The sequence below is a fragment of the Jaculus jaculus genome, chromosome 1, assembly GCF_020740685.1.
Source record: "Jaculus jaculus isolate mJacJac1 chromosome 1, mJacJac1.mat.Y.cur, whole genome shotgun sequence".
Taxonomy (NCBI): domain Eukaryota; kingdom Metazoa; phylum Chordata; class Mammalia; order Rodentia; family Dipodidae; genus Jaculus; species Jaculus jaculus.
Window position 1 is genome coordinate 258444574 of NC_059102.1, and position 72089 is coordinate 258516662.

General features: G+C 40.7%; 2 protein-coding genes across 2 annotated transcripts in view; both read right to left on the minus strand.

Moving 5' to 3' along the window:
• Positions 1 to 3250: 3250 nt before the first annotated feature.
• Positions 3251 to 32052, minus strand: Cd55 (CD55 molecule (Cromer blood group)). Its single transcript, XM_045155015.1, has 11 exons — positions 31926 to 32052; positions 31233 to 31418; positions 28193 to 28384; positions 26513 to 26612; positions 24203 to 24288; positions 18458 to 18646; positions 15917 to 15967; positions 14006 to 14068; positions 12953 to 13039; positions 12023 to 12043; positions 3251 to 3473 (listed from the first exon to the last, which is right to left on the minus strand). The coding sequence occupies exons 1-11, from the start codon at positions 32011 to 32013 to the stop codon at positions 3418 to 3420; spliced, it is 1119 nt and encodes a 372-aa protein (XP_045010950.1). The 5' UTR covers positions 32014 to 32052; the 3' UTR covers positions 3251 to 3417.
• A 38092-nt stretch (positions 32053 to 70144) lies between these two features.
• The window catches only part of LOC101603229 (zona pellucida sperm-binding protein 3 receptor-like), a 20420-nt gene continuing 18475 nt past the window's right edge, over positions 70145 to 72089 (minus strand). Inside the window, exons 9-10 of the mRNA XM_004663450.2 lie at positions 71211 to 71386; positions 70145 to 70393 (exon numbers count right to left, since the gene is read on the minus strand). Of these exons, the coding sequence (XP_004663507.2) occupies positions 70145 to 70393; positions 71211 to 71386 (425 nt within the window). The remainder of the gene's footprint in view (positions 70394 to 71210; positions 71387 to 72089) is intronic.

Genomic DNA, 72089 nt, shown 5'->3' on the forward strand with positions numbered 1-72089 from the left:
TAAATAAATTTTAAAAATTATGTATGGGGATGTAGCTTACAGTGGCAAAGTACTTGCCTACCATACTGGGTTCCATCCACAGTATTACAAAAAAGGGAGGAAAAAGGCACCTTCTTCTTAACCACAAGCCCATGATTTGCTCCTAACAGAATTCCTAACACGAATTCCTGAACAATCCCTCACTGTTCTGGGGAACTCTGGGTAGCCATATTGTGTCTTAAATCTCAGCAGACTTCTTGTCAGAAGCCACAGCTTCCCCACATCCCAGGGGTGCACCATTCATGACAGTCAGAGAAGGAGGCTATATCCAGTCTGCTCTGAGCTGTGTCCTCTTCAGTATTCATATGCTGACGTCCTGAACCAGAACTCAGGAGATCATAGGGTTGTTTCAGGAAGGTAGCTCCTATTTCCATATGATTGGTTTCTTTATTTAAAAAAGAGACAGAGGGAAGCGAGGTGACATGGAATCACAGGGCAATGACACCTTCTGTAAGAATAGGAGAGGGGTCTCAGGAGAACATTGGCCTACTCATGCCTTCATCAGCCTCCAACAACCGTGAGAAAAATGTGCTTCTGTGGTTTTCAAGCTGCCCGGACTGGTTCTGGGCTAGCAAACTCATTTCAGCCATCTTACTTTATACCCCTCTCATCCCATCAGCTAACCCTAACATCATCCACTAACACTCAATATCCTCACTCTAAACCTCATCATAACCTTCACCATGACACGAATTTTAAAGCTAACCCCAGTACCTAGAATGTACTTATACATGGTAGACTCTCTGGTTGTTTTTATATTTATTTATTTATTTTGGTTTTTTGAGGTAGGGTCTCTCTCTAGCCCAGGCTGACTTGGAATTCACTATGTAGTCTTAGGCTGGCCTCAAACTCATGGTGATCCTCCTGCTTCTGCCTACTGAGTGTTGGGATTAAAGGCATGTGCCACCATGCCCAGCCTCTGAAATTTTTTTGGAATGAATCATTGTTATCTGTGCTACTCTAGGAAGGACCAACTTGTCATAGGACTAAGGCTAAGGAGGCTTTCATACTTCACAGATGATTAAGTATAAAAGTGGATGTGTGCCTATTCCCAGAACTTTTAGGACAGTTTTAAGAATTTCCTAATATTAGAAATTAGCTGGGAATTATGGATAATATTGTTGTGATGACTGTAGATAAGTAGGAAACCATCCTTTGTTAGAAATATGTGATAGCGTATTTAGATACAGAACTTGCTCAAAAGCAATTTCAAGCTGGGCGTTGTGGCGCACACCTTTAATCCCAGTACTCAGGAGGCAGAGGTAGGAGGACTGCCATGAGTCCAGGCCACCACAGTGAATCCAGATCAGCCTGGGATAGAGTGAGACCCCACCTCCAAGAAGCAAACAACAACAAAAAAAGTAATTTCAATACCAGGACCAAAATGATAGGACGACATAATCATAATCATTGTTAACCTAGTTGTATGTATATTCTAGTATAATCTAACACTTAAAAATACAATTGGAAGTGACAAGAGTATTTTCAGAACCTGCAAACTAATATGACTGTCTTAGATAAACTGATAACGGCTTACCTAACTCTGTGGGAGAGAATAACACATATTTGAGAAAAAAAGAATACAGTATAACTTCAAAGTCACTGAAAACAATTCACACGAGGACCATCAAAGGACAGCATACTAACTATTCAGGGAGGTAACCAAAGAATCTCTTATTTAGAAACAAAATATTCACATTTAAGAAAACCAATTTCAGCCGGGCGTGGTGGCACATGCCTTTAATCCCAGCACTCGGGAGGCAGAGGTAGGAGGATCACCGTGAGTTCGAGGCCACCCTGAGACTCCATAGTGAATGTCAGGTCAGCCTGAGCTAGAGTGAGACCCTACCTCGAAAAACCAAAAAAAAAGAAGAAGAAAACCAATGTCAAATGCTACATGAGACAAAAGTGTATTTATTTCTATTTAGAGAAAATAAATTTTTATTACATATCTTCTTGAAGTTCATGTAAAATCAAAGTGTCCATTGATATAAATAAATACAAATAAGTTAACATTAATATTACAAGATAAGATTTACAATTTGGCTATGAACAGCTCACTTCAGAAATAGAGAATCTTTTATGTTGCAATATCTCCAGATACTTTAACAGACGAGTCAAAGAAAAGATCCTCCTAAGGCTTTATTTATTTTTATTCTTTTATTTTTGAGAGAGAGCAAGAGAGAGAGGAAGAGAGAAAGAGAGAGGGAGATAGAGGGAATGGGCATGGTGGGGGCCTTTTGGCTCTTGTGCATAACCTCCAGATGCATGTCCTCCCTGTGCACATGTGCAACGTCACATGCTGGCTACATGGGGCCTGGAGATTTGAACAAGTGTCCTTAGGCTTCGCAGGCAAGTGCCTTAACTGCTAAGCCATCTCTCCAGCCGGAATTTCCCTGAGAACAAAATTATAGCTTATTCATCTTATAATGGACTAATTCGTGCATCATTATCTGTTTAAGAAAGGGCGAATTAGTATTTAAACATATCCTCTCCCCATGCTTCCAAGAAGTTTAACACTCTTGGGTGATTTATTTATTTAACTTGTGTATTTAAATACAGGGTCACATGTATCCCAGGCTGGCCTCAAACTCCCTATATAGCAGAAGGTGGCCTTGAATTTCTGATTATCCTGTCTCCACCTTCTGAGTGCTAGGATTACAGGAACACATAATTATGCCTGGTTTGTGTGGTGCTGAGGATAGAACCAGGATTTTGTGCATGTTAGGCCAGCACTCTGCCAAGTGAGCTGCATCCCCAGGCCGCTTCTGGTTTATTAGCATGGTTTGTCTTTTAAAATGTTTGGACTCATTTTAATGGAGAATAGAAATGAAAATGCCTCAGGCCAAGGGTTATTTTAGAACGCCGTTAATTTCTTTTTGGCAATTTTGCTTAGAAGAGACCAGATGTTGGGTCTTTGTTTTGATTTTGCTCTCTAACATTTTTAACTTTCTATTTTCCTTATAAATAAAAATAACACTTTCATCTAGTAAAAAGAAATTAGTTATTTCCTTTCCTTCATGGTCTCGTTCTAAGCATGAACAATCCTCCACACTTTCCTGCACTTTTAGGAAAGTGATCGCTCAGTTGTGTGAGTTGCTCTGTTTCCAAAGGGCCTTATGTGCATTGAGAATGTGACTGCAGACAAAATCCTTTCTCCTTGCTCTGTGAACGCTCCTAACACACCTCAAAGCAATGGTAGCATGCAGAATGAAATCAACTATTGCATTTATTGCACCAACTCCTCCAGGAAGCTCTAACAAACTAGAAGCAGTCTCTGTAGTTGTGTATGCTTTCTTCTGAACTCTTCTTGGAAGGCAGCGATGGTCATCACCATGCCACCAATGCGGCACCTGAGCTCTTCTTTGTCTAAGTCAACTAGCCAATGGTTACTAGCGTCACAAGCAAAATGGCCAATGCTATACATGTGTGCCCTGAAAATGAAAACAAAGTTAAAATCAAAATGCTTTTACTTATTACTGATAACTGTTAATTTTTCATCACTATGTGATAAAATATCAAAAAGAATTGGCTTATTTGGATTGCAAAACAAACCTAAGTTAAGGAGCATAGACAGCTGTCAGCAGATGTACTTTAGTAGCTATTGCAACAATTAAAGTATGACAGCTTTTAGTTTCTTAGATCAGTAACAGCTAAAGTAATTTAAGGAACTTTCAGATTAAGAGCCAATGAAAATCCCCTGAATATTTCATGAGGAGTAGAAGACAATTTCATGAAGAGGTTAAGACACTTGGAACTTTCACAAATAGATTTCCATCAAGTTATCTTCATTTAAAGACATCGCAAGAGATTATTATTTCTGAACTTGATAAACATGGCTTATAAAAAGATATCTTAATATATAATAATGTTTCTTGAACACTGGTAAGTCTAAAAGGCACCAAGCAAAAGGAGAAACAAATGCAAGATAAACCCATCATCTCACAATGAAAACTGTCATAATACAAGCATTGTTATTAAGCCCTATGCATCTATGCATCATTGTCTCTCTCCAAGTATTTTTTTAAATATATTTTATTTACTTAGAGAGAGAGAGAGAGAGAGAGAGAGAGAGAGAGAGAGAGAGAGAGAGAGGGAGATAATGGGTTCACCAGGGCCTTCAGCCACTGCAAACGAACTCCAGATGCATGCGCCCCCTTGTGCATCTGGCTTATGTGGGTCCTGGAGAATTGAACTAGGATCCTTTGGCTTTTTAGGCAAATGCCTTAATCACTAAGCCATGTCTCCAGCCCTCTCCAAGCATTTTTGACAGTGTAATATCTAGTCAGAATAAATGGAGTACAAATACAGGGTGAGATAATAAGTCAAGAACTGATCATATATATCACAGAAATGAAAGAGTTGCTATGTTATCCATTCAATTAGGAAAAACAATTCTAGAAACAACAGATTTGAGTCTGCACAAACCCTAAGACAACTGTTTTGGTGAGAATTTTGTAAGGCATAGAAATGAGGTTTTATTAAACCATATATGCCTTTTATAATTCATCACAAGGTCCTACTTCTAAGGTGATCTTTAACGTGAAACAGAATATTGTGTTCTTTGTTCTTATGTGTTTTCTAGGAGCTGGACAGTAGACAAGGAAATACTGAGTTATTATATGGTTAACTTACTATCAAATAGCAAAATCAAGGACTTGCTCTTATCCCTAAACTAAAACTTGCATGTTAACCCAATTCTTACACAGAACTAAATAAACCTTTCATCAGACACAAAGGATAATGTAAAATGAAGTTACATTATCACTTGCACATTCATTAACTATCTCGTCTGTCCCATTTAAGTTCAATATTTTAATTAAATAAGTATGAAATAAGGAGAAGAACCAGACCCTCATAAGGTCATATTTTTAACCTTGACAGCTTATACTTCAGTATAAATAAGGCTAGTAGATTGATTTTCCATTTATCTGATTGTTTTTCAGAACTTTCTTTTTAAAACTTTTATTTTTGTTTATTTTTATTTATTTATTTGAGAGTGACAGACAGAGAAAGAGGGAGGGAGGGGGAGAGAAAGAGAGAATGGGCACGCCAGGGCCTCCAGCCACTGCAAACGAACTCCAGATGTGTGTGCCCCCTTGTGCATCTGGCTTACGTGGGTCCTGGGGAATCGAGCCTCAAACCCAGGTCCTTAGGCTTCATAGGCAAGTGGTCAACTGCTAAGCCATCTCTCTAGCCCCCAGAGCTTTCTTTTTGAGACAAGACTGCTACGTAACCCAGACTGGCCCTAAACTCATGGTCCTCCTGCCTCATCCTCCCAAGTGCTAAAATTGAGATTACCATGCCTAGGCAAGCGGTGATTCTTTAACAATACATATAAAAGAAAATTCTCTTTTTAAGGGTTTGCAAAATTTTGTTTAAAAACTATTACTTCAAAATATCTAATGTAATTCAAAACAAATACTTCTTCAATGTTTCTCATCCTATTAAAATATAACAAATGACTTTATGAAGGGATGTTCAGAAGCTGATGCGAGCCAAGGAGGATGCTTGATAACAGATCACATGATGCTCCTCCATCCCATGAGACTCCAAACCACTTAGGTCAGCTTCCAAAAACTGGTAATGTACAGCTGGATGAATTAGTAATAGTCAGTAGAAGGCAGGAACACATCCATGAAAGGACATGGCAGCTAATTTAATTATTTTCAGAGTACTTTTGCTAAGGTATCTGTACCAATCTTACTCACTTCATATAAGCAAGGACTGGCTATTTAGTTAGGTGTGATGGCACATACCTTTAATCTACTCAACACTCAGGAGGCACAGGCAGGAGGATCACTGTGAGTTTGAGGCCAGCATGGAAGTATGGAGTGAGGTCCAGGTCAGCCTGGGCTAGAGTGAGACCCTACTCAGAAAAAAAAAAAACAAAAAACAAAGGAAACACCCCCCCCCCCAGTTATTTGTGCTAGGCTCTAAATTACATCTAAAACCTTTGTAAAATGTCATGTCTAAGTATATTAGCTATCACAGCACTTAGAACTTTATTAGTATTAAATATCTGTAAAGACTATAACCTTTTCCCCCACATCCCACACTAGGACCTAATGGTAAAATATATATATACACATACACACACACACACATACACACATATATTACTAAAAGACTGAAACACTTAGTTATTTAGAGAATGTTTATACACTTTATCTATTCAGTCTTACAAGAACAACAAATATGGCTTCTCCAGTTATAGACATCTTTTGAGATGTGCAGTGCTATAGGGTACCTGGTTCAAGGAACCCATGATTGTAAGGGCCACAGGTGCCTAAGTCCCTTATATACAGTGGGATAGTTACATATAACTTACATCCCGCAAGCCCTTAAGAAAGTATATATACTTAAATACTTTCTCCATAGAACAAAGGGCAAAGTTATGGAGAGTAAAAAAGGAACCAGCCTGCACCAGCCCAGGAATTAAAACAGGAAATTTGGTAATAGTATTGAAAAGTAGTTGTTCTTAGTAATTAAATTGGATAAAATGGACAGGCATTAGGCCTTTTTAGGAGTAAGTCAAGTTTATACAAACTCCACAGTCAGATTTCTGAGCAGCTAAATCTGCAAAACAAAATAGGGTCAACTTCAGTCATCTTGCTTGCGTATATGACACATGATGCAGCCATGATATCTGTATTTAGAATGTGGGTCAGCGCACATGTAATACCAACTTGTTTTCTTTGCTGCTGACTTAACATCTGTTTCCTGTGTACCAAACAAACATTCTATCCCCTTTACAGGTCACAATCAATTTGATTTTACTATAGTCCCATTAGGTAGGTTTGATCTTTTTCCTAGCTTACAAATAAACTGGATAAGCTGCTCACAGTCCCAGCTTGTAAACCACCCCAGGATTGAGATGGGGAGTCAGAATTCAATACTTGCTCTCTTACTCACTGGTCTACCTTTGTCTAAAATGGTACTTTTCTTTTTTTTTTAGTTTTTCGAGTTAGGACCTCACTCTAGCTCAGGCTGATCTGGAATTCACTATGTAGTCTGAGGGTTAGAATGGTACATCTTAATAAATAAGATGAAGAAACATGCTTAATCATAGGCACTTTGACAATATGTTCTAGGTTAACTTTCCCTAGATTTCTTTGCGTCTGTGTAATATACAGACATCACAAATTATATTGAGTAGAGAAGGAGGAAAACAGCCAATATAACATAAAGAGATACTTTGAATTTTAAATCATTTTCTTTTAAATATGGTTATTGTCTTTACATATACTAAGAAAAAAAATTACACAAAGTCTGTTCCTCTCAGATAGTAATTACAGAGGGAGAAAAGAGACAGAATGTTTGAAAGTACACTAAGCTAAAGGAATGATCTACTGATACAATATTCAAATCTTAATGGAAAAGGTAATAATAAAATTGTTAAAAGTCATGACAATTTCTGCTTACATAGTGTCAGAAAAAAATTTGACTAGAAGTAGGATACCAACTGCTATAGCACCAGTAACAAATCCTTGAAGGGGGGGCATTGTTTTTTGGTAGGACAGTGACAAAATTTGTAAATAATGACATACACAGGGGAGGAGAAGGGGGAGTGGGAGGAAAGCTAATCAAAATTTAAGAGGTCATGAACAGCGATAGGAAACCTACTTCTTTATTAGCTAAATAACATATATGTTAAAAAATATGGTTTGGGCACAGGTATCTTGTGAAGGTGGATAATACTGTGTCCAGAATCCATAGATTGTTACTAAAATTTTTAATACCACAGGGGTAGGATACCTTCTAGCAAGTTGTTAATCAGGAAGGCCCATCATGGCCCCCAAACGGTACAACCAAGGCTCGTGGCTGCCCATAAGAACCAGATAGTAAGACCCTGTTGTTGAAGACCACATGCTTGGGATGCAGGACACTAAGAAATCAAGTTGGATCTGGGTTAGATGTCTCCTCCCAGTTGATTAAATGTCACGATGATGGAAAGACCTATACAGCCTGTTAGGGGAGGAAAATCATCAACAGTCTTAACCAATAGTGAACACTACAAACTCTGTGGCTGGCCAGCCAGGTCAAATGACCAACTTGTATCATGGTGGTATGTCTATTACCAACTGCTCTCTGACTGGACTTAAGGCTCACTCTATGGGCAGGAATTCCTGCCTGGTACTGAGAACTTAGTCAAAAGCCTATGGCTGGGGAGCTCATAAACCCCAGGAGAGTAATGACTTCTATTGTCTGTATTATGCCCAGCAAGCCACCCTCTAAATATTTATTTATGTTTATGCTCACATATTAATGCTATTCTCACTTTTAGAAAATCTTCTTTTTTCACATGGCAGTGACCACTGGAGTGACTCAAAACTTGTCAAAATGCTGAGAAAAGGCAGTGGAATCTTCAGCACTAAGCGAGACATCTCTATCACACCCTCTAAGCATCAGGAACCAGGCTAGAAGAGGTAGCAAAACAGAATGCAAGAGCCAGAGGAAGGGGAGGAGTGCTTACAATGCTGTCTTTCAGACACGAAGTGACCCTGGTATTCACAGACTCACAGTGGCTGATGCTCCCTACATGAGACTTGCATAATAGGAGGGGAAATGGACTTACCTCCTTTGATTTGTACTACAGAGGCAATTACAGATTACACGAGAAAAGCAGCCAAAGTGAATGTGACTACTGAAGGAAGGAATGGCTGCAAATCAGCACAATGTAGGTGCTGCACAATTAGCCTTCTATTAATACTAATTAGCACTTCTACTACTATGCACAGTTATAAAACCCATAGGCACATTTGCAGAGTATTTTACCCAGTTTCTTTAACCAGCCCTCTAGCACAGTATTGTTAGTACTGTAAGACAGTCATAAAATAAATCTGAGGAGGATACTTAATAGGTTGATATTATATATATATGTAAGTACAATGATTGTGATGGGGAGGTAATATGATGGAGAATGGAATTTCAAAGGGGAAAGTGTGGGGGGGAAGGGAGGGAATTAACATGGGATTTTTTTATAATCATGGAAAATGCTAATAAAAATTAAAAAAAATAAATCTGAAAAAAGGTTTTTTTCTTCCTCTCACCACTTCTCATTAGCCCCATCATTTTATCACATTTTAAATCTGAATGAAAAATAAAGACAGAAAACGCGAAAGTGAGGTGGCACATGTCTATAATGCCAGTACTTGGGAGGCCGAGGTAGGAGGATCACTGAGAGAAGGAGGCCAGCCTGGGCTACAGAGTGAGCTCCAGGTTAGCCTGGGCTCCAGCAGGACCCTGCTTGAACTCCCTCCAAAACAGCAAAAGTGATCCATAGTATCAAGATTTACAGAAGTCAAAAGCTAGTTTTGGAACATTAATTCTTAAAGGTTTGTAGAGGTTGATGGTTTAACGGAAAGAACAAGCATATTTTTGTAAGTCTCTATATATTCTCAGTAAATTATTGAGTTCATCTCCCAGATTAGGAACAAACAAAACTTTAGATATGAATATTGTTTATGATCTCAAAATTCATTTGATCGTTTATAAAAAACCTCTACCCAAAGGTGAATAAGTATCAATTTAAGATATGTAACTTAGGTTAAATAAAAGTACAAACTAAAAAATGTTCTTGATCATTAAATTGAAGAACTCAGAAAAATTACATAACTTTAGAAAATGAGATTCTTCAGAGGAGAAATATCTTAGTAAGATCCCTACTAAAGCTGTATTTTCAATGTGTAATATAAACACTGCAGAGCAAGCAGCTTGCCACTTGCTACCTCCTTCTGTTTCCATCAGCACAGTGCTAGGGAAATCACATGTCTTTAGTAAAGTTATTTTATTGCACTAAATGAAAATTTTATGGTGATGCCTACTTTTTTGTATGCTAATCAAAAATTATTAACTACAATTAACTACAGGTTACTAAATAAATGGTTTCCTTACAATAGTTACCCTACCCTTAAAATGAAAAAAAAATGACCTAATTCACAGGATAAATTTAACAAATAAATAAAAATATCAGGCTTATGTCTTTGAAGTGATAACACAAAAATGTTTTGCCATATGTGTGATGTCTCTTAATTTTTTAATTTTTTATTTTTGGCTTTTCGAGGTAGGGTTTCACTCTAGCCCAGGCTGACCTGGAATTCAATATGCAGTCTCAGGGTGGTCTTGAACTCAGAGTCATCCTTCTACCTCTGCCTCCTGAATGCTAAGACTACAGAGATTAAAGGCATGCGCCACCATGCCTGGCTGTGCCTCTTAATTTTTGAACAGAGGCAAATTACAACCTCCTCTGAGACAGTTTCCTAGGAAATCACAGGGAAAATATTTAAAATTGAAATTTCAGATGAAAAAATTATTTCTGGAATGGAGAGATGGCTTAGTGGTTAAGGAACTTGCCTGCAAAGCCAAAGGACCCAGGTTCGATTTCCCAGGACCCACGTAAGCCAGATGCACAAGGTGGCAAATGTGTCTGGAGCTCATTTTCAGTGGCCAGAGGTCCAGATGTGCTCATTCTCTCTTTCTCTCTCTCAAACAAACAAATAAACGTTTCTGTGGAGGTGGAATTTAGTGGACAGCCCTTGTCTATCTTGCACAAGGGCTGGGGTTTGATCATCAGCACCACAAAAAATTAGTTAGCTTTTAGAACTTTTAAAAAATAAGCACTTTAAATCTCTACAAAATACCAATGATTAGGTAAGAAAAATCTCATTGTATTAAACTCATCACTTTCGTGAACATTAAATCATTCAATTGTGAGATTTTTTTTTCATTTTGAATACATTTATTTCTATTTAACAAAATGCATTATAATACTGGAATATTTCAAAATAAAACCTTGAGCTTAGACATAAAATAACTATAATAAATAATAGTAATAGTAACAACAATAGTAACAAAATATGCATTTTTAGGTTTATCTTCCTTCAGTGAATTCATTGTGCATAAAATTGGGACTTCACTGATAAGTACACAATTTAAAAATAAACACCTTTTCATGAAGGTGTCTTTTGTTATTGAGCATTACTTATCCATATGCTATTTAGATGTTCTGCTCCTTAACAAACATTTTTCTTACCATCTTCTCTAAGAGTCTATTAATCTTATTAATACATAGTATATTTATGGATAAATGAAAAGATTAAACAAATGTTAGAATAAGCAGCAACAAAAAATGTATGTTTTGGACTTAACAGAATATATTATATAATATATATTAACATAGGTGTGTTTTGTGTGTGTATGTGGGTGCACATGCATGTGTGCGTGTGTGGAGGGCAGATGTTAACTTTGGGTGTTGCTCCCCAGTCCCTAGCCACTTGTTCTTCAGACAATGTCTCTAATTGGCCTGGGGCTTGTCAATTTAGTTAGTTTGGCAGCCAGTGAGGCGCAGGATCCTCCTGTCTCCATCTCCCTGGCACTGGGATTACAAGCATATGGCATTTTGACATGAGTTCTGAGACCGAACTCACGTCCTCATGCTTGTCAGGCAAATACTTTATGAACTGAGTTATCTCCACAGCCCCTCAAATGAATATATTTTAAGAAACCTTTGCTTTATATGACTAATGGGTTTGAGGGAAAGACATAAACAAAAATAGGCCTTTTGGTTTCATTTGGGGTTGGATAGTGATCTGAAAATGGTTAAAGAGCAGATTATGGTTACATTTAAAACACTCAGCATCAAAACTATACTGATGACTGTTTCCTTGCGCCTAGAGTGATGCATGTATACACCGAGCATGCAATACTACCTGATGGAGTGGCCAGATGATCTGAAGCTTTCCTAATATTACCTTAGAACAAGAACACTGTTGGGAATCTGAAGAAAAATACTGAGGGCCTGATGGCATCCACAAGACACGCCGATAAAATGCATTCACCCGTTTTCTCTTAGGTACCCATAAACACTGCATTTTGATAGTTTTCCTAAAACAGTTGAAAGATAATATTTTCTTCCAGGAATAAGGATTGTACATCCAGCATTGATGGCAATTTCTGTTAACTGCTGGAGAGCCAAACTTACCATATAGGAAACTGGCAGCATCTTAAAAAAAGGAGAAAAAGAAGAATTACAAAACTAAAAGTTGAAAATTTTCATTCTTTTGCTAGCAATTTTAACATGTATTTATATATCAATGAATTACACTCGAGAGTTCATAATCAGTTCAAATGTCCATGAATAAAAAGCTAATAAAATTATAAAAAAATCACACATTATTTACTTAAGTAGCATCAACACTGGTGCCTATATCTCTTTGACAGTCACCAATATAAACATAAATTATGACAGTTACAGAATACCAAACCAAGCAACATGCAAGTTTAGTCACACAACTTGATGACAAGAAACAAGATCTAATCTACAACTGAGCAACTCAGTTGTGGGATGGTGGCACGGGCCTGTAGTCTTAGCACTTAGGAGGCTAAGGCAGAAGCAGAGAAGGGTTCCTGAGTTCAAGGCCATCCTGTGCTGCATAGTGATACCCTGTCTCAAAAACAAAAACAAGAACAAAACAAAAACACAAAAAGCTTCCTTTGGGGCTAGAGGAATGGCTCAGTGGTTAAGGGGCTTGCCTGCAAAGCCTAACAACCAAGGTTTGACTTCCCAATACCCAGGTAAAGCCAGCTACACAAAGTGGCACATGCACCTGAAGTTAGTTTGCAGTGGCTAGAGGCCCTGGTGTGCATATTCTCTGTCTCTGTCTCTCTTTTCTTGCAAATAGTAAAACTTTTTTTTAAAGTTCCCTTTGGCAGATTCTAACAAAATTCTCAAAATTACTATATCATCTTATTTATATTTTTCAGTGACAGAATAAACCAAAAGCATTACCATGAAAAATGCTAGCTACAATAAGGTGTATATGGTTCGATCTTGCAGTTTAGGTCAAGTTCCAATTTCTATCATAGTATATTTAAGATCTATGCACAGGAAACTGGAACAGTATCAACTGACCTGAAGTTGAAATTTCCTTCCTTTCAGTAGCTGTTCTTGTTGAATGAAATCTTGTGGTTGTCTTCGTGACAGGTACGTGTGATGTTGCTGTAATATGAGCAGAGGTGAATCTTTGTACACCATGGAGATACTTAGTCATTGTAGCGGGTGAAGGAGTGGACTTTTGAGAGGCTGGAGCGCTGTGTGTAAGTAAAGGTTTTGTTTTAAATTGTTGAGTGGTTTGTGTGGTCTGTGCAGCAGAAGTATTAGCTTTGGGAGGATTCAGGGCTGCCGATGAGGTCTTTGTAGACACAGCATTTGATGTGGAAGATGTCTGAGCTGTTGCTGGGACCTTTGTGGTGGAGTTTTCTGCTGTGATGGATTTCTGAGGTGTTGGTGGGATCTCTGTAGCTGGAAAATTTACTTTGGAAGGTTTCTGAGGAGTTGGTGGGATCTCTGTGGCTGGGATATTTCCTGTGGAAGGTTTCTGAGGAGTTGGTGGGATCTCTGTGGCTGGGATATTTCCTGTGGAAGGTTTCTGAGGAGTTGGTGGGATCTCTGTGGCTGGGATATTTTCTGTGGAAGGTTTCTGAGGAGTTGGTGGGATCTCTGTGGCTGGGATATTTCCTGTGGAAGGTTTTTGAGGTGTTGGTGGGATCTCTGTAGTTGGAATATTTACTGTGGAAGGTTTCTGAGGAGTTGGTGGGATCTCTGTAGCTGGAATATTTACTTTGGAAGGTTTCTGAGGTGTTGGTGGGATCTCTGTAGCTGGAATATTTACTGTGGAAGGTTTCTGAGGAGTTGGTGGGATCTCTGTAGCTGGAATATTTACTTTGGAAGGTTTCTGAGGTGTTGGTGGGATCTCTGTAGCTGGAATATTTACTGTGGAAGGTTTCTGAGGTGTTGGTGGGATCTCTGTAGCTGGAATATTTACTTTGGAAGGTTTCTGAGGTGTTGGTGGGATCTCTGTAGCTGGGATATTTACTGTGGAAGGTTTCTGAGGTGTTGGTGGGATCTCTGTAGCTGGGATATTTACTGTGGAAGGTTTCTGAGGAGTTGGTGGGACTCTTATACCTGGAGCATTCACTGTGGTGGGCTTCTGAACTGCTGTTGTGACCTTGGAAATTGGAGATTTTGCTGTAGAGAAAAAAATAAAAAATAACTAAATATGCTATATAGATTATGCTTTCTTACCCATTGCTTGCTCCATGGCTATCATCTTTCTCTCCCCACAAATACAAAAATGGGACTATTAGGAAACTAGTCCTTACTAGGTATTTTCCAAGGAGGCAAAATACTCTGTTTTTAAAATTATTATTATTATTATTAGCGTATATTCATTACACATAGTGATGGGTTTCATAAGGACATTTATTAATGGAAATGGAGATCATCATATTAAATGAAATAAGTCAGTCTCAGAAAACACAGTTAAATATAGTGCTGAGGAGTTAGCTTCATGTTTAAAGGTACATGCTTGCAAAGCCTACCTGCCCAGTTCAATTCCCCATGTAGGGCCAGATGCACAAAGTGGTATATGCATCTGGAGTTACCTGCAGTAGCAGGAGGCCTGGGTGCACCTATATTCATTCTCTCTTTCTCAAGTAAATAAATGAAAATTAGAAAATATGCATAAAAGAAAACATAAATATTGCATATTTTCTCTCACTCGTGGATCCTAGATTTTATACATGTGCAAAAAATCATATATGTATGTAGGATATGCAATTGAAAGTGCATCATTTTCTTTGCTATTAATAATTATAAGTGACTAAAGTAAATTTATACTAATACGATGTTGAGGTTTTAAGATATTTTCTGTGTAAATAACAGAGAACAAAGTTGGAGTCAGTAATGATCTCATTCTGTGACACACTTCTATTTCCTCTCCTAAAGTGTCTTCCTCCACTCACACCACGGACAAAGAACACTGCAGTGTAACCGCTGGACCAATGGAGACAGTTACTTGCTCCAGTGTTTCCCTCGCACATTAGCGAGCTTGTGAGCTTGTTTCGCTGCCTTTCTAAAGTAATGAGCATTCCTCATGTGCCAGGTACCCACTTTACATATATTCATTCATTCCTTCTTAGATTTTATGCCATATAAGGATAATATAAAATTTTCTAAGAATCACAAATCTAAAAGTATATCAGTGTTTGGTCTTCAGAGATCTTTGCTTTTATAAACAAACCCCCTTTAAGGCAGTACTGGGTAGTGCTGCTCTTGGGCAGGTTCTTTCATTCTGCTAAGCTCTGCCTTTCTCATATGAGAGGATCCAAACAGGACTGGCTGCTGCTCGTTACAGACTGGGCCACTGCATAGTGTAGCTACTTACTGAAGTAGCACATTGCACCACAATCTGCTCAATTACGTGTCAGTTTTAATAGATGGAAACCAAGTAAACAGAAAACACCATGCAGACTGCATGTCATTGTTGAGAAAACTGTGGGCACTAATTTGGGTAAGAGACTGTACACAGTCCAGTCTCTGGAGCACAAGGCTGTACTGGCTGGCACTACACTGTCCTGCCCTGCCCTGCTGCGTTGTAGGTACTCAGATGGGGTGTGCCATGCCTTTAGCTATTTCTGTTATCTATGTCACAGAATAGGGGACCACACAGCACCTGGCAGGTGTCCAAATGATGATACATTTAATGCTGGGATAAGTGAAGTCTTCTATGGACTTTTCATTTTAAGGCCCCCATAAATAGAAATCATGCTTTGCTCCTCTCAGAGAGTTCTGATTTTTGATCCAGAACTTACATACTTCCACTGAGCTTTAATTTCCTGGTAATTAAATCCCTAATTATCTTTTTGTTATCACACAATTTAATTGTGATAGGTCTTTGAGGTGTTGGTGGGACTTGTGTAGCTAGAATATTTACTTTGGAAGGTTTCTGAGGTGTTGGTAAGATTTTTTTAGCTGAGGTATTTATTGTGGAAGGTTTCTGAAGTGTTGATGGGATTCTTACACGTGGATCATTACCTGTAGTGGATGTCAGAACTGTTGGTGGGAACTTGGAAGGTGGAGATTTTGCTGTGGAGAAAAAATTTCAAGGAAAAAGTTCACTAAATGTTGTAAGTTAAGCTCTCTTAGCCCTTGCTTATTGTAACTATTCTCTTTTTTTCCCCCATAAACACCTAGATGGGAATTTTATGACACCAGGCCTTACTAGGTATTTCCCAAGGAGCTAAAATGTTACATTATTTTATTAGCATAAATTAATTGTATATGAGAATATACCAGGTACTTTGACAATGTTAATCCTCCTTCCATTCCCCTCCTCTTTCTTTTCATCATTTCCGTTTCCTCTCCTAGAGTATTGTGTCATTCCTACTTTATAATGGAGATCAAGATCTTCATGTAGAGTGAAAAAAGTCAGTCTCAGAAAACACAAATATTACGTATTTTTCTCTCACTCATGGATCCTAGATTTTATACAGGTACAAAAAAATCATATAGTTATATGAAAGTAGAAAATACATCATTTTGCTTTGCTATTAATAATTATAAGTGACTAAATTAGATTTATACTAATATTGAGGTTTTAAGATATTTTCTGTGTAAATAACAGAGAACAAAGTTGGAGTCAGTAATGATCTCATTCTGTGACACACTTCTATTTCCTCTCCTAAAGTGTCTTCCTCCACTCACACCATGGACAAAGAACACTGCAGTGTAACCGCTGGACCAATGGAGACAGTTACTTGCTCCAGTGTTTCCCTTGCACATTAGCGAGCTTGTGAGCTTGTTTCTTTGCCCTTCTAAAGAAATGAGCATTCCTCATGTGCCAGGTACCCATTTTACATATATTCATCCATTTCTTTTTAGATTTTATGCCAGATAAGAATAAAAATTTTCTAAGAATCACAAATCTAAAAGCCTATCAGTGTTTGTTCTTAGGAGACCATTTGTTTTTATAAAACAAACAAACAAACAAACAAACAAACAAACAAACCCTTTAAGGCAGTACTGTGTAATGCTGCTCTTGGGCAGGTTCTTTCATTCTGCTAAGCTCTGCCTTTCTCATATGAGAGGATCCAAACAGGACAGGGTGCTGCTCTTTACAGACTGGGCCACTGCATAGTGTAGCTACTTACTGAAGTATCACATTGCACCACAATCTGCTCAATTATGTATCAATTTTAATAGATTGAAACCAAGTAAACAGAAACACCATGCAGACTACATGTCATTGTTGAGAAGACTGTGGGTACTAATTTAGGTAAGAGACTGTACACAGTCCTGTCTCTGGAGCACAAGGCTGTACTGGCTGGCACTACACTGTCCTGCCCTGCCCTGCTGCGTTGTAGGTACTCAGATGGGGTGTGCCATGCCTTTAGCTATTTCTGTTATCTATGTCACAGAATAGGGGACCACACAGCACCTGGCAGGTGTCCAAATGATGATACATTTAATGCTGGGGTAAGTGAAGTCTTCTATGGACTTTTCATTTTAAGGCCCCCATAAATAGAAATCATGCTTTGCTCCTCTCAGAGTTCTGAAAGACAAGGCTTCGTGCCACTACAGATGAACTGCAGACACATGCACCATTTTGTGTGGCTGGCTCCATGTGGGTACTGGGGAACTGAACCTAGGCTAGCAGGCTTTGCAAGCAAATGCCTTTCACCTCTGAACTATCTCCATAACCCAAGAATTTTTAACTGTCTTTGGCTTGAGCCATTTTTGTTGAGAAGTCAACAGTTTTATTGCTGCTCCTTTTAGTGCTAGTTTGAATTTCCAGAGTTTTACTTACAACAACCTTGAAGAAGTTTGGATTTATTCTATTTAGCATCTTGAATTTGCTACCTAACATATTTCATGAATTTCAGAAAATTTTGTCATAATATTTTGACTATTTTTCTTCTTCTTCCCCTTTCTCTCTCCTTCTTCTTCATACCTTCCTTGTTTTGTGCCTGTGGTGTGTGTGTGTGTTATATGCACATGTGTGTGCCCATGTGGTGCCCTAGGCGCTCACCTGGGTGTCCATTGGGGAATGCTGGGTGCATTGCTTTTTTGAGTCTTACTGATCCCATAGCTTGCTGTTTATCCTTGAGCCCCTGAAACTCTCTGGTGTTTGCTCCCCAGTGAGACATTACAGACTTGTGTGGCCAGACTCAGCTGTTTATGTGAATTCTGGGGATAAAACTCAAATGGTCTCGGTGGCCTCCCTGGGCCCTTATGCTTGCCGCAGAAGTGCTGCTAACCGCTGAACTCTCCTCCAGCTTCCTCCTCTCTTGTAGCTCGCTCTCCTTTTCTATCTCTTTCTCCTCTTTATTACATATGCTAGAACATTTAAATATGTCTTGAGTATCTCTTAATCTCTGATCTATATTTTATTTTTTTAATGTGTATGGAGGTCATAAGCCTCTTAGAATATACTGAAAAACTGTGCTTCACAGAAAAATACAAACATTAAACATATATACAACATTTTACAGTCATTTTTTTCAGAGAATTCATAGAGTCTCTACAGTTTATACACAGACCTAAGGGCAAGAATAAGGCAAAAATACAACTAATTACCTATGCATTGTGGTGGCTGGTCACTCCATTCTCCTTGATCATCATTCATATCACAATAAATGGAGCTTTTTCCAACCAAAGTGAAGCCTTTATCACATACATAAGTTATAGACTGTCTATATCCATAATTTTCACGTTCATCTTGAATTATTCCATTGTCAATTTTTGGTGGTTTTGGACAAAAAATTTCTTAAAAAGAATTACAAAGTGTTCTTTAGATAAAGAAAACTGGCATTGCACTTTTATAAATAAAACAAAAACATTAAAGGTTAAAAATCAAAATCTACAAATTTTCTCAGGTCAGCGTCTTCAATGAGGCATGTTGACAAATGTCTATTAGGCAATGGGTGTTTGGAGCTTTGAATGCAAATGTCACAGAACATGAATGCTAATCTTGGGACCAATTTATGTAGATGAGAATATTTTGAACACTTATACAGGACAAAAATTCCACAAAGGTTTGCACCTGTTACACGTTTCTACAGAAAGTCAATGCAGGACTTCAGAGGTGAAATCAGGGTGGTCAGATTAGACTTTAGGGAGGACATGGAAACTGAGTTGCATTAAAGTTGTACCCTGCTCCCATAAGAGATCAGGAAAGGCAGTGCTGTTCTCATTCCATGGGGGGCTGATTCACATGAAAGGAGATGGAAATTCGGGGGAGTGCTTGAGAAATAAACTTGGATCTTGTGCATAAAGCAAACAGTCTGTGTTTTCACTTCTGGGAGAAGCACTGACTCACTGAGTCAATGCAGATCTGACTGAGCATCTGAAGTTCAAAAAATGAAATGCAAGCAAGGCTATAATTGTTATGTTGTAAGAGACTGCTTACTGGTTGGGAACCTAATAAAAAGCTCAATATGTTCATATTCTTTACAGCCATTCAATCTGTAAACCAAGAAAGCCAAGCAATTACATGTGTACATCAAATTCAATTGCATTAAATGTGCTTACCTAATCACAGAATACCAGCACATTTACAGTGTACTTATGTTGTATTTTAAAAAATATTTTAATTCATTTATATTTTTGTTTATTTTTATTTATTTATTTGAGAGTGACAGACAGGGAGAGAGACATTGGGTATGCCAGGGACTCCAGCCACTGCAAATGAACTCTAGATGCATGCACATCCTTGTGTATCTGCTTTACGTGGGTCTTGGGGAATCAAACTTGGGTCCTTTGGCTTTGCAGGCAAACACCTTAACTGCTAAGCCATCTTCTCCAGACCTTACTCATTTATTTTTAAGGAGAGAGACAGTATGAGCAAGAAGGAATAGGTAATCTAAGGCTGCTTCTGCTACAAATGAATTCCAGATGTATGGACTACTTTGTGCATCTGGCTTTAAATAGGTACTGTGGTAGCCAGGCGTGATGGTGCACGCCTTTAATCCCAGCACGAGGGAGGCAGAGGTAGAAGGATCACCGTGAGTTCGAGGCCACCCTGAGACTACATAGTTAATTCCAGGCTAGCCTGTACCAGAGTGAGACCCTACCTCGAACGCCCCTCCCCCCCAAAAAAGGTACTGTGGAATCAAACCACAGCTGTTAGGCTTTGCAAGCAAGTGCCTTTAACCACTGAGCAATCTCTCCAGCACCTATAATATACTTTTAGGCCATTAATCAAAGCATGAACCACTTACTCCTTAAGTCCAAATGTGTTTTGAGCACCTAATACTAGGCATTGTTTTATAAAAAGCACACACTGGACAAGGTACAGTTCGTACATCTTTTTTTTTTTGTCCCCCCCCCAGTTCGTACATCTTAAAATCTAGTGGTAAAAGTGAGTGAGAGGGATGTTTTCAATATAAAATGTGAACTATTGCAAACACACACAAATGGTATGGAAAGGGAGAAGAAGGACATTAACCAGCCAAGGAAAGTTTCCTTGGGGAGTCAGCGAAGTGATTCTTGGTGAGGAAAATACAGACAAGCACAGAAAGGCTAAAGGACCTTCTAGGTAGTGACACAAACAGAAGGAATGGTGTAGAGGCAACCAGAGTCATGAGATAGACAGAGGCGGTGGCTCAGGCCTGTAATCCCAGCAACCAGGGGCCAAGGCAAGATGACAATCTCAAAAAGCTCCTCAAAAAAGTCTCTGAAAACTAAACAACCTAAATAAAGCATAAAAAGAATAATAAGATATAGAAAAAGTACAAGCTGCTTACATGATACAGCAGTAGACAGGAAGGTGAAAGCCAAGTGTAGAGACTTTGGCAGACAGGGACAGCCTTGGACACAACTGAGGAGTCTGGATTTTCTAAGCTATGGGACATGCTAACAATCTTGGACAAGGAAAGACACTATATAGTTATGTTTTTGAGATGTCACTCTGGGTGGACTCTGGGAGAAAACATAAATGAGGCATAACAGGTTCTTTAGTTTCACCCTGGAACTCAGCCAACTGAGACCCCACATTTTAATATTTTATTATTTATTTATATGAGAGAAGAGAGAGAATGGGTACGCCAGGGCCTCCAGCCACTACAAATGAACTCCAGATGCGTGCAACCCCTTGTGCATCTGGCTAGCGTGGGTCCTGGGGAGTCGAACTTGGGTCCTTTGGCTTTGCAGGCAAGCACCTTAGCCACTAAGCCATCTCTCCAGCCCAGACCACACATTTTAAAGGCTGTGCCCTGGCCCAACCATTGATGTGTGTCTTGCTGAGCTACCTGTGGGGTTAAGAATATATGCTCAATGAAAGCCTATCCTACAACCTTTTGCTTCATCCTAGAACATAATCCAGGAATTGGCATCTCGAATTCCTCATGACAATACCCCTTCTAGGGTTCCTTGTACTAGTTCTTTAACTTGAGTGTAGTCTCTATACTTATATCAAGCCAAAGAACAAAGGAGTTGGTATGAAAGCCATGGTGGACACGCCTTGAATATATATATAGGCATGTTGTATATTTACATGCACTAAAGAGTCCTCACAGTAGTGTGGGAAGGGGTAGAATGGTTTCTAAGCCACCTTTTTAAAAATTATTTTTATTTATTTATTTGATTTGAGAGTGACAGACAGAGAGAGAAAGAGGCAGAGAGAGAGAGAGAGAGAGGAAGAGAGAGAGAAAGAGGGAGAAAGAATGGAGGCGCCAGGGCTTCCAGCCACTGCAAACGAACTCCAGACAGTGCGCACCCTTGTGCATCTGGCTAACGTGGGTCCTGGGGAATCGAGCCTCAAACCAGGGTCCTTGGGCTTCACAGGCAAGCGCTTAACCGCTAAGCCATCTCTCCAGCCCTCTAAGCCACCTTTTACATTCAAGCTTGGGCTCTAAAATGTTAGGGGTAACCCTGCTTGCAATAGTCCAGATAAAGGATAATAAACTATTTTAGAAGTAACCCAGATGAGGGCTGGGGAGTGCCTTAGCATTAAAGGCACTTGCTTTTTTTTTTTTTTTCAGAGAAAGAGTGACAGTGAGGGTGAGAGTGAGAATGGGAGGGGGGGGAGAGAATGGGCACACCAGGGCCTTAGCTACTGCAATTGAAGTCCAGATGCACGCACCACCTATTGCACATATGTGACCTTGCACTTGTGCCACCTTTGTGCATCTGGCTTACGTGGAATCTGTAGAGAGATCAAACCTGGGTCCTTCGGCTTCATAGGCAAGTGCCTTAACTGCTAAGCCATCTCACTAGCCCCTCTCTTTCTCCCTCTATCTGCCTCTGTCTCTCAAATAAATAAATAAGTAAATAAAATATTTAAAAATGTCAGTAGGGAGTTAGGAAAAAGCAGGTCCTCCTAACAGTGAGGTTTGATGCAGAGGTCAAGTACTACCTATCTGCTGCAACTAAAGATAATTCTGAATGTGCTCATTATTCTACCTTCTCCCATATCCACATCTCTAATCCTACCCATATGTGGACGCCAATGCAAACTCATGCACTTATAAGCTAAGGCTCTATCTAGCTTGAGAAGAAGTGGCTTATTGTTTAAGAATTCACATTCAGGCTGGAGAGATCGCTTCGTAGTTAAGGCACTTGCCTACAAAGACAAAGGACCCAGGTCAGGACCCACATAAGCCAGACCCACAAGGTGGTGCACGTTTCTGGAGCTTGCAGGGGTTGGAGGCCATGGTGTTCCCATTATTTCTCTTGCTCTCTCACAAATAAATAAATAAATACAAATCTTGGAAAAGAATTCACTCTCTACTTAATTTTTTGGTGTTGTCAAAACAGAAAAGTAAATATATACAGAATATCAAAACTAGATCCCAAGAGTAGGGATTTACAGGGAGAGTTACTAGTACTGGACTGCTTAGGACTGGGGGGGTCTTTCCTGTGGGAAGTAGATGTCAATAGTTGCTTAGTTGCAACAGATGGGTAAGAGCCAAGAAACGTAATTATTTTCACCTCAGAATGCAAGACACCAAATAAGAAAGGAAGCCATGGTCCAGACAGGGGGAAGCATGAACAGGAAGCGGGCATCTTGCAAAAACTCTTCCACACTAGCCCATGGGCTAGATGGCCACGTTTCTGTGAGGTCCACGGCTGGTGGAAATACTGCCCTCAGACTGGGAAACTGCGGGCCCAGGTTTTGGGACAGCTGCCAGGGCAAACAAAGCATGTGCCACTGCTCCTGTTCATCTGTAATTTGCTGTCATTACAAGAACTTGTACTGTGAGGGGAAAAGGGAAAGGTCACAGTAGGTGATGATGATGGAAAGTTTTAAATAGTAATAAGAAGACGAAAGAAGTGCTAGACCGCGCAGGGCGGACACACAGTGAGGGTGACAGGGGTTGGCCCCTTGACATCAAGGCTTCCTGTCAGCTGTCTTCCTCTCAGCTGACTCCACACACTATCTACGGGGGTGTCAGTCCATAGCTTCTGCACAAACCCCACGAAATCTCCTCTTTTCTTGCTCCTAGCAATGCAAAAATTGAACTTAGCCATAATTTTGACATTATGGTTTCCAGAAGCCATTTGAGGAAGTGTATGTTGGCTGCCAAAAGAGTAAAGGAAGGGAGGAATAAAGTCCACATTTTAAAAGTTATGGGACAAACATGCTTTAGTGATGGAGTGCCTGTTAGCATGCATGAGGACATAAATTTGATCCTAGCACTGACATAGATTTATTTCATCTCTCAATTTTGGAGAGTTGTGCCTCTAATGGACCCACATTTGACTGGATATACCCATTTATGACAGTATTTTTGTGTCATATCTTTTCTTAGAGAAGTTAAGATTATCACATACCAAACACATGTTTTTTCTTTATCATATAACTTTACTTCTCTAATGATAAAATCATATCATATGCCTTAACATACTTCAGATAATTTTCTCAGATGATAATCATAATCCTTAAAAGAGACATATAGGCAACACTGTGTCTTAGAAAAAGCACGATTTTTGAAGTAAAAGATCCATGTTAAACGCCTCCCACTGCCACTTATTAATATATGGGGTTAAGTCACACCATTTTCTTCTATAAAATTGTGGGAAGAAATTTCATGTTTATTTGACTACTGGACGTAATGGTTAGGTAGTAAATGACCAAGAACAATGTATACTGGAACTGGTGTTGAATTCTCCTCCTATAGTTATGCATAGTCAGGCTCAGAGAAGCTTTAGAGTTCATCCCCACAGTTAGTAAATTAAGAAAAGATCTAGTTAGTGGAGACATACTGAAAAGTGAGGATATTACAAATACATGCTGTGGATATTTCTTAAATTAGAAATAATTCATCACTGATCATTCAGCCCCACAACCCAAGTACTTACATTTTTCAAAAAGAAACGTACCTATGCACTCTGGCAGTGGGTCACTCCACCCAACAGTATTTTCAATCACAGAACAGAAGCTAGAATCTGAGCCAACTAATCTGTACCTAGAGTCATAAAGAGAGAACATTTATATCTACTCATATCTGCATTTTCAAATTCTCCAAAACTTCATCTTTAAAAAAATTATACTTATTTGAGAGAGAGAAAGGAGAGGTGTGTATCAGGGCCTCCTGCTGCAAACAAACTCCAGATGCATGTGCCATTTTGGCCATCTGGCTTTACATAGGTATTAGGGAATAAACCTAGACTGCCAGGCTTTGCAAGCAAATGCCTCTAACCACTTTAACCATTGAGCCATCTCCCCAGTCCTCAGAACATCATATTAAGATATCTATTATACCAGCAGACGGATAAGAAAAGACAACTGATAAAAATCCATATAAAAATTTAAAGAAAAGAAAAAATTAAGTTTGTAAAAAGGATACCCTAAGTCTGCTGAAACTCTTCATTGGAATTGAGGTAGAGGAGAAGGGACATAAGAGTATAACCCAATGAGAATATGACCAATTTGCAATATGTTCATATGTGACAGTTCTTGATAAAAGTGCATTTATTTAATTATTTGACAGAGAGGGGGGGGGAGGGAGGGAGAGGGAGAGAATGGATGTGCCAGGGCCTCTAGCCACTGCAAACAAACTCCAGATGCTTGTGCCATCCTGTACATCTGGCTTATGTGGGTATTAGGGAACTGTGGCTGGGTCCAGAGACTTAACCACTGAGCAATCTTCCCAGCCCTCAATAAAAAGTTAAAAGAAGTTTCCAAAGCTAGTACAAAAATAAAAGTGAACAGATTAAAAAAAAACAGCTAAAACATAAGAACTTATATACAGAACATTTTTATTTACTTGTGGCAGATGAGATAAAATGTAGAGTACATTTTAAAATTATATAGTTGATGAAGTGTTTTATATCTCTGAGTCATAAGAGTTCAATATAGGTTTCCTAGAATAATAAAATACATTTGCATTTAAAGGGTTCAAAGTTTTTCCCAAATGTTATATTAATAACCGAACTAATATCTATATTTAACAGAAAACAAATGATACTATTACTTATATTTTATAAGGAACAGAGAGAGAAGAGACAATAATTCATCTTTCAAATATCAAATCATAAAATGAATGGAAAGTTTTCAACTGTATTGGAGACATGAGTTCCCCTTCCTACATGGAGAATTATAAAAGACCCAAGGTTAAAAGGATATTTTCACACACACTCTCCCTTTTTGAAAATATTTTTTTATTTATTCATTTCAGAGAGTGAGAGAAAAGGAGGGAGAGAGAGAGAGAGAGAGAGAGAGAGAGAGAGAGAGAGAGAGAGAGAGAAAGAAAGAAAGAAAGAAAGAAAGAAAGAAAGAAAGAAAGAAAGAAAGGGCACAATGCAAATGAACTCCAGATGTATGCACCACCTTGTACATCTGGCTTACATAGGTTCTGGGGAATCGAAATTGGGTCCTTTGGCTTTGCAGGCAAGATTCTTAACCACTAAGCAACTTCTCTACCCCTTCTCTCTCTCTTTTAAAAAACTGCTTTTTGACAATTTTATACACAAACATAATGTAATTTGATCATAATACTTCCCAATATCTTCTTTTGTATCCTTCCCACTCTCCTCTTCCACTGAACTTCTTTCTAACTAGTCTCTTATCAAATTTCTTATCTTTTCACACTAGCATTTTCATTTAGAATCATATGTATAATCAAATCTACTAATTTAGACAATTGGTGGTATGAAGTCTTCCTTTCATGATCCATTTTATTGACTGTAACAAACTTATGATGAAAAGTCTTTGAGGGGGCTGGAGAGATGGCTTGGCGGTTAAGCGCTTGCCTGTGAAGCCTAAGGACCCTGGTTTGAGGCTCGGTTCCCCAGGTCCCACGTTAGCCAGATGCACAAGGGGGCGCACGCGTCTGGAGTTCGTTTGCAGAGGCTGGAAGCCCTGGCGCGCCCATTCTCTCTCTCTCCCTCTATCTGTCTTTCTCTCTGTGTCTGTCGCTCTCAAATAAATAAATAAAAATTTAAAAGAAAAAAAAAAAAGAAAAGTCTTTGAGGAAAGAGGTCTTATTTTTTGCTAACATTAAATATGAGGGCTTTCATTATGACATTTTCATACATATATACCACTGTCTTTTGATTATATTCCCCCTCATCCCATCATGAGGGTGTTAAGTCTAGTCCATGGACATTGGGTCACAAATCCAACAATGTCCATGTGAAATCCTGATTTATTGTTTCACTTATTATACATGCCAGTATGATTAAACTTACCCTTTGTCACATGAGAAGAAGATCAGCGAACCAAATAATAAGTCAGTTGTTATGTTGACTTGCCCATTTTTTATTTCTCCAGGATTAGGACATGACTTTTCTAAAAAAGAATACATTTTTTTTTCACTACATTATAAGGCACAGGTAAAAAATGTAACTGTGTGCTGTTTATGTTAACTAGACTGCTACTGATAGTCACTTTACAATCAATGTATATTTGTATCAAAACACCATGTTGAAAGTAGGAAGGAGATGATGACAGAGGAAGGGACAGGTTTTTTTTTTGTTGTTCATTTTTTTTAAAATTTATTTATTTGAGAGCGACAGACACAGAGAGAAAGACAGAGGGAGAGAGAATGGGCGCGCCAGGGCTTCCAGCCACTGCAAACGAACTCAAGACGCATGTACCCCCTTGTGCATCTGGCTAACGTGGGACCTGGGGAACCGAGCCTCGAACCAGGGTCCTTAGGCTTCACAGGCAAGCGCTTAACCGCTAAGCCATCTCTCCAGCCCAAGGGACAGGTTTTAAGGGAGGAAGAAAGAGGGCAAAAGAGAGAGCAATAGCATATATGTTACATGCAAGCAGAAGGGAAGACTATGGGGGGGGCTGTTTAGGGAGAGGAAGGGGGCTAGTAACAGGAACAGTGGAGGAGGGAAATGAATAGGAACAAAGCACAATGACTTACATGCATGAAAATGCCACAATGAAACCCATTACTTTGTTAACTTAAAAATATAAATGAATAAGACAGATGAATATAAAACAAAATAAAAAATGTGTATCTTGAATACATATGTATTTTTGCCTGTCATACTTCAGGAAAGCTAGGGAAAAATTAATAGATCCATATATACAGATTCAGCATCTGAACAACTGATGTTTTAAAAATATATTTATTTATTTGAGAAAGTATGGGCACACCAGGGCCTCCTGCCAGTGCAAAAACAAAAAACAAAAAATAAAACAAAACAAAAAAACAACTCAAAAGGCATGAACAACCTTGTGCATCTGGCTTTAAGTGGGTACTGGGGAATCAAACCCAGGTCATCAGTCTTTGCATGCAAGCACCTTTAACTGTTGAGCCATCTCCCCTGTCCTCACTGATTTTTAAAATTTATTTTGAAAGAGAGAGAGAGAGTGAAAGAAAGACAGAGCGAAAGAACGAGAGAGGATGGGCATGCCAGGGACTTTGGCCACTGTGAATGAACTCTGGGTGCATGTTTCCCCTTGTGCACACATGTGACATTGCACACTTGCTTCACTATGCATCTGGCTAAGTGGGACCTGGAGCTCTGAACACGAGTTCTTAGGCTTCACAGGCAAGCAAGCGCCTTAACTGCTAAGCAACTCTTCAGCCTCCCGGTGATATTCTTAATATCTTACTTCCTTAATTCTACTTCCATTCTGTGGTGCTTCAAAAGAGCAGCAGACAGAATCATCCCAAATAGCCTTTAATCTAAGTAAGCGTGAAATTTGTGAGTGAATAAAATATGAAACTTGTGAGTATAGATTCCAATTACATACATATTTCATCTAATTTAAAATAAAAGTGTTCTAATAGTCATTTGAAGACTCATTCTAAATAACAACATATCCACGTAGAGCTACAGCACAAATGGAGGATGAGGTATTTCCTCCAAACATCAGATGACCAGGATTGCTTTTGAAATTATACTCACTTTTACAGAATTCAGCTGGTTTGGACCATTGTAAACTTTGAAGGCAAGTTACTTTTCGTGACAGAGAAGGATCTCTCAGGTACCCTGGTCGGCATTCATATTCCACAATGGAACCAACTGGGAAATAATTCTGTCTGCCATAAACTGGTTTTAAGGATGCAAAAGATAGCCTGGGTGGAACATTACAGCTACCTAAAAGGATTAACAAAAGCAACAACAAAAAAGTAGTTATCAATTTATTTTTTAATCTATGGTTAATTATCTATAAATATCTGGTCTCTAAATCAGCCTCTTTTCTTTTTCTCCCCATTGCTGGGATCCTCTATAAAATAAATAATATATAATATATAATATATATTACACACACACACATATATATGTACATACATATATATGACATATATGTATACATATATTTGCTATTTATTAAATATCATTGTGGTATTTGCAGTGTAACATAAATATTCAAATATACACATTCATTTCCTACCAGCTGCAAAGATATAATACCTACATGTCATTCTCCCACGTTCTAGAAAGCAAAACCCATATAAATTGCTTGGCACAGTTCTGCGACTCTGTGCTGGCTCTCTTATTCTGCCCTGAGGCATTAAATATCACTATGTGAGTCAGAGATTATAACAGACATTCCCTGACCTTTGTCAAAAACCCAGGACAATGATAATAGCAATATTAATCATTATCATTTATTGAGAACTTCCTGATACTTTACATGTAGTAATTCATCTACTCCCAAAATGACCCCTGGGAACAAGGATCAGATAAGTCCCACTGTATACATAAAATATGTAAAAATTGCAAACAACTGGGCCACTGTGATCTAGAGAAGCATGAGTACAGGAAAAAAGCCCAGGTTTTCTTTTGCATGAGAGCTTCTGATCTGGTGGAAAGGATTTATCTTCTGGATTCTGAAAGGGGGAGAAAAGTCCACACTTGACACATGGGGTGGCCTGAAGGACTAGAAGAGGAAGAGCGATAACTTTAACATGTGACTTGTGTACGAAGGCCTATGCACGTCACTTCCTATCTACCATGGATACACAAACACAAACTTATAGCCTGTTCACATATTTTTTTTTCAAAGAGCTTTCTTGCAAATTTCTTTATTGTCTACAGCTTCCATTGGTTCAAGTTGTTCAATGGCAGGAGCCACGTTTTATTTTGCTCTTTACTTGTATGTAGTCATGCACCACATGATGATGTTTTGGTCATGATGGGCCACATAGACAAAGGCAGTCCCTTAAGATACACAACGGAGCTTGTGTGCATGTGTTGGGGGGGGGGGCACACCAGGATCTGTTGCTGCTGCAAATGAACACATCAGACTTTGTTCCACTTTTTGTGGCTAATTTACATGAGTGGCTTGGGATTAAATTCCAGCCAGCAGACTTTGCAAGCAAGCACTTTTAATTGCGTAGTCATCTTTCTAACCCCCTGGAGCTGAACTGTTTTCCTTGTCTAACACTATTAGAGCTACTTTAATGTTGTATGGGATGCATTACTCATGTGCTTTCAGTTGTGCCGGTAGAAAGCAGCCTACTACTACATGGCCAATCACACGGGAGCACACCTGATCCCAGAGAGCACATGATAAGAATAAATGCGCATGTTCCCACATGTGTGTCTACTAAACTATATTCTCATTGTCATTTTCTTCCAGGAAAAAGCTCTACTGTGGATTCACCTTAGGCAGGTGGCTCTGAGGTGTTCCAAAAAATCAGACATGACAGCTCCATGTGTGTAACTGTTTCTAAATACCTTCCAGTGGGACAAAATGGGGACGTGGAAGACGGAAATACTGATGACCCTGACCCTAGGTAGGCCCAGGCTAAGGCATGTGTTTGTGTTTTAGTTTTTACCAAGGTTGAAAAGTAATAAATGAATAAAATTTAAATAGAAAAAAACCAACATAATGACAAAATTATTTGGTCCAGCTTTGCAATATGTTTGTGTTTTAAACTAAGTGTTATTACAAGAGTGAAAAACTTAAGACAAAAAAAAAAAAAAAAGCTGAGCCTAAAGGCCTATAATTGCAGTCACGTGGGAGGCTGAGCAGGAGAGTTTTATGAGTCCAAGAAGTTGAGACCAGCCTGCGCAACACAACAAACAAGATCTGGTCTCAAAAATAAGAACGTCGAAGAAGGGAGCAGTGCTTATAAAGTGGACAGTAGCAGACAGTAATACTTTCCACCTGAATGGTTACTCATCCCTTCCCTAACATGTTACAAATGTCAACAGGATTCAGCACAGTCCCATGCTGTACAGGTGTACAGCCAAGAGCAAGTTACAGGACCTGCCATCTAACCCAGATGGGTACAGCACTAACGTCATCTAGGTTTTTGTAAGTACCCTGTGATGTTCTGATGGAACAGCATCACCCAGAATGCATCTCCCAGATAATTTAGAGCTAGGTATAGAACAGATTTTGAAGTAAATAAGAGAGCTTTCAAAAATGTCACTAAAGGGCTGGAGAGATGGCTTAGTGGTTAAGCACTTGCCTGTGAAGCCTCAGGACCCACATTAGCCAGATGCACAAGACAGCGCATGCATCTGGAGTTCATTTGCAGCAGCTGGAGGCCCTGGTGAGCCCATTCTCAATCTCTTTATATCTGCCTCTTTCTCTCTCTCTCTGTCACTCTCAAATAAATTTTTAAAAAGTTTAAAAAGTCACCAGAGTTATTTTTGCTTCTTTATAACATAAAGTTTAAACAGACAAGTCACCTAGGTATTTGTCTCAAGGTAATTGCCAAATATATTCACATATAATTTGGTCCCTATACAGTGCTTACTGTTTGTTCTATTAGCGCAGGAGGGCTAAACTTAATGAAGCAGCAGGGCTTACTCCAGGAAGTTCAGCCTTCAATTAGCTGGAGTGCGATGTGCCAACCCTGGTATACCCTGGGGTTTAATGTGCCAGCAAACTATCAATTACCAGTCACTCCAGAGGGGTATCAAAGTAACCTCAATAAGAGACGCTTTCCATTTCCATAACTTTCTCCAAAGGAAGTGAAGAACTTACGATTACAGAATTCTAAAATTTCGGACCATTCGCCAGTGGAAAGACAGATCGTTGAGTCTGGCTGGCCTGGAATTTTCATAAAACCATTATCACATTTATATGTTACTATGCTCTTCTCGGGAAAACTTGTCTGCCCTTGCAAAATTGGCTTGGCATTAATCACTTCGGGGGGCTGGCCGCAGTCACCTAGGGAGAAGAAAACAGATAAAGCAAATACTGTTTTTTTTGCAGTTAGAACACCTTTCCTTCCCAAGCCCTCGAATAAGGGAAGCAAGCCACCAGGGCTCCAGATAAATGTTGACTTCCACTCAGCACTGACCTCAAGACTATAAATAAGATGAGAGCAAATAAGCCCTTCCCGTAAAGGAGAGGTTAGCAGGTACGGGACGTCCACGTCGAGCCCGTGGCTAGAGCCAGGAGGAAAATGCCACAAGCCTGAGAGGCGTCAGGTGCAGGTGGTCAACGTCCACCTTCCAAAGCCAGAGCTTGCGGGGACTCTCTGGTCGTCCCCCTCTCTGGCTTTCAGTATGCCCGCTGCACACCCATCCCTGAGGAGGTCAGCCCGGTGCCTCCCCTGCTCCCCCCGACCCATCCCCGCACAGGCCGACCCCCTCCAGGTCAAGGTCGTGCCCGGAGCCTGGGCGGTGAAGGAGGATGGGGACCCGGAGCCCCACCGGCCAGCCACTCACTCACCCCGCGCGGCCGGACACAGCAGCGCCAGCAGCAGCAGCAGCAGCAGCAGCAGGCCCGGGGGGAGAGCGCTGGGCCGCGCGCGGGCCATGGCACGGTCACCGGCACCCGCACGGGGACTGAGCGGTCGGGGCGCGCGGAGAAGCGGGGCGGACAGCTCCGCCGCGGCAGTTAATTGAGGGCTCTGGCTGGGTGGGGCCGCGGCTCGGGCCCCGCGGGTGGGCGGGGCTAGGCGAGGGTGGGCAGGGCCACGGGGGATTGCTGTGTCACCCACCCCAACCGCGCTCCAGGTGGCGCAAGGGCCCCGGGTGGAGCTTTATGGCCAGCGACGCGGACCCACAGCTGCTGGGTGGGACCCGCTATGAGCTGCGAGCTTCCCCGGGGAGAACAGGGGTGGCTTTGCTCCAGCCAGGCGCTCTTAAGTCTGCGTGAGCCCGCTGCGCCCCCCCCCCCCAGGGCTGCTGCTGCCAAACCGAAATGGTAGGTGGCATAGATGGAATTCAGTGCCCGCCCTTGGGAGCCTCCGAGAGGCCGCAAAGGGGCACCCTGGGCCTTTGTGGCTTTGCCGGGGCTGATCCGTCAAATGTTTATGTGAAGGTGGAAAAAAAAATGGCCTCTGTGTGCGTATAGATATGTGTGTGTTGTCTCCTCTGGCAAACAGGAAATGACCCAAGAAAATAGGTGTAGGCTCCATGGTGAGCTAGAGGACAATCTGCCAACACCCTGTATCAAACAAATAACCACCAAGGTGGGGGTGGGGTGTGTGGGGGGTAGGTCTCTGGAACATTGTTCAGGCCATGTCTTGGTGGGAGTTGCTCTCTTTGCCCTGGCTGTCCATAGTTACCAATTATTTATTATTCTAGTCTGACTACAGGGGGAAATTCAGAAGGCAAATTAGTGAAGGGATGGATTTTAAGAGGAAGGCTTCAGTTGCTCTTGGTTACCCACCAGAACCAGGTAGCAAGAACCTAGTGCCACCTGCTTCAGTTGTAGGACACTAAAGAAATCAAGTTGGAACTAGGATGGAAGCTTCCGCCCTCCTGGCTTAGGAGTCCTAATGTTGGAAGATACTATGCTGGCTGCTGGAGAAGACAAGTAACCAACAATCTTACCCAACAGTCCACACTGTGAGCTACATACACAACCAGCCAGACAAGATGTACCCCCTAGTACAAAAGTGGCATAACTGTTATGGGGGTAATCACCTGCTCTCTGGCTGGATTTGAGGCCTGCCCCACAAGAGGGAATTCATGCCTGGTACTGAAAATCCAGTCATAAGTGTTTGTCTGGGGAGAACGTAGGCTAAAATGTTGTGCCAATCAGGTTGCCCTCTCAAAACTAGTGTTTGTACCTGTAGATTAATGGTGTTGTCAGCTTTGGTTAGAGAAGCTTCCTTTTGTAGTGGGTGGTGACTGTTGGGGAGATTCAAATCTCATCAAAGTGCCGAGAATAAGTGACTGTGGAGTGTTCCCACTAAGTCACACCCTGTAAGGTTCAAGGAGCAGTAGAAGAGAGCGGAAAGCATGTAAGAGCCAGTGTCAGGGGAGGAGTTCTTTGGAATGCTGTCTTCCAGACAGGACATGGTAATTGCATTCATGGCCTCACAGCAACTGATGTTAACTGCTCAAGACCTGTAACAGTATTGGGCCTATCAACATTCCATACTGGATGCTGGAGGAGAGGGGAAAGACAACCAAGTAGGAGAGGAACTAGTTGGAAAGAAAAAAAGATAGGATTCAGTGGGAGGGGCATGGGGAAGACTGAATAAGAGGAAGTAATGGAAAGGGATTATGATCAAAGTACATGTGTACATGTATGAAATTTGTCAACTGAAAAGATTTGACAAATAGTAATTACTGAGGGACATTGACAGAAAGGTGAGTTACTCATGTTCATTCATAGCAATAGTCCCAAGGACACTTTTATCTATCTGGGTCTTGTTAGCAGAGTCTAGTCTGGATTTCCTGTTCCTTTAGCTGCCTCATATGGCTGATGCAGTCCCTCACCTGGATTTATGCTTTGGTCAGTGGATGAACTGTGGGGAATAAAATTACAGGTATTTGTTCCGCCCTATAGTGTTACTATTTCCTGAATGCTTTTATATATCCTTATTAGTTAAGGTGAGCTTTAAAAGGAGAAAACAAACATGATTTTTTTTAATCATCATTGCTTCCTTTGACTCATTTGTTCACTAAGTGGTCAAACCCACTACAGGAACCTATCCTGTAGTATTCCGGGATGATGGCTTTCTCCAAAACCTAAACAATATTCAAACATTCTAGAATTTAAGCCCCACATGGTGGTTAACATGAGTAATCCCAATCCTTGGGAGACTGGGAAGGAGGATCCTGTGTCCAAGGCCAGTATGGGCTACAGAGTTCCAAGTTAGGATAGCCTACATTATGGGACTATATCTCAAAAGCAAACAAAAGCCATTCTAAGTTCAGAAGTGTAAAGGGAGGAGATTTTAAAACCATCTAGTATGTTCTTTGCATCTGATACTAAAACACCTTACTACTACTAATTTGATACAAAACACTAATATATCAGGGTTCAGCAGAGTTTTGGAAGTAATATGAGTGTTATGTGAACCTCACCACAACCCTCTTGCTTTGTCTATGAAAACAGTTTGGAATTGATGTGGAAAGGAAGGTAATTGTCATGAAAGGGCTGTAGGTCAAGACCAGTCAGAGAACTGTCAGAAACAGTGGAAAGAACTCTTTCAGTGCTTAAGTGAATTCCATGAAGTTATATCGAGATAGCAATGAGCTCAGCAAATGACAAAAAAATATATATGTATATGCTGCATAGCTTGAAAAACGTGTTCCAAGCTGTTTTGTTCTGGCTAATAAGTTTTCCACCTGCCAAAGGAACTTTTATAAGAAATGAGGGGTAGGCTTTTTGAAAAGAACATTTTTGGTCATTTTATACATGTATATAATATGTATTGTTATTCTGTGCACTCCCCATTGCTTTCTTTTGTTCTCTTCTCAGTGGACCAGAGTACTTCTACTGTGTATGTGTGACCACTGGGTCTTATTAGGGTTACTTGCGTAAGCATGGGTGGGGGGAACATGGGCCACTTACTACTAAAAAAACAAACAAACAACTCCCTCTCCTCCAGCAACTATTAATAAAAGCTTCTTAGTGAGGGGTGGAGCCTCATGAGCCCTTCCACCATCCATGACAGAATGCTGATGGGTCCGGTTGTGTGCAGATCTTGGGAAGGTAATGGCGGCTGCCATGAGTTCATGGGTGTGATGACCATACCATGTTGGAAAGACAGCGTTCCATAGCACTCCTCCCCACTTCTGGCTCCTACTTCTTTCCTCCTCCTCTTCTGCAATGCTTCCTGAGTCTTGGAGGAGGGATACAGATGAACCACTTAGGATTGAGCACTCAACAGTCACTTGTTCTTAGCACATAAAAGGCAGGGGAGTATAGGGCACATCGCTGGAGCAACGGGAAGAAGCCATGGAAGGACAGGCTGGAAAGCACTGTAGGCCTTTTTGTCTGGATGCAGCTCAGAGGCTCAGAAGTTTGGAAACTGCTTAAAATATTTGTTTGTTTGTTCGTTTGTTTTGGAAAGGGAGCACTGGTTAATTTGAAAGTTAGGTACAAGATTCTGGAAATGAAGTGACTCTGTAAGCCAAGATCCTATTTAGCTGACTATATGATTGTTAAGTGGTGGTGGTGGGTTGATTCAGGTGTCCCCCATAAACTTGGGTACTCTGAGTGCTAGGTTCCCCGCTGATGGAGATTTGGGAATTAATGCCTCCTGGAGGGAGTGTATTGCTGGTGGTGGGCTTATGGGTGTTATAGCCAGTGTCCCCTTGCCAGTCTTTGGCCTACTCGCCTGTTCCTGTTGTCCACCTGATGTTGGCCAGGAAGTGATGTCCACCTTCTGCTCATACCATCGTTTTCCCTTGCCATCATGGAGATTCCCCTTGAGTCTATGAGCCAAAATAAACCTTCTTTTTTTTTTGTTCCCAAAAGCTGCTGTTGGTCAGGTGATTTCTGCCAGCAATGTGAACCTGACTGCAACAGTGGCTAAGTAGGGAACAGAGAGCTGGAGGGATGGCTTAGCAGTTGAGATGCTTGCCTGAGAAGCCTAAGGACCCAGGTTTGACTACCTAGAACCCACATAAGACAGACATACAAAGTGACGCATGTGCACAAGGTGGCACATGCATCTGGAGTTCGATTGCAGCAGTTAGAGGCTCTAGTGCACCAATTCCCTCTCTCCTCCCCTTTCTGTTGTGCTCTCTCTCTCTCTCTCTCTCTGTCTCATAAAACAATTTAAAAAAAAGAGCAGGGGGATGGATTCGCAGTTAAGGTACTTGCTGGCAAGCTAAAGGATCTGGGTTTGATTCCCCAGGACCCGTGTAAGCCAGATGCACAGGGTGGCACATGTGTTCTAGAGTTTGTTTGTAGTGGCTAGAGGCCTTGGCATGCCCATCCTCCCTCCCTCCCTCTCTCTTTGCCTCTTTCTCTCAAATAAATAAATAAAAAATTACAAAACAGTACTGAACAGAAATTCTTTTACTTTAGTTTTTAAAATAATCGATCTAAATTAAGGAAGTGGATCTGTTGCTCTTGAAAAAAAAATAAACCTAACACAGTTATAATAAAATTTGAGTTTCTCTTATTGCTCACACCAAAGAAGTCTCAAAGGAGGAGTTCACAGAATTTGGTGGTTGATTAGATAAGGAACAAGAAAAACGACCTTAAAGATGACTTGGAAATTTGGAACTGTGTAAGATGAATGATATCTTTAAAAGAACCATTATTCCAGAGTCAGGAGGCAATTTATGGAGTAAATAAATTGGCTTTATGCTGGTGTAGGAAACACTTTGGCAGCAAGTCTACATGAAGATACAGAGCAACAGAGTGAAATATAGGTGAGATTGCACTGAAACCTGATCAGACGTGATCAAAGGGCAGGTTATTACCAGAGAGAGCAAACAGAAGCTTAGGCCTAAGGGGAAGCCTTGGAGAAGTCTTACTTTAGTGTAACCAGTGAAAGGGAAGAAGGTGTAAAAATGGGAGCAATAATGAAATTTCCTAAAAGCTCAGACTACCAAACTGTGAGACAAATATTATTCTCCTTGCAGATTTGGCCACTGGTATTTAGGGGAATTAAAAAATAGCTTCAAACAACATGGCTTGGGAGAGTGGGTACTGAGGCTTAGAATCTTAAAGCCTTAGTTGGACTTCTTTGCCTCTTGTTCCTAGGAATTCTCCTAGCTCACAAGACCATGGCCCAGGATCTTCCTCCATGCTACCAAAATACTCATCTTTCAGCTTACCTGTCTATACCAGATTCCTAACTCAGTCTACAACTATTGCCAATGTATCTTATAATGGCCAATAAAACTAAAATCTCTGCATTAAAGTATTTTTGTCATGTACCTGCAAATGCAAGCAGTTCTGTTTTGCAGAGTAAGTGAACAGTATTTTTATTTTAAATAATATTTTCTCTAAAGGAGTTTTAGTATCCAAGAATTCACTAATCAAGGGCTAGTATGACATGCTGAACAATTTATTCGTTTATTTTTCACTAGGTACAGGTTCAGCACTTGATAAAAGTAGTTGAATGGCAGAATAGCCTTAGTTGGGTTCCCTGTGTTACGAAGAAAGGGTCACCAACCAAGTGGAAGTGTAAAACTCAAGTCCCTTGTGCAAATATTTCTTTAATGTGGCCTGATTTTCTGAGAATATAATAATAAAAAGTTTTTAAAGTTTTGTTTGTATTTATTTTTTATTTGAGAGTGATAGACAGAGAAAGAGGCAGATAGAGAATGGGCGTGCCAGGGCCTCCAGCCACTGCAAACGAACTCCAGACACGTGCGCCCCCTTGGGCATCTGGCTAACGTGGGTCCTGGGGAACCAAGCCTCGAACCGGGGTCCTTAGGCTTCACAGGCAAGCGCTCAACCACTAAGCCATCTCTCCAGCCCAATAATGAATTTTTGATATCAAAATGGAGGAAGAAAAAGGGGCAAGAAAACACCTGGTTCTGGATGTGTGCACATCTATGATGGGAAATAGCAAAGCACATGTCGGAGATTCAAGCCCACACAGGCTCAAATGTGACGTCTGTGTTAGATGTTTCTTCACTTTCTCTGTGGCCTACTGCTCAACTGTTCTATGACACAAACTCTTTATTTAAAAAAATGAATTAAGGGCTGGAGAGGTGGCTTAGCAGTTAAAGTACTTGCCTGTGAAGCCTAAGGACCCAGGTTTGATTTGCCAGGTCCTACATGAGCCAGATGCACAAGGTGGCATATGCATGTGGAGCGTGTTTGCAGTGACTAGAGGCCCTGGTGCACCCATTATCTCTTTCCCTCTCCCTATCTTGAGTAAATAAATATAAATAAATAAATAAAATAAAAGCAAAAATGAACTAACGCATGGAAAGCATTGGGTACTTTCCTTGCCCTATAGTAAATACTCTGTAAGGCACTGGCAAACCCTCATGGCAATGGCTGACAGAAACAAACATTTCATATATCAGGATCTGCCTACTGTTCAGATAATCTGTAAAGAAGGACATGTCATGACACAGATTGACACATCTATGAAAGAAACACCAGCTTTCCAAAGAGATGCCCATTGTGTTGATAAGGCAGTTGCCCTTAATCTTTATCCACCCAGTGGAATTTGTTCTCTGGCAAAGATTATTACCTAGGTCATTCACTAGCAGATTTAAAGAGTGTTTTTATTTATTTATGTATTTTGGTTTGTCATAGTAGGGTCTCATTCTAGCCCAGGCTGAGCTGGAATTCATTATGTATTCTCAGGGTGGCCTCAAACTCACAGTGATTCTCTTACCTCTGCCTCCCGAGTGCTGGGATTAAAGGCATGCACCACCAAGCCTGGCAAGAGTTTTTGTTTTTAATTTTTATTTATTTATTTACTTAAAAGAGAGAGGCAGAGAGAGAGAGAGGGAAAGAGAGAGAATAGGCATGCCAGGGCATCCAGCCACTGCAAACAAACTCCAGACGTATGTGCCCCCTTGTGCATTTGGCTTACATAGGTCCTGGGAAATCGAACTGGGGTCCTTTGGCTTTGCAGGCAAATGCCTTAACTGCTAAGCCGTCTCTCCAGCCCACTAGCAGATTTAAAATGGCTGAAACATCACAGGCTTTCCCTACCTTCCTCTGCAATGTGTTTGTGTTGCTTTATAATCTTGAAATGAAGAAGCAGCTTTACAGTCTGAGTTCAATAGTGTGACACAGGGTGTGTCCATTCAAAACACACAGCTCTCACCTCAAAAGAATGAGATCGTTTGTTCACTTGAGCCAAATATGGGTGACCAGAGCTCAGGAACATAGATTTAGATTACCCCGAATTCCACGACCAATGTGTTAACAATTTCATGAAATGTTTATTATAGTTATAAAACTAAAGAAGGTCAAAAGCCAGGGCATTTTTCACATACACTGGTAGAAATATCAGGTAGACTGGTTACAGAAACGCAGGAGAGTCTCTGCTACAGGCTTCAGATATCTGGTAACATTCTTACCTTTAGGTTGGTGGAAGCTGGTGGTCTGTTAGTACATTTCAAAAATGTTTCACCTGATAGTTATCAAGAAGCTAGATCAGACACAGAGTAGGCCATAAATGGCTATTAAGGGAGCTGAAGATAGGCCAAGCTAATTTGACTCTGAATCCATAACCTTCTGTCTCCACAATCTCAGTTCTACCAGTCAATCAGCTTGTGAGATATTTGAAGTATATGCAACTATCTAAGGGGAACCTCAGTTCTCAGGTGAAAAGAGAAGGAAGAAAAACTTTCAACTGGGGCTGGGGAGATGGCTCAGGGATTTGTTTACAAAGCCTGGAGGCCTGGGTTAGATTCCCCAGCACCCATGCAAAGCCAGATGCACAAAGTAGTGTATGCATCTGGGGTTTGTTTGCAGTGGCAGGGGGCCTGGGCACACTCATACCCACTCTGCCTACCTCACTCTCTCTCTCAAATAAGTAAGCAAAAATATATGCCTTTTTTAAAAAAGAAAAACTTAGCTGGGCATGATGACGCATGCCTTTAATCCCAGCACCCGGGAGGCAGAGGTAGGAGAATTGCTATGAGTTCGAGGTCAGCCTGAGACTACATAGTGAATTCCAGGTCAGCCTGGGCTAGAGTGAAACCCTACCTAAAAAAAAACCAAAAAACAAAAAACAAAAAAAAAACCTTACAATTAAGTACCATGTTCTTCCATTCATACCCTGACACCCTGCCTTACTCAACCATCACGGCAATATTATATATGAGTGAACTGTCTTTGCATCCCTGAGGTTATTCGGTAAAAGGTAACACAGCCAAATATACTTTGTTCTTTGCCCCCTAATTTAGTAGCTTAGCTTTTAGTAATGCTAATCTGTATTATGGTTTGAAAATGTTTTGTGTCTTCCCCCACCTCAAACATTCTTGTTTCATGGAGGCTTAGGTTGATGTATCCAGGGGGACAGTATTGAGGGATTCTGTAGAATCTTTAAGGGGTGAAGCCTAGAGAGGTAGCTCTTTTGTAACTACCTCTCCATTTCCACCACCAGTTCTTAAAAAAGGTTTGCCAGCAAAGAAGCAAGTGGGACCCCACGCAGCTCTCACTTTGCCCCTGGTTAGAGATGTAATCACTTGCATATGTTCTTAAAAATGTCTTGTTTTCTATCTGATCCTATTAATTATACAGGATTTTGTTTCTGTGATGGGGAACTTTCTTTCTTTCTTTCTTTCTTCTTCTTCTTCTTCTTCTTCTTCTTCTTCTTCTTCTTCTTCTTCTTCTTCTTCTTCTTCTTCTTCTTCTTCTTCTTCTTCTCCTTCTTCCTCTTCTTCTTCTTCTCCTTCTTCTTCTTCTTCTTCTTCTTCTCCTTCTTCTTCTTCTTCTTCTTCTTCTTCTTCTTCTTCTTCTTCTTCTTCTTCTTCTTCTTCTTCTTCTTCTTCTTCTTCTTCCTCTTCTTCTTCTTCTTATTCTTCTTCTTATTCTTCTTCTTCTTGTTCTTCTTCTTCTTCTTCTTCTTCTTCTTCTTCTTCTTCTTCTTCTTCTTCTTCTTTTTGTCTGTTTCCTGAGTTCCTTTTTGTCTACATTTATTTATTAGCTTGAGCCTTTGTTTTGCATGCTGGAGGCTTCCCCAGATGTCTTATGTTCCATGACATTCTTTTAATATTTAAGCGTGACTGTCCAAAAAGCTAGCTGCTGGCTCTGGGTGTGGTCAGGACTGATGAGCATTTTTAAGTGTAGGGTTATTGGGAACTTGACAGTGTGCATATTATCACAGAAATAACACTTTCTCTTAGACTTGTGAAATGTTCTCAAGTCTTGCTTAAGAGAACAGAGAAGTATATAAGCTGAGTTACCCAACTTCTTGGATCCTACTGGGAGAGAGGGTCAAGATCTCACCATTCACTATGCAAATATTCCTCTTTCACTTGCTGGTTGGATTTGTTTTCCCCTTATGGCCCCCTGCATCCTTCAAGGCAGATAAGGACAGTGACCTGTACCTGCTGTTCTTTGGCTCTATGTGGACTGGCAGCTGGTCTTCTTGGTTTTAGTTCAGTCCCTCATCTTCAACTTTAAAGGTTCCTGGTGCCTTAAATTCCTCAGTCTCTTTGAAGTTTTGTTTGTTTGAGATGGAGTCTTTCACTGAACCTGGAGCTGCTGTTTTCAGTTACATTATCTGACCAGTGAGCCCCAGTGATTCTCCAGTCTCCACTCCCTGTAGGACTGGGGTTACAGGCATGTATGGGCATGTCCAGCTATTTATGTGCATGCTGGGGGATCAAACTTAGGCCAAATCAGTCCCTCATGCTTGCAGGATAAGCTCTCTTACCTACTGAGACACCTCCTTAGTGCCCTAACTCCCACCCAAAGTGGCATTTTTTTATTTGAAAGGAGTAGAAATGAACATGAATTTTCATTCATCATTTTAACCAAAAATAACTGTATGTATACATTTACTGTTTAGCTATTTCATATGATGCTCTCGAATTTCACCTAAAGAACAGAGATTCCTACATAAAATAGTATTTATTTAGAACCTGGCCAGGAACTTTGACCAAACTGGACATTTCTATGAAAAATAATGTGTAAGTTGAAATGAACTTCTTATCCTTAGGCTAGAAATATCCAGCAAATAAAGCAAACTGTTACTCAGCTCTTTCCTTTCAAATGACTTGAGAGTGGGCCCTACTTATCTAAAATGCAGAGTCTAAGTTTCCAAAGGGGGCTCTCAAAAGAAGAGTTTTTTGAGATGATATCAGACTGTAGCTGACAAATACATCAGGTTCTTTTGAAATCTATTAGATGTTTTAATGGCTAGATGATGTAACTTATTTATACCTTATGGGCTCCCGCCAACATGTTAAAACAAAATGTAAGCAGTTCTAGTGTGGATTGTGGAATTTTAAACCAATTTAACCTTTATACTCATTTCTTCATTCTAAACTTAAAATGTACTGGCTATTTTCAGCACACATGATTTACTTAAAATTGCACCAATCACGGGGAGGCATCTTTTGCTTTGGCAATGTTTACCATGAAGCAAATCTGAGTATTGGTAATGTTCCAGCGTTTCTGAGTGAAGCCTTTTGTTGAAAACAAAATCCATAGCATATTTTCAGAATGAGCAGATATGCCGTGCAGAAATTCAAATAGGCAGTCTGCATGTGGGACTCAGGCCATGTGTGCAGTAATTGTCTAAGCCCCCATCCCTCTTATCCGTCTCCCTCCTCTAGGACAGTTTCTGGTGACTCTGTCCTGTCTTCTCACTGTGTCACCAGTTGTTTTTGTCTCACTGGATCTTTTATGCACACATGTTTCTAATCTTCAAAAACATAAAAAGATCTTCTTTTGGCCCCATTTCTCTCTTCAATTACAGGCACATATGTATTGGGTCTAATTTTCCTGTTTTTTTGAAGCAATGTCTCACTCTAACCCAGGCTGGCCTAGAATTCACTCTATAGTCCTAGGCTAGCCTCAAAGTCCTGAGTGCTGGGATTGAAGGCATGTGCCACCATGCCCAGGTTTCCTTTTCTTTTCTTTTCTTTTTCTGACAAGGTTTCATTAGGTAGCCCAGGCTGGTCTTGAACTCCCAATCCTCCTGCCTTAGGCTCTGTGCGCTGGGATTCCAGGCATGTGCCACCACATCCCACCTTCCTGCTGCTTCTTTCAGCTATTCTAATCAGAATTTTGTCCCATCACTGCGCTGTGAGTGAGTCATCAAGGTCACTAAAGAACCTCACATTGCTAAGAACTCTTTCTTGATAGTGGCAGTCGCAGATGGCTTTATTGACAACTTTCTTCCCTCTCTCCCTGTGTCTTCCCAGTGTCTTTTCATCTTCACAAAGTCTTTAGAGTGCTGTGGTGCTCAGTCTTTTGGACTACTCCCCTGTCTTATTGACAGCTGTTTTCCTGAAAACATCTAGCCTTATCCAGCCTTTTGGCATCACATGCCATGAATTCCCAGATTCTATGTCCACTCTGCACCACTTCCCTGAATTATAAAGCAGACCTAGAATGTATAGTAAAATAAAATAAAATGAGGTCCTTTTTTTTCTTTTACCACTCTTAGCAATACCAGTTTTTCCACCTTGATGAGTGGAAATTCCATTCTTGATTTAGTTCAGGCTCAAATCCTAAGAATCTTTTTATGCCTCACTTTCTCTCACATGCCACACAAAATCTACTAGCAGATATGATTGTCCAGATGTTTAAAATGCAACCCAAACTTGAACTTGAACTTGTCTTCCCTTTCTCAGGCAGCAGTTTTACCCAAGTGGCGTTCACTTCTAGCCTGGGTTATTGTGGTAGGAGATTTCTCTGAGGTCTCACCTTGTCCAGGGCGGGTCACCCCTCAGCTTCATATGTGCCCTGGCTTCCTAACCCATCAGGACACAGCTCACAACGACTGGCCAAACCCTATGTTATCCTATTCTCTCTCCCTTTGCCTTTGTCTCCCCAGTCTGTCTTAGAATTCATTATTTAGGCCACTGGTCTTTGAACTCGCTGAGTATAGACACATTCAGAGACTTGACCGCTGTTGTTTCTTTATTAGAATCTGAAAACGGAGAGCTGTTGGCTCACTCCTTTACTTCTCTGAAGGCTTTTTCCCCAAATGCTTTAGTAAGGCCTTTTTCTTTGCCATTGTATTTGACACAAGAAATATTTAGCATTATTGACCCCATTCCTTCTTGTATATTCCTTTAATGCTTGCCTTGCCACCTAAAATACTATACAGCTCGCTCATCTGTTTATTGTGTATTTCCTCATAATTGAATGCGAACTTCATCCAGGGACAGACTTTTGTTTCTTTTGCTCAATGCAAAACCTCTAGATGCTAGAACAGTGCATTGCACGTAGTAGGTGCTTAATAAATGTTGTTGACTAAGTGAGTTAGTTTGGTTTATTTTATTTTTATTTGAGAGAAAGACAGAGATATACGCACACAGAAAAAGAGAAAGAGAGAGAATGAGTGAATATACCAGGGCCTCTAGTTACTGCAAATGTACTCCAGATGCATGTGCCACCTTGCGCATCTGTCTTACATAGGTCCTGGAGAATTGAACCCGGGTCCTCTGGCTTTGCAGGCAAGTGCCTTAACCACTAAACCATCCCTCCAGCCTGACTAAGTGAATTTATATACAGAACTTTATGACCTGAAAATTTCCTATCAAACAACATGCTTGTAGTTCCTCTTGAAATATCAAAAGATTGTTAACACATGGAATATGTCTTCCCAGAGTAACAATCATCTGGAGTAGCCCTGGGCCTATTTTCTGCAGATGTGAACAGCACATGCTCTCCTCACTTCCTGTTCTCTTTCACCCATGCTAAGAGAACATTATTTAAGTCTCTATAATAGCTTCCACTTTTGTCCTACTTGTGCTGGGAAAAAATACATTTTTATTTTTTCTTTCCACAAAGGTAATTTTCAGAGTGTAAAGGAAGGCACTAGGAGGAAGAAATTCATTTGTGTCTGCTTTGTGGGCCCTCTGAAGTTCATCTTGGGCTTTTCAGGCTGAACATGGGTGCTCTATCTCCCATCACCTCTAGGTATTCTACTTTTGTGGCCTTAGTGGATGTATAAATAATGACTTCCAAACTGTAGTTTCTGAAACTCAGCTCTTTTTTTTTTTAATTTTTATTAACATTTTCCATGATTATAAAATATATCCCATGGTAATTCCCTCCCTCCCCACCTGTTTTGTTTTTTAAGGAAGGGTCTCACCCTAGCCCAGGCTGACCTGGAATTCATTTTGTAGTCTCAGGGTGGCCTCAAACTCACGGTGATCCCCCTACCTCTGCCTCCCAAGTGCTGGGATTAAAGCCGTGTGCCACCATGCCTGGCTCGTCTGTTTTTTAACTTTTTTTTGGGGGGGGGGGTTCGAGATAAGGTCTCACTCTAGCCCAGGCTGACCTGGAATTCACTATGGAGTCTCAGGGTGGCCTTGAACTCACAGCAATCCTCCAACCTCTGCCTCCCGAGTGCTGGGATTAAAGGTGTGTATCAGCACGCCTGGCTAATTTTTTTTTTTTTTTATTTGAGAGCGACAGACAGAGAAAGAGGGAGGGAGGGAGGGAGGGAGAGAGAGAGAGAGAGAGAGAGAGAGAGAGAGAGAGAGAGAGAGAGAGAGAGAGAATATATGGGCGCTCCAGGGCCTTCAGCCACTGCTCATCTGATTTTTATACTCACAGGCCAACTACTTAGCAGAGATCACATCAAATCCATCCTATAAATGACATTTTTATCTTGCTCCCTAACCATCTACCCTAACCTTGACTCTATTCCCCTTGCACCTATCAAAATTTTGTTTCCTTTACTGTGTTAATTGATGGCATCACAAGATACCAAGTATATCTGGACCACGCTTCTAGCTTATTTCTAGAATTGCTCTCCTTTTCCCTCATACCCTGGATAGTTTTCATTCACCAGTCCTATAGATTTCATCTTCTACATATCTCTTATTGTCTCTCAACAATAGTGTTTTTCTTTCTTGGACTTTTCTAATAATATATATGTATTTTTGAGGTAGAGTTTCACTGTAGTCCAGGCTGACTTGGAATTCACTATGTAGTCTCAGGGTGGCTTTAAACTCATGGTGATCTTCCTATCTCTGCCTCCCAAGTGCTGGGATTAAAGGCATGTGCCACCATGCCTGGCTCTCTAATAATATCTTAAGTGAACTAGCTTTGAATTTCCTGTGCTGTCATCCAAGTCTGTATTGTTAAGATTACTATTTAAAAATTGAATCTTGGGCTGGAGAGATGGCTTAGCGGTTAAATGCTTGCCTGTGAAGCCTAAGGACCCTGGTTCGAGGCTCAATTCTCCAGGACCCACGTTAGCCAGATGCACAAGGGGGCGCACGTGTCTGGAGTTTGTCTGCAGTGGCTGGAGGCCCTGGCGTGCCCATTCTCTCTCTGTCTCTATCTGCCTCTTTCTCTCTCTGTTGCTCTCAAATAAATAAATAAAAATGAACAACAACAACAAAAAGATTACTATTTAAAAATTGAATCTTGGGCTGGAGAGATTGCTTAGTGGTTAAGGCACTTGCCTGCAAAGTGGAAGGACCCAGGTTTGATTCCTCATTACCCACACAAACCAAATGCACAAGGTGGTACATGTGTCTAGAGTTCATTTGCAGTGGCTAGGGACCCTGGCATGCCTATTCTCTATCTCTAATAAATAAATAAAATATTAAAAAAATAAATTGTATGTAGCCTTGATTTTCTATGGAATTGAATCTAAACCCTTTATAATGGTATGTAAAATCCTTCAGAATCAACTCCCTGTCCTCCTGCATGCACTGCCAGCTTCTTCCTTGCACATACTCAGCTGTGCTTCTTCTTCTTTTCTGTGTCCCATATTCTCTTCACTCAGTTGCTTTGCCCTTTACCTCACCTGGCCACATATATCTGTCCAGCTCCTCTTGTTTTGGGAAGTATATTAACTGTCGGCTCCATAGAGCCTTTCCTGACTTTTGAATGCACAAAATGCAATATTCTATTACAGATTCAGCCATCATCTGTAATTATTTGCTTAAGCCACCAGGCCATGTCCTTTCAGTGATTAGAAATTAATTATCTTGGTGTCAATGTGTGGAATACGTGATGTGGTAGTCTGATTCAGGTTTTCCCCCATAAATTTAGATGTTCTGAATGCTGGGTAACCAGCTGATGACAATTTGGGAATTAAAGCCTCCTGGAGACAGTGTATTGTTGGGGGCAGGCTTATGGGTGTTATACCCAGCTTCCCATTGCCAGTGTTTAGCACACTCTCCTGATGTTGTTGTCTACCTGATGCTGGCCAGGAGGTGATGTTCACCCTCTGCTCATGCAATCATTTCCCCCTGACATCATGGAGTTTGCTCTCAAGTCTGAAAGCCAAAATAACCCCCTTCCCCCGCTTTTCCCCACAAGCTCTTCTTGGTTGAGTGTTTTTTGCCAGCAATGTGAACCTGACTGCAACACATGATGTGCTCAGTGAATACCCAGGATGAATGGATGAAAAGCTTCCATGGACAGGGACTTGGCTCAACCCTATTCCCTTTCATTAACAGTGTCAGAGGCGTGGACACACTGGCCACCATCTTGTGTTATAATATTAATAAAATAGAAAATCGAGCCAGGTGTGATGGTGCATGCCTTTAATCCTAGCACTTGTGAGGCAGAGGTAGAAGGATCACTGTGAGTTCAAGGCCACCCTGAGACTACATAGTGAATTCCAGGCCAGCCTAGGCTACAGTGAAACCCTTCCTTGGAAAAAAAGTAATAATAAAATAAATAAAAAGTAAGATAGAAAATCACTGAGCTTGAAATGAATTAGCAAATGTTCCTCAGTCTTTCTTAAATAACTATGAGTCATACACACAAAAATTATGAAGCCCAAGAGTTGGGTGTGGCATATGTTACATCATGTGAAATATATTATCAGGCTGTGTAAATAAACCACTGCACCAGGCACAGAGCGGAACACTGGAAAGCCTAAAATTAATATAAATGCCAGGAGCACAACATATGACTTAAAGAGAAAAAGTCCCTTCTATTTATGATTCGCTGATCCTTTCCTGTTTCAATAATTTAAAAATGCCAACCCAGCCTCACTAATTCTCTGTTTCTATTAGTGCGTATTCCACATTATCAGCCTCACATCACTTTCCCACCCTCTTGTATAACATTTCTTGCTCCTTTGCAAACAGTTCCATTGAGTAATCAATTCCCCCTTCTGATTGTTGAGGGTCACCAGCCTCTCCCTGCCCCTGCTGCTGGCTTGTGCATGCTTGGCACCCTCACAGCCTTCTTTCTTACCCACCAGCCACCCACTTTCCAGAATGACGTCATACCCACTCTGGACGCTTATTTCCTTCTCTTACTCATGACCAGTGACTTCCACTTATTCCTTCCTCTCCCTCCCCTGGGCACACCCTGGGACTTGTCGTCACTGGGAGTTGTTCTGCAGCTGAGGGCATTTTCTAGACTTCGGATGTTGAGAAAACCTTTCACCAGTGACCCATTCTTTGTCCTCACTGAGACCTGCAATTCGAATTTGCCTAGTATATCAGTTACTTTTGTCATTGCTGTGACAAAATATCTGACAAAAGCACATGGGAAGGCAAGGTTTAAGTTGGCTCATAGGTCAAGAGTACAGTTCACTGCAGCAGCAGAATGTGAAGCGGCTCATCACACTGCATCCCTAGTCAGGAAGCAGAGATGAACGCTGGTGCTCAGATCACGGTCTCCTGTTTCAGGGCCCTGCCTCACTCCCCTGGCATTTCAAGGGAAGGAAGGCTTTGTCCTTCAGCACAGGGAAGCTGCTTCTCTGCATTGCCTGCTTGTCCTCATCTTCCTCAGCACCACCAAGGCAATGTCTGTACCCTGTTGACCACCTCCCAGATGCATGGACAACCACTTTCTCAAGGAGGCTTCAGCAGATAAGTAAGTACGGGGTAGTCACACTTTTCATGGAAAAAGAAACAAAACAAAACAAAACCATTTTTCTGGGGCTGGAGACAGGGCTAAGTGGTTAAGGTGCTTGCCTGCAATACTTAACAACCTGGGTTCAATTCTCCAGTACCCATATAAGCCAGATGCACAAAGTGGCACATGCATCTGGAGTTCATTTGCCGTGGCTGGAGGCCCTGGTGTGCCCATGCCCTTTCTCTGTGTCTGTATCTCTCTGCTTGCAAATAAATAAATAAACCCTTTGCTATGCACTTAGTCCCTAAAATATTATCATATGAAGTTCTCCTAATATATTATAAATTTTTAAAGAGTTGGTGGTAAAGAGGTTTTATTAGGTGAAGAAATTATTTTTCAAAAGAAAATAAAACTAGTCTCTTGAGACACATGCATGCTTGAGTCTGCTACTGGCCCATGGAATATATCCTATGCTTTTATTTTCATGTTTAATAAGTTTACACTTTTACTATAAAAAAACTAGCTGGGTGTGGTGGCACATGCCTTTAATCCCAGCATTTTGGAGGCAGAGGTAGATGGATCATCATGAATTTGAGGCCACCGTGAGACTACATAGTCAATTCCAGCTCAGCCTGGGATAGAGTAAGACCCTACTTCAAAAAGAAAAAATAAACTAAATAAGGGCTGGGGAGATAGCTCAGGGGTCAAAGGAGCTTGCTTACAAAGCCTGCCAGTCTGGATTTGCTTCCCCAGTACCCACATAAAGCCAGATTCACAAAGTGGCACATGCATCTGGAGTTGGTTTGCATTGCAAGAGGCCCTGGGTGCATGAATACTTTTTTCTCTCTCGTTCTGCTTATGAATAAATAAAAATATTTTTAACATATTAAGCTATAACAAAAAACTCTTGACTAAATAAAATCGTAACTGTTGTTCAAGAGGAAAAACATTCAAACTGTGCTCACAGAAGGGTCCTCACAAATAATTCCCACTTAATGGCATTGGCCCCTTGTCCTATAGAGTGGAAGATCAATTCTACCTCCAGACAGTCCCTGCTTCTTCAAACCCTTGCAGTGTGAATATTCACCCCAATTTAAGGGAGCTTCACTCAACCTTTGGGATTTATTCTGGTCATGGAATACAATACCCAGTATAAGGCAATGTGCATGTGGAAATGACCAGAAAGAATGATGGCCAGGAGGTCAGAAGGAGGGAAGGAAAAGGCAAGAAGGGAGAACATTGATCAGGTTCAGGAGGTAGAAGGGGCCTGTCTGTCTTACTTCTCATCTAAGACCTCCCACAATGCTTAGGAGACCACAAGACACCAAAAAGTTATTTAAAGGCAACACAGAGAGAAGAAAAAAATAAATGGAGACAGTTTCAATATTGCTATCTTGGTTTACGTTGTATATTAGATTTTTTTTTTTTTTTTTTAGTGCTGAGGACCAAACCTAGGCCCTTGCCCTTGCCCTTGCCCTTGCCCTTGCTCTTGCCCTTGCCCTTGCCCTTGCTAGGCAAGCGCTCAGCCACTGAGCTGAACCCCCAGCCCCAGGGGTGTTTTCTGCTCTCTCAGCTCCATCTTCTTTTCCTGTGGAGTTCAGTGAGACTTCTGCAATGCACATCTGTTCTTAATTCTGAAGTTCTTGACCCAGTGATGACTTGCAGAATAAATGTAGACCATGTCACATATCTGTCATTCCTCTTAAGTGCTGTATGCTTTGTCATTTATCATAAACCTTACATTTAATAGCAAATTAATGTCTATTTTAGTCATAAGAACCAAATTAATACCGACATCCTTTATAATTTATATGTTGCTAGCATACAAACACATCCTGTTAAAGAAACTTAAAGTTTTTATTTTATTTTATTTTTTTAGAGATAGCAATCCTCTTCCCTGTCTACTAGTGCCCAGAGCTGTTGATTCCCAACTGACTGATTTAACTGCAGACCAGAAACTCCCAGGGAGGCCTGCTAGGATCTGCTCCAAATAAGCCAGCTCAGAGCAACTAACTCTGAAGAAGTCTACCATATTTGAGACACAGACCCAGAGAGTCTATGAAGAAGAATTTTCCTTCAGGACCCTGGACTTCTTTTGTATATATATATATATATAAAACAGTATTATTTATGAGGCTAGAGAGATGGGTTAGCAGTTAAAGCACTTGCCTATGAAGCCTAAGGACCCAGGTTTGGTTCCCCAGTACCCACGTAAGGCAGATGCACAAGGTGGCACATGCATTTGGAATTTGTTTGCAGTGGTGAGAGGTCCTGGCACATCTGTTTTCTCTCCATCTGCCTCTCTCCAATAAATAAACAAATAATAAGTAAATAGATGATTTTTCAAAAAATCTTTATTTATGAGGAGGAAAAGAGTATGGGAGCACCAACCTCTTGCCACTGCAAATGAACTCCAGATGCATGTGCCACTTTGTGCAGCTGGCTTTATGTCGGCATTAGACAATTGAACCCAGGCCATCAGCCTTTGCAAGAAACCACCTTTAACCATGAGCCATCTCCCCAGCCCAACTTCTTAACATCTATAGTTTATGTTCATTTTATTTTCTAGACAACAGTTCATTTGAAGTTCCAGAGAACAGTCCTCTGTCTGAGGACCGTTTCTGGCTTCAGTATCATACACAGTTCCGTATTTAGTTATTTTTGGTCATAATAATTGATGTGGAATTACTGGTATGAGGGTAGTTTTTCATAGGCAAAGATATAAAGTTGATATGTACTTTTTATATGTCATTATGAAATCTGGATTTATTAGGAAGTACACAGACTAACTTGGGCCAAATATAACTTATCCAAATATTTAAAAAGTCAATCAAATATATTTTTCTTATCCACATAATCTAGATGCATTATGTATATTTATATTTTTAAATAAAAATAGTACAAATCACATTACAGTGATGCAACATATAAAATTCATTGCCTGCTAAGCTTTGCCAGAAATCCACTAGCCTCTGTGGAAGTCCTTGTAACCAAGCAAACAGGATGTCACTATAGCATTGTCTCTTAAGGTTTTTTTTGTTTTGTTTTGTTTTGTTTTTTTGTTCCTTCTTTATTTATTTATTTGAGAGCTACAGACACAGAGAGAAAAGCACATAGAGGGAGAGAAAGAGAATGGGCGTGCCAGGGCTTCCAGCCACTGCAAACGAATTCCAGATGCGTGCGCCCCCTTGTGCATCTGGCTAACGTGGGACCTGGGGACCCGAGCCTCGAACTGGGGTCCTTAGGCTTCACAGGCAAGCGCTTAACCGCTAAGCCATCTCTCCAGCCCCTCTTAAGGTTTGTGAGGACGGGAGCCGCTCTGGACTCCAGCTCCAAGTGGAATCTCAAGAAATCAACCATAAAGTACACCTGATGGAGCCAGGAAGATAGCAACGTGCACACCTTTCATGTGGTGTGTCATTTGCTCTCCCAGGGTACTGGAGTTATCCTTTGACATAAGAATGGAACTCCGAGTTTAAGCATTTACTTTGGAAAATGAGATTTATTTTTATGAAGAATGAAAAACTGGAAAGTAAAATAAAGGGGATGGAAAGCTGTGCTGGTCCTGTGAAGCAGAAGTCTAGAAGAGAACCGAGGGTCTCCCAGCAAGCATGTGGAAACTGGGGGAACAAGCTTTGATGGTGAAGGTGGGGATTGTGACTCAGACATGAGTACCTTTGAACAAAAGTTGTCTGAGCCGTTGCATTGAAGTCTGATACCGTTACAACAATGCCGGCAGTAGGAGAGGAAGCTGGACATTCCTGAACAGCAGCATTGATCTAAGTAGGGAGCCACGGGCCAGAGCTTCAGCAGTGGCCTCCCAAACACGTAATAAGGACATGCTGGTATAGAAGCCACACCAATTTCCCTGGCACCAAAGCACTGGATTTTCTATGTAAGCACTCTAAAGTTAAAAGTAACTTCGTAATGTTAGTCATAATTATGACAACCATTGTATTTCCACCAAGGAGACATGGGAGATGAGTATAAGAAAAGTCAGAAAAAGTAACTAAAAAAAGATCCTTTAATATTACTGAAACCAACTGTGGAAAAACTGGAAAGAGACACTATGTCTCATATTCTAAGGACGCTACACAGAAAATTCATTCTATCTTCTGTTCCTTTTGCCAACCTAGTTACTGGCCTTAAACATGTCACCTGATTCTTTTCTTCATATCCAAAACAGGCAAGAAAGTTTTTTTTTTTTTTTTTTTTTTTGGTTTTTGTTTTTCGAGGTAGGGTCTCACTCTAGCTTAGGCTGACCGTGGAAATTCACTATGGAGTCTCAGGGTGGCCTCGAACTCACAGTGATCCTCCTACCTCTGCCGCCTGAGTGCTGGGATTAAAGGCGTGCGCCACCACGCTTTTTTTTTTTTTTTTTAAAGCAATGTTAGGGCCCTTAAATGCAATAAGTGTAAGTATCCAAGTATCTTTGTATTTTTACTCTTTAAATCCTCTTCACCACATCTCCTTGGTTTCTTCACCCCTTCTCCCTCTCTAGCAGGGCAGTGTGATGGGCTCCAACAGGGACTGGTTCTCGAGGCTTGATTCTATAATGAGTGGAAAGCTACAAGCCGTCTCCTCAGGGAGCATTTGAACCCAGCTCTGTAGCCTCTAAGCTTTCATAGGCATTGGCCACCAAGGATACCTGGCATTAAAAGCACTTGCACTTTTAAATGGCAAATCCTCTAGGAAAAGACTGTGTTTATGCCTTTCTCATATTTGTCTACATTTTAAACTCCTTTTTTTCAAAGCTTCTACTCTTTAGATTTCCACTTGTTAGGAAAGGCCAAAGTTAATCTAAGGAAACAGTCTAAAGAACAAACATTCTGAGGAGGTGAAGAGGTGAAATACGAACCCCACTAAGCTTTCAATTCACTTAGTGCTCACTAAATGTCTGCCTCACAGGAAGCTTCGTGCAGTGCAGCTCAGAGCAGGGGCATTACCCAGGCGACCCTATATCTGGACTTCCCAAACTGCGTGCTCTCCCACTTCCTGCTTTCTTTGTCTTTGCTGCCACAAATGCGGACCACTTTTTAAATCTACTGGACAGAAAAGCAGTGTTTTCTCATAGGGCAGTATGGAAATAGATGGCATGCTGGAATATGTTTCACATAATAATATAAATAGATGCATGGCCCAGTCCCAGTACTTATATTAACCACAGCTTTCTCAAGACTGCTAGTAAGTATCCTTTTACAAAGCAGTATTCAAAAGAAAAAGTATAAAAATCTGAGATACATGTTGTCTAAATATTTTTTGGCATTTTTCAGTTTGAAACTAAATCGGGACAGTCTTTACTGTGTAACCGCCCCCCCCCCCCACCCCGCACCACACTCCTCCCCCACTGCCAAATCTTGGCATTTTAGCCAACTCATCGAACTCAGAATGCTGAATTGGACTGGGTAAACCATCCACCTCCCACTCCCTACAAGAAAGAAAAATGCAAGCCAAATGTAAGCTAAAAATGCTTGGCTTTCTAGACGTTTGAATATTGTCTTAAATTTCTCTTAGAAATAGCTCCTAGAAAAGAAGAAAGAGTCCCCAAATTATATGTTCCATGCTAATCTGGACATTATATTACTGAATACACCTGAAAAACATAAAGGAAAACAGAAAGGGCAAGCAACATCACTTCTTTATTTTAAATTCATTTATTTACTTATGAGAGAGAGGGAGAGAATGCGAGTGTCAGGGCCTCTAGCCACTGTAAACAAACTCCAGACTCAGGTGCCACCTCGTCTACCTTGTGCATCTGGGTCACGTGGGTACTGGACAATCAAACTTGGGTCCTTAGGCTTTGCAGTTAAGTGCCTTAACTGCTAAGCTATCTCTCCAGTGCCAAGAAATATCACTTCTAATTGAAGCTTCAAAGCTCATGGGGGCTGGGGAGATAGTTCAGTGGATAGAACACTTGTCAAGCAAGCCCGAGGACAGGAGTGCAGATCCCCAACAACCATTTAAAATGGCAGTGGGCACACTGGCCCCCTGCAATCCCAGTGCCTGGGAGGTAGAAGGGGGATCCGTGGGGCAAGCTGGCCTACGCTAGCAGAATTGGTGAATTCTGGGTTCAAGTAAGAGAACCTACCTCAGTCAATAAGGTGGAAAGTGATTGAGGAAGACATCTGACATGAACCTCTGGCCTCCACACATACCTGCACACTCATGCACCCATATGCATATGAATATGCATACTTATACTCATGCATAACACACACACACACACACACACACACACACACACAGAGAGAGAGAGAGAGAGAGAGAGAGAGAGAGACCACTCAATCTTCTATATCCCTTCAAACCTTCTCTTTTGCTATTACTTAATATTGTATTGCAAACACTCACATAAACAAAAACTCTTAAAATAGTCATGGCCAATGACATATTATCATCCCCCTGTTGTTGGATGATTATCTCTAGTTTTTTTTTTTGTTTTTTTTTTTTTTGATTTTTTGTTTTTCGAGGTAGGGTCTCACTCTAGTCCAGGATGACCTGGAACTCACTGTGGAATCTCAGGGTGGCCTCTAATTCATGGTGATCCACATACCTCTGCCTCCCAAGTGCTGGGATTAAAGGTGTGTGCCACCATGCCCGACTCTGGATTTTTAATAATATAAATAAAATACAGATGGTTATTCTACATGCATTTTACAAATATTTAAATTATTTCATTAGTGGATTCTTATTTTATTTCCCACACAAAAAGCCAATTCAAAATTGCTTAAAGACTTAAATGTAAGATCTGAAATTATAGAATTTGTTAAGAAAACTTGAAGGGAGTTTTCTTGTACATGATTCCAGAAGCCTTGGCAATGACAAACAAAAGTAGACAAATGGGAATTCAAAAACCTGAAATCTCTGCACAGAAAAAAAAACAACAACAACAACAATAAAAAAAATTCAAAAGCACAAAAGCAACCTGTGAGTTGGGAGAAACGATTAATATTTGCAAACAATGTACTTAATAAAAATGTTAGTATTCTAAATATATAAGTAACTCCCACCAGTCAATGGTAACAAAACAAAACTCTGGAATAATCCAATTAAAAACTGGCAGAGGAAATGAACACAATTTCTCCAAAGGACATGCAAGTGGCAACAGGAGTATGGAAGATATTTTGAGCATGAGTCATAAGAGAAATGCAAACCATCAGGACACAAAGACTCAGTCCAGTTAAAATGCTACTTTCCAAACATAAAAGTACAAGGTAAATGCGTAGGGCTGGATAGATGTCTCAGTGGTTACAGATGCTTGCTTGCAAAGCCTGGTGACCTAGGTTCAATTCCCCAGCATCCAAGTAAAGCCAGATGCAAAAAGTGGTATAAGCATCTGGCATTCATTCATTTGCAGTAGAAAGAGACTCTGGCTTGCCCATATGTGTGCACGCATGTGCTCATGCACACATGCAAATGAATATTTCTTTGAAAAGATAAGTGTGGAGAAAAGAAAACCCTGCATATTATTTGTAGAAATGCAAAGATATAGACACTCAGGAAAATGGGATGAAAATTCTTCAAAGAATTCAAACTAGAACTACCATAAGATCAAACAGTCCCTATGTGAGTACAAGTTTAAGGAAATTAAAATTGGGATTGTAAAGAGCTATCTGCCATAGTCAATGCAGCATTATTCACAACAGCCAAGACTTGGAGGCAATTTTAATGCCCATGGATGGGAGAGTGGATAAATAAAATACTGTATGTACATACAATGAAATATTATTATGTTTTAAAAGAAGTCCTGGGGCTAGAGAGATTGCTCAGTGGTTAAGGCACTTGCTTGCAAAGCCTAATGGCTGTGTTTGATTCCCTAGTACCCATATAAAGCCAGATGCACAAGTGGTGCATGCATCTGGAGTTTGCAGTGGTAAGAGGCCTTGTCATGCCCATTCTCTGTCTGTCTGTCTCTCTCTCTATGCTTGCAAATATATAATTTTTATTTATATGCAAATAAATATTTTTTGTTTATTTTTATTTATTTATTTGAAAGTGACATACAGAGAGAGAAAAGGTAGATATATAGAGAGAATGGGCATGCCAGGGCCTCCAGTCACTGCAAATGAACTCTAGACATGAGCGCCCCTTGTGCACCTGGCTAACGTGGGTTCTGGGGAATCAAGCCTTGAACCGGGGTCCTTAGGCTTCACAGGCAAGCACTTAACTGCTAAGCCATCTCTCCAGCCCAGTAAATATATTTTTTGGTTTTTTCTCAATATTAACATTTTCCATGATTATAAAAAATATCCCATGGTAATACCCTCCCTCCACCCACTTTCCCCTTTGAAGTTCTATTCTTCATCATATCCCCTCCCCATCTCAGTCAGTCTCTCTTTTATTTTGATGTCATGATCTTTTCCTCCTATTATGATGGTCTTTTGTAGGTAGTGGCAGGAACTATGTGGTCATGGATATCCAGGCCATTTTATGTCTGGAGGGATCACGGTGTAAGGAGTCCTACCCTTCCTTTGGCTCTTACATTCTTTCCATCACCTCTTCCACAATGGACCCTGAACCTTGGAAGGTGTGATCAAAATGTTACTCAGTACTCCAGTCACTTCTTTTCAGCACTATGATACCTCCTGAGTCATCCCAAGGTCACTGCCATCTAAAAAGAGAAGATTCTCTACCCAAAGTGAGAGTAGTGTTAATATAGGGGTATAAATATTAAGAGAAGTGCTTGGCTGGACAGTTTGATAAACATAGTATATACATTTTTCCAGACATCAGCAGATGTTATACCCCTAGGGCTCATGACTACCCCTGTTTTAAGTTTTCAGTATCAGGGATGTGTTCCCCCCACCCCCCATGGAGTGGGCCTCCAGTCCAAACGAAGGGCAGTTGGTTTCCACTATGACAGACGTGCCACTATTGCACCTGTTGGCTCATTTGGCCTGGCTGGCCAATTATAAGGCTTGCAGTGTCCACTGTTGAGTATCTTCACTGGTGATTTCTCTCTCTCCCATTGAACTGCATGTAGAATGGCTTCTTCCAGCTTTCTGTCAGTTGGTCTATATGGAGGAGGTTATCAGCTCAGTTCCAGCAGGATTTCTCAGTGGCCTTGCAGCCCAAGTATGTGGAGTCTTCAGCAATAGGGTCTTACCATCTATTCCTGGTAGGAAACCAAGGGCATCGGCAATGGTCTATAATGTTTTGGGGGCATCAGGGACCTCCCTGGCCAACAACTCACTGGAGGTATCCCATCCCTGGCACTGAAAATTTTCTAACAATGATCTATGGCTCCTGAGTGTTGAGTGTTCCATTGTCCGAAACCGGAGGATTCCGTATGATTTATTTGCATCCTCTTAGATTTTGAATAGCCCTCCCTCCACCTTTCCTTTACTCAATCTCTTCCTCTGATATTTTTTTTTTTAAAAAAAGGAGTATGTTTTTTAAAAAAGAAAAAAAAAGTCTTCCATTTACACCATTATGAATGAATTTGGAGGCCATTATGCTGTGAAATAAACTAGGCACACAAAAAATTACTACATGATATCACTTACATTAGGAATCTAAAATTCATAAAAGCATATAGTACAGTGTGATTGCCAAGGGCTAGATTAGGGAAAACACAGTGGTGTTAATCTAAGGAGACAGTTTCAGGTATATTGCTTAGTAGAAACTCAAGAGAAAGGTCCTATAGCTCTGCTGTGCAGCATGCCTGTGCAGAAGGGGCGGGGTTATTGTGAGGGAGCGGGAGGAGTGCTGGGGAAGGGAGCATGGGTGAGACTTGATTAACACAAATTGGGCTTGAAAATGTCAGAATAAATGACACCTAAATTTCTGTATACCAACTTAAAAAACAATTTCATAATGATACGGATTAACGTTTTCCCCTGTTGTGGATTATTGCAGCTGCTATCCTGGTAATAAATTCCTTTCTCTTCCTATTATAAAAGAACAATGGTGTATTGTATGCTCAAACCCTACTAATAAGGTGAATTTTACAATAAATTATCTTATCACACATACAAGTTATGATAAAGAGGGAGGGAGGAAATTTGGAGGTGATGGAAATGTTTATGCTATTGATTGTAGTGGTTTCACAAGGGTAAACTTCTCTCCAAATGCATCAATTGCATGTGTTAAATATGTATAGCTTTATATGTCAATCATACCTTAATAATTTTAAAATAATTTAATTAGAATAGTCTCAAATACACAAAAATATTACAACCAACTCTTTTTTGTTTTGTTTTGTTTTCTGAGGTAGGGTCTTGCATCTTGATCTAGCCCAGGCTGACCTGAAATTCACTATGTAATTTCAGGAGGCCTCAGGCTCACTACAATCCCCATATTGGTTTCCAAAAGAATTACATAAGCTCATAATACTCAGAGAAAAATCAGTTTTACCACACCTTTAAATTTAAATCCAACCACTAAGTCTAGTTTATTGACCTATCATATACATCATATATATTTTCCCATATCAGTATAACTGGAAGTCATTCCTGAGTTCCCACAACTGTCTGATAAGTTTTACTGTGTAAGAATTTACCTTGTCCTTCCTGTGTCATATCCCAGAAACTTAATTTTTAAAATATTGGGTCTGGAAAGACTGCTCAGTGGTTAAAGTCATTTGCTTGCAAATCCTGATGACCCAAATTTGATTTCCTAGTACCTACATATAGACACACACACACACATACACTCACACACATATGCCCACATACATACACAAGGTGTTAGATGTGTCTGGAGTTCCTTTTCAGTGGCAGGAGACCCTGGTGTGCCTATTATCTCCTCCTCTCTTAAATAAATATTTAACAACTATGGGAGGTAATGCCACAAAATATTTCCAAATAAATTAATATACATTTCCTTAGCATCTACACTGTACTGTGTACCACATACAAAGAACTGTACCTGGTGTTGTGGAAAATACTCTTTGCCTTCTAAATACTTGCTCACCAGCAAGAGAGGTAGATAGACCTGTCTGCCATGGTACTCACATATTACGCCTTTGCATTAGTAACATAGCCAATACAACATAGAAAGCAATGAGACCTAGAGGAGAGACAGAGTTTAATAAGGTGACCACAGGAAAGGAAGCATTTAAGTGGATGGAGATAGCTCATATCAATTGCTTTGGGTCTTGACTTCTTCCATCAAGAGGGATAGAGACTTAACTGTTGGGGCCTTGAGATCCCTTTATAGGAAGATCTGACATAAGTAGGACTACTTTTGGAAATTTTAGGTTTCTGCAAAGAATGTAGACAATGGAATAAAGAAGTCCTGTGATTATATTCATTGCCGTTTTTCTGGTGTCAATACTTTCCATAGGGCTTCAAGTAAAGTAGATAAACATCAGTTCTGTGCTTTGCAGATGCTGCTGATACCTATATATTGTAAAGTCCTGCCCTTCCTGACACTTAATGAAGATAAAGCTGGTTCTTGAAGTGAAATCAAATGAAACAAAATGCTAAGACCTCAACCTACTAGAATCCTAGCTCTGCGTGTGCACACGGAACACAAAAACATGAAAAGGTGCAGGCTGGGGAGGTGGCTCAGTGGTTAAAGGCACTTGAGCCTGACAGCTTGAGTCAATTCCATAGCACCCACATAAGGTCAGAGGTACAAAGTGGCACATGCTTGGGGTCCATTTGCAGCAGCAGGTGGCTCTGGCACACCCCTTCTCTCTCTCTCTAAATAAATAAGTATTTTAAAATATTTAAAAATGGAAAGATGTTCTTATTTATCTTTGTGACATCTACTAGTCACCCTTTTTATTTCCAGTGCTTTCAAGATTCAATATGGTAGCTGATGGCCACATGAAACTATTTACATTTGCTTTTAAATGAATGAAATTTAAAAACTTAGTTCCTCAATGGCATCAGCCATGCTTTAGCTCCTCAGTAGTGCATGCGGCTACTTCAGTGCCATTCACTGGTGAAAGGTCTACTGAACTGCACAGATCTAGTGTTAGGTAATGTTAACTCATGGAAATTCTTACATTCTACCACAGGCTCGTGAAAATTCACTATGGAATTGATCCAGATTTAGAAATTTTATAATTAAAGATGTAATACTAAGAAGTCTGGCAACAAGGAAAGAGGAATGTTTATCTGGTTTTCTATGAAATACAGTTTGCAATATCCTTTGACTAACAATAATTTGCAAAGCAGTATTTGTTTAATATTAATAATGAGAAAAGGTGACCTACAAGCCAGCATGCTTATGTCTGTAATACTAGTACTTGGGAGGCAGAGGCAGGAGGATCAAGGGCTCAAGGCTAGCCTGGGTTACATAGAGAATCTCAGGTCAGCTTAGGTTACATAGTGAGGCCCTGTCTACCAATAGACAAACTAACAAACAAAAAAGTAGTCTAGAATAAATACAAAGAATAGAAGCCCTGAACATGAATTTGTTACAATATGTGAACATTTTCCAGTTATAAATAGAATAATCATGTCTCAATTTACCCAAGCAGTTCCTGCTGCCACACTTTTTCAGAGAAACTAGGAAGAGTTCACCCTTTTGTTTCACAATACAGCAATTTGGATGACAAATTACATGGTCACTCTCCGATAGTCACATTTCCTCCTTTCTCATTGAAATTCTGTAGATGGGCAAACAAAGGTCTTCTGACTGCTGGCATCCTAAAATGTTGGTTTTCTAAAACCAGCTATGTTCAAGTCACATTTTGGTGAATGTACTCACAGGCTGCAATTGTTCCCCACGCACTGAGAGGCAACACTGCAGCCATTGCTGTTGGGCTTCTATTTTTTCCTGAAGGAGAACAGTTAGAGACTACACTCCACTAGAACATAGTACTATGTAAATGGTGTACAGGGTCAGGAGCTGCATTGCATTAAAGGTTGTGTACACGTCTTTCCTTCACCAACAGGTTTCTATAAGAACTGGCAATTTTCAAAGGGAATACAGAGCTGCTTTCTGAATTCCATCTCAAAGAAAAATTTGGTAAGGTTGCTTTACTAGACTTTCATAGGTCCTGTCTTTCCAGAAACAAATGATCCTCATTTCACAATGATGCCATTGCTTCTTGACAGCATCTACATCTGTGAGCAATAATTTTAAAGAATGAAGCTCCCGGAGGGTAAAATTAGAACCAAAATATCCAATGGATACTCTGAGAAGTTGCTGAGAATTTTAATTACGTCTACCAAACTAGACACTGTTGTATTAGTTTCTCAAATACAACATTAAATATCTCTCTAGTTCTATGTTGCTTTCTTTTCATTTACTTTTATAATAAAAATTTCCAAAAAAATAATAAAAAAGAATTGAAATAATTCAATTCTGGAAGCAAAAACAGAAAGAAGTGCTTAGTGGAAGGAAAATTGAATACATAGTCCTTTGCTAACTTATCCACAAATATGAACTTAGGTTTCCCCTTTTTATGTCCTGCCCCTGTAAGTTTAAATTTTCTAGAGGGACAAACATGATAGAAATTTAAAGCAGTTTTTTTTTTTTTTTTTGAGCTAGTTTGGGCTTCTAAACTTTTCTTAGCTCTTTAGATGAACTATTTTACATCTTTATTCCTTCATTCTTTAAGTCTCAGAATACCATTTTCTCACTGAAGTCATCTTTGATTCCTTGAACCAGGTGAACCATCGTATGGTTTGCACGCCTGCTCGTGCAAGCACTAAGCTAATTTCCTACTTATTAGTCCAAATTCCCCCAGGGAATTTAAGCACTATGAAGAATGGTAGTTGTGTATTTTATTCACTTTATCTCCTAGGATGGGATCCTCCTAGTTGATGTTCAAGTATATTTGTGGAGTAAACAAGTGAGCAAAGGTGTGTCAGAAATCTGTCTTTGTATCCAAGGAGCTACAGCCCAGTAAGGATTGTTCCCCAGCCCCCCCCCCCAGGACAAGTTGGGTTCTTAAAAATCATTTACTTAAACCGGGTATGGTGGCGCACGCCTTTAATCCTGGCACTCGGGAGGCAGAGGTACGAGGATTGCCATGAGTTTGAGGCCACCCTGAGACTACATAGTGAATTCCAGGTCATCCTGAGCTAGAGTGAAACCTTACCTCAAAAAACAAAAACAAACAAAAAAATTACTTATTCATTCATTCATATGTGTGTGGGGGGCAATGCTTATGTGCACGCATGTTTGCCAAAATGTCTTATTGCTGCAAATACCAGAATACCAGACATTTAAGCTACTTTTTGTGTTTGGCTTTATGTGGGTGGCTGGGGAATTTAACCTGGATCAGTTGGCTTTGCAAGAAAGCACCTTCAAGCTCAGTACGGTCTCCCCAGCTCCAAGACTTATTTCTTATCCTGAAAGAACATGTGGACCCAATCACAAGGGTTGTAATCCAAGGCCAAATATATTTCATGACAGGTACAAAATTTCTTTAGGAATTCAGCAGAAAATGGTAGCTTACTGGGGATAAGAAAAGGCTCTTTGGAAGTGAGCATTTGAGATAGGTCGTCAGGCAAGGTTGGGACTTCACTAACTTTCCTTTTTTAAAAAAATATTTTTTTGTGTGTGAGGAAATAGAGGAGGAAGGGACAGAAGGAGAGAGGGAGAGAGGAAGAGAACAAGCATGCCAGGGCTTCTTGCTGTGCTAACAAAGTCCATATGAATGTACCATTTTGTGCATCTCATTTCATGTGGGTACTGGGGATTTGAACCTGGGATGAACCCAGGCCAGCACACTTAGCAAGCAAGGACCTTTAACCACTGAGCCATCTCCCCTGCCTCCTCACTGAACTTTCAGGTCATGGTCAACCTGATATGTATAAGAAGATATCATTTTAGGCACTGAGACAGTGTGATAGATAATTGTCATTATCAAATTGATTGTAGTAAGAAACACCTACATTAATGAGACACACGTTTGGGAGTCTTTATGAGGGTGTTTCTGGAGAGGGTTAACTGAGCATCCTGCATGTGGTGACACCATCCCTGGCCTGAGGTCCCAGCTTGGATAAAAAGAGAACAGGGAGGAAGTCAGCTTCCTAGTCGTTGCCACCATGGAGGAAAGCCATTCCCTACACCAACATCAAGGGCCTTCTGCAGGCAATGCATTGCTCTCTACCGAGCACAGTCCTGCCTTAAGTTGCTTTTGGGTAGGTATATAGTCAGAGCAGTGAGCAGAGTACTGAATACAGCTAATAAGAAAACAAAACATGATTCCTGCCTCTACAAAGCCAGGTGATTTACTTGGGAAACAGATATGCTGAAAGTTATTGTGTGATACCAATATGTGTTCCATGCTAAAGATAGACAGCGAAAGCAGAGTGCTATGGGGCTCGGAGGAGAGGGGGTGGTGGACAGGAGAAGAGAGGGGTCACTAGGTGTCTTGTCTACCAGGGTGGAGAACAATAAATCAAGGCCTTCTAGCTACAGGTTTTAATGAACTTCTCAGAACTTGCCTTTGTTACTTTTAGTTGCCTGGCAACCCTCAATCTGGCTCTTGAAGATGGTCACCACTGGGAACAATCTTTTCAAAGGCTAAAGTTTCAGTCCCCTATTTACATAGAAACCACACTTGGAAAACTTTCCTTCACACAGGTATCTATGTGGATGCTGACCTTGGCTGTGTTAGGGACACTTCAGCCAAATTTTACCTGACCCCTAGGCTTGCTAAACCCACCCAGACTAATTGCTGGGCGCATAACTTCACTAACTCCCAGGGAAATTTTCAGGTTGGTTTCTTCCAAAGGGAGCTATGACTGGCTAAAACATGCTTTAACTGAGATCTATTTATTTCCCCTTCCCCCTTGGACACTCACTTTGGGAATTATACACTGTACTGTTCTGCAGAGTCCCTGTGGTGCCCATGCTAAATGGCATGGCTACTCCTTTTGGCCTCAACCCTCGGGATCATCCAAGGTTGCTCAGCAGCAGCCTGAAGAGAAGATTTAAGAGGAATAAAAGTAGAGCCTTTTGAGTGTCACAAATTAACCTGATGCTGATTCAGACTCTTGCCATGGACTCAAAGGCACCATGCTGGCTTGTGTGAGAGTCCAGGGGCAGGAGGAAATATTAGAACATCAATTTCTTTATTTTTTTAAAATCTTATTTATTTATTTGCAAGCATAAATAGACAAACAGAAAGAGAGAAACCAGAAGAGAGACACAGAGAGAGAATGGGTACACCAGGGCCTCCTGCCGCTGTAAGTGAACTCCAGATGCAGGTGCTGTTTTCTGGATCTGGCTTTATGTGGGCACTATTGAACCTGGGTGGCTAGGCTTTGTAGGCAAGTGCTGTAACCACTGAGCAATCTTTTCAGCCACTGAAGCATTAATTTCTAATGCAACTACTGTCATTATAAATGTAACTCTTTCTTGAATGAGCAACATCATCATATTTTCCTCTAATAATGACTTGTATTATAGACTGCAGTACTTAGCAGCAGCATCTAAAAAAGTCTTCAGATTCTTCAAGGCCCATACATTGTTCTGTACTTTCTAGAAATTGCCTCCAAAATAGTCTTAGAAACATGAGAAAGTTGGTAGTGAGGTTTTTTTCCCCCCCTTGGGAGGAGGGTCTTCTGGGAAGAAGGAACATGGTTAAATTCTAAATAATCTTCTAATTAAGGGCTATAGGATGATATGACATAATAAGAGCATCACTAATTAACCACAGCCATCTACTTTTTACCAAGAACAGGAATGGGATGTACAAATGCTGGGTGACAGCCATTCAGCTACGCTATCAGTACAAAATGACATGAAAATCTATCTTCCATTCTTTTTTCTTTTCTTTTTTTGAGGCAGAGTTTCATTGTAGCCCAGGCTGACTTGGAACTCACTCTGTAGCCCATGTTGGCCTTGTACTCATAGTGATCCACCTATTTCACCCCTGAGTGCTAGGACCACAGCCAGCAGTTTCTCCCCCATTCTATAATTGTGGCCTCTTTGCAGGGGAATTGTGTTGCCATATCTTAAAGTATTACTGTCTGGAACACAGCTTCTTCAGTTGTGGACTGTGATCCCATGTGGGGTCATGTAATGGGATGTGAGTGTCACACATAGAGAAAAATGGCAATAGAAAGGACTTGGAAGATGGCTCAGTGAATAAAGTGCTTGCCACACACTTGTGAGTACCTGAATTCAGGTCCTCAGACCCCATGTAAAGCAGGATGTGACAGTACATGTCTGTATCTCAGTGCACCCAAGGTAATATGGGAGGCAGAGATAGGAGAATCTCCCAGAAGCTAATGGGACACCTAGCCTAGCACAAGGAGCAGTGAACAGTGAGCAACCCTGCCTTTAACACAGTGGAAGGCCAGGACCCAAAGTTGTCCTCTGATCTTCACAATACACTATGGCACACATGTGCCCCCAACACCAACAAGAAACAAGAAGTAGTAAACAGTGTAAGGTTTCTGCATGAGAATAACCAAAGAGATGAGTGTATGAAATTCATATGTCTAACATATTAAGACATTTGCTTTTAAAAATACCTCTTTAAGTTGCTGACTGTTTCGCTGGGGAGCACAGGGTCCCTTTCACAGGTTCTTAGTTTCATAGATAAGAGAATGTAAAGATGGACTCAGAAGCTGAGGGGGGTGGTGATGCATGTCTTTGAGAGGCTGACAAAGGAGGATGGCTGTTTGAGGCCAGCCTGAGGCTACATAGTGAAATCCAGGTCAGCCTAGACTACAGCAAGACCCTACAACATAAAGCCCCCCCCCCGAAAAAAAAAAAGTAAGGCAATTTATCTGGAACTGGAGAGATGGCTCAGCAGTTAAAGCACTTGCCTGCAAAGCCTAATGACCTGGGTTCGACTCCCCAGTACCCTCATAAAGCAGATGCACAAGGTAGCACATGTGTCTGGAGTTCATTTGCAGTGGCAAGAGGCACTGGTGTACCCATTTTTTCTCTCTCTCTCTCCCTCTCCCCACCTCTGCCTTTCTCTGTGTCTCTTTCTCTCACAAATAAATCAATAAAAGAAGTTGAAAACAATTATATTGGAGTTTGAGAAGAAAAGAAAACCAGGTCAGGCAAGCTGAAGATGTCAGAAGCTTCCAGGAGGAAAGAGATAGAAAAGAGAAAGAGAAGACATGTTTTATTATTGTTTTGTTATTGTTTCTTTGTTCCATTTTTAAGAAAACATGTTTTTGAATTAGTGGCCAAGAGAGCAAACAGGCTTGGCCTTGGAAGTCTGCAAGCAGCTATGTGGTGGGTGTGTTTTCAGACAGATTGAGAATGAGTATCAGGCTTAGGATTTTGGCCAGTGTCTGAAAAAGCTATGAGCTTTCTGAGTTAGAACTCAGACAGTGGGTAGGATCTACAAGCAAGTGCCTCCCAGAGTAAAGCCATCTCCCTAGCCCCATCATGGCATTTTCAAATACATTTAGTTTTAGTTGATTCTCCTCCCTCATCATCTTCCTTATCTCTCCGTTCCCCTTATACCATCCCTGTTTCTTTCTGTTCACATGTCACATGTCCTTTTACCCTTCCCACTCTCTCGTTTTGTTGTCGTTTACCTAACTCTGTTGGTTACTATGGTGGTTTGAATGAAAAATGTCCTCCATAGCCTCATGTTTGTGATTAATCATACTACTTAATTCCCAGCTGCTGGAGCCTTGCTGGAGGAGGTGTGCCACTGTGGGCACCCTTGAGGTCCAGCCTTCCTGGGTTTTTGGAGCTAGCCCTGGGAGACTGCTCTCACTCTTTGCTACTGATACATGATGTGAGCTGGCTATTATGCTTTTCTCTGTCACAGTGAGCCTTCCCCTAGCAAGTGCAAGCCTGAAACAAATCCTTCCCTCCCATAAGTTGCCTTTGGTGTTTTGCTGTTTGGTCTCCACAATGAGAGGCTAACTGCCACAGAGGGTGTACAGGATCAGATGAGAGGAAGGCATTGAGACTGTTTACATGATGGAATGAAGAAAAGAAGGTGTTTGCACTCATAGAAAAGTGAGGGACAAAACCAAAAATTAAACACACACACACACACACACACACACGCACATAAAAAAGCCAGGTGTGGTGGCACATGCCTTTAATCCCAGCACTTAGGAGGCAGAGGTAGGAGGATTGCAGAGTTTGAGGCCAGCCTGGTACATGGTGAGTCCCAGGTCAGTCTAGGCTAGACTGAGACCCTATCTTGAAAGAAATTTAAAAAAATTTAAAAAAAAAAGTGAGAAACAGTTGTGGAGGTATACTTTGGAGAGATATGAATTTAAACATTGTGGGCTAACTTTTTAAGAACAGTTACAAATGTTATAAAAATCACCAGTTAGGAAGAAAAACTAAACTACTAAAATGTTAGAAAGAAAGGTAAAATCAAGAAGCAATTTCAGGGCTGGGGGGATGGTTCAGTGGTTAAAGGCAGTTGCTTGCAAAGCTTGACTTCCTGGGTTTGATTCCCCAGTGCCCATTAAAGCCAGATGCTCAGAATGGCATATGTTTCTCAAGTTTGTTCACAGTGGCAAGGGGCCTTGGTGTGCCCTCTCTCTTTCTTTCTCTGTTTGCAAGTAAAATAAATAAATAAAAATAAGAAGAGATTCCACAAAGCATTGGACACTAACAAAAATATGGTAAAAGCATGGAATATACTTACAATCCAAACAACCTACAAACAAAACAATAACTTTTCAATAGTCCCCGCCCCCACCAGATAAGCCACACCTGGGTGGAGTTCAGCTGCAGACAAGCTGATTCATGGGGTGCGGGCGTGGGGGGGGGGCAGGGAGCTCATGGAAAGCACCACTCATTCCTGCATTCGTCAACTGTGTGGGCCCATGGGTGGGCAGGGCTGCTCTCCAGCCAGGCAGCTCACTTGCTGTGGGTGAAAGTTTAGCTTGGAACAACTATTTTGGAAAAGTGCTAAATAAATGCATACACACCCACTATGAGCCATCCTTGGATAAACACTGAACACAAGTACATTTAGTGAAAGACATTCACAAAAATGTTCTTAGCAGCACAGTCATAAGATCCAAACATTGAAAAATAACCCGGATCTATGTCTACATAGCAAGTAAAATGTAGCATATTCAAACAATCGTACAATATTAAGTAATAAAATAAATGACTCTCTGGGCTGGAGAGATGGCTTAGCGGTTAAGCGCTTGCCTGTGAAGCCTAAGGACCCCGGTTCGAGGCTCGATTCCCCAGGTCCCACGTTAGCCAGATGCACAAGGGGGCGCACGTGTCTGGAGTTCGTTTGCAGAGGCTGGAAGCCCGGGCGCGCCCATTCTCTCTCTCTCCCTCTATCTGTCTTTCTCTCTGTGTCTGTCGCTCTCAAATAAATAAATAAATATTTTTTTAAAAAAAGGCACGTGCCACCACAGCTGAACCCTTCCTCTTTAAAAAAAAAAAAATGACTCTCAACTACAAGCAACTTGTACAAACCTCATAAATATAATGTTTAAGGAAAAGCACACTTGAAATAGTAATGTAGGATTTTATTCCTATAGAGTAACATCAAAATACAATCTAATTCACCTCCCCCCATGTTTATGGCACAGCCCTATTAAACTCAGTAGATCACCAAAAACGAATATGGGAGAAGGAGGGTCACTAGTTGGGAAGAGAAAGGGAGCCAAGTAGAAGTGGGTAAGCGATAAGAGAGGGTAAGGAAGGGTAGTGTGATCAAAATACATTGTATACGTTATGGAATTGTCAAAAACATTTTAAATGAAAAATTATAAAAGGTTAGAATGATGTTGGGCATGCCTTTAATTCCAGCATTTGGGAGGCAGAGGTTGAAGGATCGCTGTGAGTTTGGGCCACCCTGGGACTACAGAGTGAGTTCCAGGTTAGCCTGGGCTAGAGTGAGACCCTACCTTGAAAAGTTAAAAAAACAAAAACAAAAACCAAAAAAAACAAAGCAAAACAAAAAAACCAAGGATGAGAATGAAAGTCTTTTGCAGGGTTGCAGGGTGGAGTAGAGAATAAACGACCAAAAGGAGTCCCCAACCAGCCTTTGCAGTTTGGTAGTTTGCTAACTTTGTGTTATTGCTGTTACCAGAGGTTATTTAAGTTTGGATCCTTTCCTGTAGGTACAGAGCGCACAGGCTGTGGACACCTGAGATGGAGAGTAATGGCATTCAGATAAAAGTAAAGTAGAAGCAGTACTGAATGTTGTGGCTTCCATCCTTCTGGGGTTAGAAAACAAAGGAAAATGAAGCAAGTTATGTAGAGCTATTTTAGGCAGCATACCGGGTATGTCATGCTCTTGGGTCACACTGACCAGGACAGACAACATGGCAAAGTGGGGTTTGATAGTTGATTCTTTATTTAACCATTAATAGTGAGTTGCACAAAGAAGACACCAGAACCACAATGACTACGTAACAATGACACGTCCTCACAGCACTGACCGCATGAGGATCTTCTAGCCCAGAAACTTCTTACACGAGTGATGGTGCCTAAGTGTAAGAATTATTACTGAGTGGAGATTCTGTATATTGATTTAAAGGTAGAAATGGCTCCTTTATAGCTTCATCTTTATGAAATTTCTTCTGGGTATTTTCCCATCTATTATTCTCTTCTTGCAATTGTTTAATCTCCAGAGACAGCTTATATACCTCCAAGGCCCTTTTCACATCCTCATGGCTCGGGAGACATTTCATGAGTTTTCTGCCTGCTTGTACTTGTTCACAGCCTTTCAGAACCTCCTAAAGGTAATGAAAATCAGTGAGTAGGAGGAGGGTGCATTCTGAGGAGATTCCTGGCAAAAGTGAAGTTAGCCAAAGGACAGATGGGTATAAAGGAAATTGAGACTGCGTCCCAACAGGTGTCCACGTGCAGGCCAAACCCACATCTGCTTTGGTTTTGGTTTTAGACAGGGTGTTCCTATGCAGATCAAGCAGACCTTGAATTTGTAATCCTCCTGCCTTCCCCTCCTGAGTGCTCAGATTACAGATCAGCTCCAGATCTGCTCTGGAAGGGCCAGGAAGCACAGCTGATATAGAGAAGACACAGAACTAGAGAGAGGGCAGAGCACTTCCAGAAGGACACAGGGTGGGTAGTTCTTAAGAGCAATCCGAGATGAGTGAAAGCACATTTGTTACAGAAATGGAAAGGTAGTGTGCAGGCATGGGGCCAAGGGGATCCCCAATTCTGGAGTTTTGCCTCAAGCTGTAGAGAAGAAAGATTTGTCTCTTCAAGTTCAAGGTTGTGTTAACTTTGGCAGACTGAGCATACTGACAGGAGTCAGGTGCAAAAACAGCAATAAAATGTATTAGCCAGGTGTGGCGGCACACACCTTTAATCGCAGCTCTCAGTGGCTGAGGAAGGAAGATCCCTGTGAGTTCAAGGCTGGCCTGGGCTATAGAGTGAGTGCCAGGTGAGCCTGAACTATAGTGAGACCCTGCTTTAGACAAACAAACAAGCCAACAGTCAGATGCCATTACTGTCAACTAGGATAAAGTTTTAGCAAGAGACTACTATTTTTAGAGATGACAGCATAGAATTCTGAATTGTGTTACTTACCTTTTCACATGTGGGTATCTCAGGATACCAGGTTCTGTTCTGTAAGCAAATGATACTTTGGGGACCAACTATATCATAGCCAGAATCACAGCGAAGAGTTAGCTTTTCCATTTCAACATAATGATTTTTCTCCACAGACAGCTTTCCATGTTTTATTTCTGGTTTTAGACACACACCTTTAATGGAAACAGATTGGAATTCTGTTTTTCAGAGAAAGGTATCAAAATAGAATTTGACAATGAAAATGATGAGAAACTTTGCTTGTATTTTTAGTCAGGTAATGAGAGTTGTTCTAAACTCTTCATTTTAATGATAATTATAGTAGACATAATATTATTGAGAAAGTGCTGTGTGTTGAGTTGCTAAATTTTTCCTTGTCTTATCTCATTTAAACCTCATAATTCTACAAAGTAGTTAATATTATTATCAACATTTTACCAACAGTGAAACAGAGAAAGTTAAGAAGTGTTAGAACCTGTGGGCCTCAGTTTCTTCCCTAGTCTAGGCATATACTCTTCATGTCCTCATCTTATGATCTGCCTGGGTTCATTGGAGACAGTGGCTTTTTTTTTTATTAGCAAAATGAAGAAAGTACAAGAGATAAAGAAGAGACAGACAGACTTATTCTTGTCTCATCTTTATTCTACATCAGGTGGCCAGCCAGGAGCGTCATCAGGTTGTTAAGAGTGGAAGTGAACAAAAAAAGTGGAAGTGGAAAAATCATGGAGGCATGGTGACCATCATAGATTTAGTGAGGATTTATAATATTCCATAACTTAGCAATTAACTTTGAGATTCTTATACTTGGAGAGTTGGAAGGGACCAAAGACTCTCATGGAAACTTTACTAGAGGCACAAAGTGATTCTTGAGTCAAAGAT

Bases quoted from the DNA above. Each gene is read 5' to 3' on its own strand.
- Cd55 (XM_045155015.1), bottom strand. From the start codon at position 32,013: ATGGCCCGCGCGCGGCCCAGCGCTCTCCCCCCGGGCCTGCTGCTGCTG. The intron at 12,044-12,952 runs GTCAGTTGATAC...CCTTTTTTTAAG, and splicing joins GAAGGAAATTTCAACTTCAG to ATGCTGCCAGTTTCCTATAT. The intron at 3,474-12,022 runs GTAAGTTTGGCT...TTTCATTTTCAG, and splicing joins TGCTGCCAGTTTCCTATATG to GGCACACATGTATAGCATTG.